Genomic DNA, 71,922 nt, shown 5'->3' on the forward strand with positions numbered 1-71,922 from the left:
TTGCATGCCTAGTTTGTTTGAGATTTTGTTTTTTTGATAGCCCCTGACTATGTAAAGGGTCGACGCCCTAGTTAACGTTGTTTTTTTAATAAAAAACAAAAAGGTTGTAGTAAATTTAGTCCCTCTTTCCATCATCTAAAGGGCGGGCTATGATGAATCTCACATTACTCACATTATTGACATTGTTAGAGGTTGTGAAAATCTTAAGACTTGACATTGGAAAGGTTAACCTCCTTGTAACCATTGATCCTAGAAATTTGTTTATAGAATTATTTATTGTAGATGAAGAAACTAACTAAAGAATTCTTCTTTTCCTTAGACATTTTTTTCACTTTTGACTTTAAATAGTTACCTTCAAATGATGACATTGTTAGGAAAGACAACCCACTCTTTACCTATAGGGGCAAGTTTATAACTATTATATTGTGTCATGATCAATTATGGGCTTGTATTCAATGTATTCCCTCTTTCCATCCTCCGAAGGACGAGATATGATTAATAAACATTTTGTACTATTGATACCTTTAGAAGTTGTGATAATCTAAGATTTCACTTGGAAAAGTTAACCTTATCTATATAATTATTTATCATAGTTGAAGAAACTAGATATAATTTTATTGTTAAAAAGACTTGGATCATTGAATGCGATCCACTCCCTCTACCCTATTTCAGGAGGTCCATTTTCTCCACCTTTGTCAAGTCCACATTGTTAGGGGAGATCTCAATCCTTGGTGTTTATAGAGTTAAACAAGCTAGGAAGAAAACTAAGTCAAATCAAATCTACAAGTCCTCTAGTGGACAAATAGAGCTTGTATAAAAATGCTTATGGCCAATAATTGCAAACCTCTTCTTAATTCTAAGCACAAACCTAAACCCAAAAAATGAGACCCCTTAAAGGGGACCTAACACAATTGCTACAATTTCCTTTGAGTTCACCCCTTTAAAAACTATTAAAGTAGCAAAGGAGGAGGATTATTCTATAATTTTTTATTTTGGTCCTAATTTGATACACACATTGCCTACAAACCATATTTCTATTCCTATCAATATACCCCTATATATTTGCATGATTGATACTCTAGAACTCAGAGTTTTTCCCCTTGATAGAGATGGTCATATTATTTCGATGACCTCAAACTTAGGTTAGCAAGAAAAATATCCTAATGGCATCACATCCACTATGTAGGAAGTTATTCCTCAATATTTTGAGCCACAATGGATTAACCCTTGTCCTAGTTGGTTAATCCCTCATAATCCAATATTAAAACAAGAAAGTATCCTTGAAAGGTTAGTTAGTCATTCTATGGTGAGTCAACCCACAAAAACGATATCATATAAATGAAAGTCACAAGTGGCATCTACAAAAATAAAACATGTGAATCCATTGTCATATCCATCAAACCTAACATAGTATACAAGTGGGGTCTAATCAAAGAGCCAAATTTTATATTCCTTTAAAAAAATCTCGAAAATGGTCATTGTAAAATTCATTTTAAAAAAAAATAAAAATTATATGTTTACTCAATATAGTTTAATTGATCATTAAATAAAATTAAAAAAATTGAGGAAAAATTTATAGCATATAGTTTAAATAATTATAAAAATATATATATATTTTTAATTATTAAATCAAATATCAAACTATATTAAATTTTTCAATGACATGTCTACTATTGCATGTCATAAATTTTGACTTTCGTCAATACTCTATTGAAAAGTGTATCTAGTCTAAGATCCCCAATAAGATATATTTATATTTATATATTTTACCTTAATGTCCTCTTATATTTCTTATTTGTTTATGTATCTTTATATGAATGGATATAAAATATTTCAATATGTATTTATTCATATTTTTAATATTTCTTATTTATATTTAAAATCTTTCTTTTATTTTCATATTTAATAAAATCCTGCAGTTATCTCTAATTAAAAAAAAAACTCACTACATACATGATGTGACATGGAAGAAAATCGCAGAATAACCTCGTATAAAGTGTATTTTGAGAATTCCAATTTGCTATTTAAAGATGTTAAAATTTTAATATTATTACTAAAATTTACAAAAGTTCCAACTTTAATACAAAAGCATTAGTCACAAACGCATCTCTCATTAATAAATGCTGTCTCTCAGATCATCAAAAGCAACCAATTTCCTTAAATTTGCCATATGAAAAAATTATGATCTTAAGAAAAAAATATGAAGTTTAAGGCATCGCTGTAATTTATTATCTGTATCTGGAGCATAAGTCCATCTGTGACACCTTTTTATACAAGAAGATTTTTGTCTCGATTTTTTCCAACAGTGAAAATCCATCTTTGATTTAATGATTATTTGAAGAGCGAGCATACACAAGCATGCATGCGAAAAGAAAAAAATTAACAGGATATATAAAACCAATTGTACAAATCATATTCCAAGCTGCATTTAACTATCAAAACACTGCCGATTTTTATGTACATTACTGCAAGTTTCTATAATAACAGGTAAACTGACAGTTGTAAATACATGGACAGATAAGTACATGAGTCTAACCAAGACGTTCTATAGCAAAAGAAAACTACCAACCATTGTAAATCTATGGACAACAGCCGTATTTACATCTGTGCCATAACTTCAAATGTCATAACCTATCGAAGTCTACCAGACAATTCGATAAGTAACATAGTGTCCTGTTAAATTACCATTGTATATGAGCTTGAGTATTTTGCCACGCTTGAGTCCATAGTACCGGGCAAGAGGATCGGTCTCTAGCATCCGAGGGAGCTGAGAATTTGCAAGTCAGGTATACATGCAATAAAGAAGTGCTGAAATCAGAATAAAATATAAAAGGTACTTTGAGAAAATGTCCTAGAACAATTGCTGCTCTAGTTTGTACTCATTCTATCCTAAATGCATAATCTAAGATTCACGTCAGTTATTGGCAATGCAAATCATACTAGCTTCTCATTTCCCACATTGTGTAATCACATTCATTAGGGTAAATACCCAGTCGATACTACAAAAGGATTACCCTCCATCTGAATTTTCTTTCTGTGGTAGTAAATTAAACACAGGAAATCACAGTTTCCTTGATTTTACTTAAAGGAAATAAGAAAATGAAGTGAATGAGATGAAGGGGTTACACGCAGTCTCCCAGGAAATTAATAAAAAGATGCTTGAACTAGCATAGTTGAGATGACAACAAAGCTATAACTCAAACATACAAAGTTATTGACATAAATCAGAAAATTGATATTCTCAGACTATATAAAAGCAGATCATCTGTAGGCAAGAATTCACCAGAAAGGTAATCATGTTAATTCAGCTAAACACGTACCTGATTTTCTTGAACAGAATACTGTTTAAGCAAGGCATTCTTTTCTTCGACAGTGAGTATTTGATGTTCCGGTACAAGAACATGCTCCTTTATGTTAGTCAATAACTCGGTCTCCTTCACTCATATTAGATAAGTTGTTAGAGAGATGTAAAAATATTGTCATTTAGTATTCAACATAAGACTTAATAAATGATCTTATCGAGCACCCATTTCCATTTAAAAAAAGGTAAATACAATAAGCCCTTCGCACATGTTTAGACTTTAGAGTGCACTCTTAACTACTTATATCTATCATGTGTGCTTGAAACAAAAATGCAAGCAGATGAACGCCTCAAGTGTGGATTCATTTAGAACAAATCATGGATGTAAGCATCAAGAATCAATATCCATGTATAATCTTTATTAACTAAATCCTGCCATAACTTGTGTGTGACCTTTTAGAGGCAAACTCCCTCTTAAATCCCCCATTTTTAAAATCCATTGGGTAATGATATTACTTCATAAACGAAGTTTGTCCAGAAAAGAATGTAAGATAAAGAAAAAACAATTTAGGCTTAAAAACATATGTTGGCTACAAAAGGTTTGTTGGATAATCTATAAAGATATTCAGATCCCTGAAATACACCCTCTAAATTACAAAAGAAAACCCTAAAAATATCATAGGAGGAGGATGCCAGATGGGGACCCTGAGTTCAAAATACACAATAAAACCTAACTGAAGAACCCCACTGATACCTTCATACGTTTGTGCCAAGATCCTCTATTTGACATTCTTTTGCATTTTTTTTATTTTGTTTTTATCAAAATTCCAAACACTCCGAGGTATTTTTTGTTTGTTTTTGTTTTATAATTGCACTTGTGGCTATCATTTGAATTATCAACCGAAAAAAAAAGCGGCAGTATTGAGTGTAATTGAAGAGATCGAACTCAACAAAGAGCCCTTGGTGGTTGAAGAAATCAAACTCAACAAAGATCCCTTGGTGGTAGAAGTAATGTTGGAGGTTCTTCTAGGAGCGGGAGTGTTATAGGGGCAATTAATTCAAACAACTCAAAAAGACTGTCCTGAAATTATCAAAACTTATGCAAAGGGTACATTTAATCCCAAAAAAACATGTTTTATACTTTATAACAGCCATAGACAAAAGATAAGAAAAAAAAAATTCAAGTGGAAGTAGTATAGGTTTGAGTCATTTGTGCAAAAAGGACTATTGAGGCAGTAGCAGAAGGGTTTACTTTCATCTTTTGGACATAACTTAACATAGTGTAAAAGGGTGTGAAAAAATAATTTTAAGTGAGAAGACCAAGATGACTAGGTTGCATATGGAGGACGATGCAAGAAAAAAGGGAATGCCAATAGAATCCACTCTACCAAGTGCGACTTTCATTACCCAATCCATGGATGTTGAGAGCCAAAAGAGCAAAGACGAGGGCCACTACTATTGGAGGCATTTTTAATATGCAATCACAAAAAGTGGCTGAGTCTTCTATTGTCAATTTTCTTTTGTGCCAATGCCAAACCATTTCATGTGGTGCACTCCATATTCTAATCAAATGTTCAAAGACGCAATTGTTGTTGGTCCTTCATTTGTCCCCCCTAAAGAACATATGCTACACATCTCCCTCCTCGATAAAGAGTATTCCAAGGTAAGAATAGCAATGGAGAAGATGAGAGACAAGTTTGGATAAGGGAAGGCCTGCTCTATCATTATGAATAGTTATGCAAATACAAGACATCGTCTTTACATCAATGTTATTGTCACGTGTCCAATTCGCTCTTATTTTCTTGGAGCTACTGATTGTTCAAGAAAGAGGAAGCATGCAAACTTCCAATTTCAAATTTTAAAAGATGCCATAAAAGAGGTTAGGTCATCTAATGTTGTACAAGTAACGACTAATTCAACCCATGTATCAAGTTGGTTTGATGGTGAAGGTTGCTTCTAGACCCCATGTTGTGTTCATTCATTGAAAGACATTGGAAGGATACACTTGTGAAGGTAATGGTGGCAGAAGCTAGAGACACAAAATGTTCATATACAACCATTACACCTTCGTTTTGTTTAGAGCATTTTCAAAAAAAATAATTCCTCAAATCCATGGATAGTATATATGCAAACTATTTTTTTTTACCAGAGAGTATGCTTGTAAGTTTGTAACGTCCCCTTTTTGAAATGGGATTTAATAATATATATAAATGACAAATTAAAATATAAAAAATAAAATAAAATAATTTATTATAAAAATTTAATTGAGTTTAATGAATGGTCAAAAAGGCATGTGATGAAGAGTTGTGACTCACTCAAAACATGAAATATATAAGGGGATCATTCCATTCAAGAAGGGATCCATCCATCAATTAAGGAAGCAATCGATCAATTGGGAAATAAATGATTATTCTCAAAAGAAAGCAATTAAGGATGAATAGTTGTGACTCAAATGAAAAAATTATGAAGGTTTATCTCTTTCAAAGGGTGGTAATTGTGAAAGATTGTGACTCTTGCAAAAGGTAGACATGATTATGTAAGGCTTGTACTCTTTCAAAGGGTGGGAATCGTGAAAGGTTGCCTCTTTCAAAGGGCAGAAGTTATGAATGATTGTACTCTTTCAAAGGGCAGAAGTTATGAATGATTGTACTCTTTCAAAGGGTGGTCATTGCGAAAAGTTGTGACTCTTTCAAAGGGCAAAAATTATTAAGGCTGTACTGTTTCGAAGGGTGGTAATTGTGAAAGGTTGTGACTCTTACAAAGGGCATACATCATGAAGAGTTGGTACTCTTTCAAAGGGTGGTCATTGTGAAAAGTTGTGACTCTTTCAAAGGGCAAAAATTATGAAGGCTGTACTGTTTCGAAGGGTGGTAATTGTGAAAGGTTGTGACTCTTACAAAGGGCATACATGATGAAGAGGTATGACTTCTCCCTTACATTGGAAGATATAATTAAAGGGAAAGTGTTTCATTTGAGGACATTCAAGAGAGATCAATTTAAAAAATACTTTATTATTCTCAAAAGGCAGCAATGAAGGGTGGTGACTCAATTCTTATGAAAAGTGGTGAATCTTTCAGCGATAAAGTACAAAGAAGGAATCATTCCAAGCATTCAAGGATCACTTATCAATCATCACTCACCAATGCATCAAATCAACACTCATTCAATCATCACTCATGAATTCATCAAAGCAATCATCAAGTATCAAATCAAGCAAAAAAACAATCAGAAAATCATCATTCTAAATCATCAATTCATTCAATCAATTAAACATACAAACAGCCATCATTCAAGCATCAACCATTATAGCCTCAAATCATTCAAATATCAATAACTGAGACATCAATCATCAAGATATCAATCATATAAGACATCAATTCAGAAAATAGATCTAGAGCAGCAATAAATAATATTCAGAAAATAATTTGTTGCAGCTATTTGAGAATAGCTTGTTAATTCATCAATAGTTATTGAATTACTAATAATATAGCAGATTCCTTGAGAAATCGTGTCTTGGATTTGTGAGGTGTCTTAAAAATAGGAAGGATGGCCATCCTTCCAACTTCACAAGAGGTGAAGGAAGAACAGCCTTCAAGCTCTTATCAAGTGTGCCACCTCAGGCTGGAATGGACAGCCAACCTTCCATGCTCGTGTGCCAGAAGGTGGAATGTAAGACCAACCTTCCATGCCCTTGGGCTCGATCAAGTAGACAGCCAACCTCCAAGGTAAACTGAGGGATGGAAGGGCAACCAACTTTCCATGCTCTCAGCAAGTCAAGGACAGCCAGCCTTGGGAATTGTCAATTTGCAAACACTTCCAAGAAATTCATGATGTGATTTGCTATGAGGAATATACTATGATGAATTGATTCCAATATTATTGATGTTGTGATTTATTGATCTAGATATTATGTTTTATGTATACGTTTGAATATTATCATGATTTCATGTTATCTAATAGTCAATGATGATTTAATTCAAAGTGGGTTAGATGGCCAAAGGCAAACACAACTAAAGGAAAATGTATGAAACGAATAATCCTCGACGATGGTTAGTGGTCCATAATGAGGTCAAAATGCTGATGTTCAATAAATTGCAGATTTTGTTGTTTTCGAGTTTATAACTTGTAAAATATTCTCATTTTTTGCACATATGTTTGGTCCTTCATCTCACCTATTGTGTAGATCATAAAATATGTTGATATAAGCTCTCTTAGCCTTGGAGAGATTTAGGAGACATTTCACAACATATTTAGGCAAAGGAACCCTAAATTGGAATTTTATGAGTATATTAGGCTCCTAGTGACGCAACAATAGAACATTGTGAACAAACCCACTTCATGTGGCAGCCTCTACTTCAAATTCCAAATGGTCTACATATGATTTCATCTAATCAATCAAGAGCAATACGCTTACCTCTCAACAATCAAAGATGCTAGCGGTCATGCATAGTGCATTGCAACTTTAAGATTAACAAACTCCCAAGTATTGTTAGATTCTAGCCACATGTTGAGATGTTGATCCCAAAAATGCCACACAAGTTGAGAAGGCACAACAAGGATTGGTTGAGTTTCTCGATTGGATGAGGCAACCCCCCATAGTGGCACTAACTTGGACTCAAACTCTTATTTCGATGCAATGTTACCAAATGCTAAGTAGGGACAGATCCATATTTATTATTTCTTATGTTTTCGTCATTTTGTAGTTGAAACTTGCAGCCTTTGGGGCAATTTCGTTGTATTTTTTATATAATATAAATGCATAGTGACAATGAAAGCAACTAAATTTTGTTAATGTGTTTGCTGACTTTGCTCATTCACATGAAATCTCAACTCAACTTAATATTATGTATTAAGGTTCTATAATGTATATGATGTATGCATTATTGATGTTATCATATGAATATATTTTTATATGGAATAAATATAACAATGCAAGGGCAGCAAATAATAAATATATGATCCTAGATAGCACTTGATGGGATTGTCTTGAATATCTCCTCAATTTCATTGAGTCCATATTGAAAATAGTTATATTAACATGGATAGGCCTTGTTTGGGGGAGATATATGATGGAATTGACTCAAGAATTGAGAAGATGAAGGCCATCATAAATGCACCTACTACATTTTCTTGCCTTTGCATTGCATCCCAAATCTTAGAGTGCTAAGATCCTTTATGTCAACAAGGATTTCCCCATTCAAAGATCTTAAAGTCAACCATGGGTACACGCCTCAATGCTTCATAGACTCTTCATTGATCTTCACATGCAAGATGTAGTTAGACTCAAGTTAATGGATTTTGTACACTCCAATGACTTCAGTTATGATGCTCTCTGTGAATAGTTTAAGGTTGATGCTCACAGTTGGTGGTGCTTCCATGGCCAAACATTCACACATCTACAACCTCTTACAATCAAAAAAATTATCTCAAATTTTATAAAAAGAAATCTTTTATATTTAAATTTTATTATAATTATTTTTTCCAATTTTATCTCCAACTCTCTAATTTTGTTTTAATGGGTTGTTAATTCATATACATCTGAGAGGAATTGAAAGAACATACTCCATCAACTTAGTAAAGAACAATCTATTGTATTAAAAAAGGATAGAAAACAATGTATAGAATTCCAACTTTCACCTCCTTGAACACACAAACAAAGTGGCTACAAGTAGAATATCGAGCAAAAGCATCTAATTTGGATGCTACCACTTTCGACCTTGCTAAACTTGATATTGAGAATGAACCAACTGGTCAGCATAAGAGTGTAAATACTAGTGCTAATGCCAATGTCAATTTGTGGTTTTATGCCAGCACCTACATACCTAATATGAATGGTGACAATGATATTTTTGAAGACCCGCATTACACAGATGCTTAATTAGTGATGGTTGATTGTTGACACTTGGCACTATTATTTTTAATTTTAACATATATCATAGAATTCAAGTTTGACTAATTGACATTGTGGTATTTTTTATATTTTTTAGTGGTTTTGTTTACCATATGATGCTATGCGATATTCTAAACTTTATTGCTGCTGCAAGTATGTGTATATTTCTGATTTTTACATGTTTTTATATTAACAAATCCAAACCAAAAAATATTGACCGTACCAATGAACATGAACCTAAACCAGTACCAAGAATGGTAACTTAGAAATTACGTACCACAACAAGTAACTATGAGGTACATCTGATGTGGGATAAATCCACACACTGTAGTATTAACTAAATAACTAACTGTAATTATTACAATTCTCATAGATTAATAGTAAGGTTAGGGCATAAAAGTCCTAACATGGCTTCCCTTCAAAATCCTTGTCCTCAAAGTTTCGGTTGTGCAAATTGTTGTAGAAGCCAATGGAGAGGCTCCCAAATTTATTTGTTGGTTTCAATCTTTGACACGGGACAAAACATAAATGAAGATACGATGTGGGAGATGGCAATGGTTGGCCATAAATAGATTTGTAAGGTGTTTAATTTGCAGAAAAGGACGAGAAGTGTACTACCACCATACAGCAATGAACCATGTAGCCTAATGAGTCTATAGTCCCAATGCAAGGCATCTTAAATATGTCTTCTAGTATTGAGTGCCTGTCTATATCCGACCCTTAATTGACAAGCGATGTGTTGAGCTAATTTTCAGTTGTGCCCCATGAAACTTAAATAAAAACTGTCAAAGTTGCTAGAAGAAGTGGGATCAAAGTCATTTAAAATGGATATCATCCTAGCATGGAAGCAGAAATTTTGGTCAAATAAAGCTTGGGCAAGGTTAGAAGTGTAATATGGAGAGTAAGCCAATGAAGAAAAGTGGCCATACTTGTAGAGACAATCCGCCACCACAAAGATACTGAATTTGCCATCAAACTCGTGGAACCCTTAAATAAGATCTATGCTGATCTGTGCCCTTAATGTAGTCAATACTGGAAACGATTGTACAGTGGCTAAATAAATTTGCTTCCATGATCCTTGGATCTTGAGGCTATAAACCTTTAGTTGCTCCAAGGGCATGTGAAATAGAATGCTTATCAAGACTAATTGCATGTCCTTAAATTCAACTAAGTTCATATTTGGGGTCATTTGCATGGTAGAGAGTTGGGCCACTACATGGCAAGGTCCCAATTTTATTAACGTCTTCATACATTGTGAACGAACAATATGGGAGAAGCTTAAAGACTTTCCCTTTAAGGTTTACTAGTACCAATTTGCAAAGCCACTGAATGACCAAAATTATGTCAGAACCACATGAGGAATGATTAAACATGTTAAATTGTACAATATCACATCCATGGAAACCTTGACGTTCCAAAATCACCATTAGCAATAATCACTTCAGATTGCATGGATATTGATACCAATATGCTTGCTTTACTACTCAAGGGTCAATGAAGATATGAGTGCTACTACAATGAATTGCAATTATTAAGCAATGCACTTTGAAATCATCCAACACCTTCACAATTTGGGGTGAGGTAGTCCCAACTAAATACATAGATATTTCAAATAATGGGTCATCACCCAAACTAGTTTCCATAGGTTGCTCTTTGGCCATATTATCATATGATACTCCCACCATGTCACATGTAAAATGTGCCTGCACATCAAATAGATATAGTCATGAGCATTTGTGACCAAAGGTATAGTTTTCATCACATAGCAACATAGTTGCTTCACTCAACAAGCAAACAGCTCATCAAGTAAGCCTTTGAAAGGTGGTGGTTAAGTGTCGTAATATGAGGTTGAGCAGTGCTTTGTAAGGACACCATTAGGCTCTGAATTTGTCTTCAATTAATTTAGCCAATCCAACAACATGCTTCAAAGTGGTAGGTTGAAAATTTTTGATTTCATGAATATTTTCCTTTAGACCACTAATATAACAATTTTTCAAGAAATTTTCTTCAATCACACTTTTACAATTTGGCAATTTTTCAAACTATGTTTACTAGTAATGGACAAAGTGAATTTACCATACATTAGTTAAAGCCCCTTTGAAATCTTTGTACTCACTTGAGCCAGATCAAGTGAGAAGATACTAACAAAATTGGGTCCATGTGAGGACACCGTATAGATATTAATACCATTGGATAGCTTCGTGTTCTAGATTGAACAAAGCCATGGCAAGATTTGTTGTTTTGGGAATCTGACTGACAGCAAAATTCTATGTTTCTCCCTATAACCTACAACCACCTTGTAGAGTTGCCACCATCAAATATAGTTGGCACCATCAAACATAAAAGTCTACTTTAAGTGTACATGGAGTCTAACCAAGATTTTGTCAATTATTATGTCTAAAGTTATAACTTTGTCCCTGTATGATCCAAAACCAGCTCACATGGAATTGTTTTCATTCATTGAATGACTAGGCAATTCACAATTGCTTATGTATCAAGAACTGATTCCGTGACAGTGAACGAAATGGCCTACCCTCTTCACATGGAAGGAGTATGTGGATGATGGGACCGATGTCTTGTTGGTTTGTGTTTTATTCATGGATGATGTTCCTTCTTATTGGGTTTGCAGGAGCCTTTAAACATGTAGTTGCAGGATCTAAAACCTCTGTAAGGTTGATCATTTGTTTTACTTCCAAGTACACTTTATCTTGCTAGATATCTTCAATGCTCACTTGTTCCTAAACAATAGCAATGACAGAAAGGAAGATTTCCCTCTGCTCCTCTAAGATTTCCTTTCGCAAATCTGGTCTCAACCCAAAATGCATATATTCTAGATATTTTTGTATATTTTTTGTGATGACATATCCACTATTTGCTGGATTGAACCAAAAAATTTAGCATGAGTGCACATCTTAAAGTAGAAAATAAAGATTTTATATTCAAAAGAAACTGTACAGGTGTTTTGGGGTTGACTTTGGTTGTCAATTGACATGTGGAATTTTTCACATGGGTGACAAGGCATTTTCACCATGGAAGTAGAAGTTTACGTTTCTGTCTTATTAAGTTCATGCCACATACGATCATCAGTTGTATTGATTTCTAAGTTACAAATCATTTTTAGGCACTTTCAATCCCACGATTTTGTAGAAATTGTTGGCTCATAACATCATATTTGACATTAAGGTCAATAAATCTACTATCAATCTAATTTGTCCATCTTGGACAATTGTCGAAGAATAACAGAGTATGTTGAGCGTATGGATTTGCTTTCCTCATTTGACTATTCCAAGGAAAAGTATCTACAATTTTTGGAGGGGTTACTAGAAAAATTTTCCAAAATGATCAACATGAAAAGAGGATTGATTTGGGTTAATGCAAATGTGAAGAAAAAATGCCCCCGTTTTTAAAACTAATATGAACCTATGGGTAGATCTTTTTAGATAGAACAATTAAGTTCCCTTGCTTACCCCCTCCCCCCCTCCCGAATTTTAAAAACAAAAAACAAAAAACTTGTGAGAATATTGTCCTGAAAATTTCAAATAGGTGAACTATATGGGAGTGAAACACCCAAATCTCAGCCTAAATAATATATTTGTTCTGGAAGTTGCGACTTACTATCCCACTAGATCAAGCTTTGGATTTCTATTGATCGATTTAATATGAGGGATTTGCTCAAACCTATCCAAGGCTACCCTAAACTATTCAACTTAAATGTCAAATTGCAAATGCATGTGATGTTTAAGCTAAGATCTACCTTGGATTGTTCAGCTAAAATATCACATGCATTTGCAATCAAACAATGTAAACACAAGTGATTGTTATGGCCAACCTAACCTAAACTGTGTGGAGCTACTCAAATCTACCAATCTCTCATCAAATTTGCCCAAATGTGTCCATGGCTAAGGTTTAAATGGGTAATATCTAGCATAGGGTGTCTGCCCTATAGGCTCCCTAACATACTTTCTCATTCATAAATAGCTAAGGTACAAGAAACATCACTAAATGGTGCAAAATTTGAATCAAATGAGAGTGGGAGCGGAAGCAAGAACACACATGGGATGGCTAACCCAAAGTACCAAATACCCACAAGGTACTTGGGGCAAGCATGGCATGCCCAAGCCATCACACAACATACCCATACGCTTGTACACAATTCAAACATTTCTCTCAAGAGCCCTTCTCTCTTCATACATGGGCATCACTTGGAATGGATTGGAATGGAATAATCAATCGAAAGGGCAAAGTAAACTTATTCTTTTAGAATAGATTTAATTATTTATCTATATACTTATCCCCCCTCGTTCATTGTGTTGGTCAGGGTAATCCACCTTCAAATCCAAAAGGCATAAGATGGATGGCTCCTCCCACTGGATGGTATGAGCTCAATTTTGATAATGCATCTAAAAGCAATATTGGAATCTCTTGGGCAAGATGCATTTTAAAAGATCACAATGGTTATCTAATTGGAGTGGCCTTGAAAGTGTTGGGGCATGGAACAACCATCGAATCCAAGGCCCAAGCGCTTCTTTTAGGTCTGCAAATATGTGTAAGTCTCAGGATGATAAGAGTACGAGTTGAGAGCAAATCTATGGTTATTATCAATGCCATAAGAAATAGGTGATAAAATTCTCAAATTCTGGTGATTATGTCCTAATACTAAATAACATTTCATCAATCACACAATAATGAATACTTAAAAATGTGGAAACATACACAAATAAATACATGTTTAAATCAGTTTTCCATTCCCTCCAAAAACTTAAAAGGAAACCTCCACAACTACACATCTTGCAGTTGTATGGAAATCAACATGTACTATGTTGTTCTGGTATGTTACATTTAGTTTTTCAATTCTTGGAAAAACTTAATCTTTCAAATTCATTATGAACATCAACCTTCTATCTTGCTCCTATCTTTATACTAGCTAAAAGCCTAATATTCCGAAAAGCTCCTCATCTCTTACAAGGGATTAATTGGAAGATAAGTCTAAGTCATTAGCATTTATCTACACTTTTATTAGGCTAAATTAGCTAGATGAAAGACTTTCACTTTAATCCTTGATAGTGAAATACAAAATAAAATAACTCAAAACACTTGAACCACTTTCCAACACGTTCACAATTAACCTGTGTGGTAGTTCCTAACCGAGATAAAAACTCAATAATAGGGGGGAACAAAATTGAAAGATTAATGGAATCTTAAATCAGATTTTTCCAATGTTAGAAAAATTCAACGAATTCACTTTCAAGCATGTTTATATAGAGATTAACTCCCATGCAAACTCCTAGGCCAACTTTGCTATAGACTATGAAACAGGTGTGTTGCTAGTAAGAAAATAAAGATTTGGCAGAGTTGAATGCCCAATATATTCAATGATGATCCCATATCATTAAGAGAATGGATTTCACAAGTAATGATGTGATAAGCTGTCCAAGTTGCATGATTCAGAAAGAACATCCCTTTGCCACTAAAATACTAGCAACTCAAAATCATGGGAAGATATGGAACCTTCGCAATGAAATTCAGCTCTTCTTATCCATTTTTGTCAACTTTCCTCCTAAGAAATCATGCATACCAATATTAGGTTAATTTCCAAGAAGAGGTGAATTTCTTTTTAAGGGGAAAATTCTTATTTATAATTGAAAAAGATCTTCAAAAGTGAGCACGATGATAATGGTCCATGCAATTAGGGTAATGTTGGTAGACATGTTTTTCTCAACTATTCATGGGTACCATGTCAATACAAACATTTTTTCAATGTGAGAAAAAAAGATGTGATCTAGTATGCGTCTAATGTTTTGATGTCATTGGGAACTCATACAATCTTGGACGATGTCATCTCTACCGTGGGCTTTCATCCTAGTGTAGATCAATGGTTGGGGCTCAACACTACTTTGACAATACAATAGATCTTGTTTGTTATCACAGCTACAAGTCACCATGTTAACCTCTACAAATACCAAGTGAAGCAGACAATTGAATGCCTCAAATTTGTTAAAAATGCTACTCCATTGTCAAGGTTTAATTGGGGCTTTATGGGGAATGAGGACTCAATTGACAATATAAAGGAGAATGCCCCTGGGAAATGGAGATAATCATTTGTCTATTGCAATTATTTTGTAGGCTTCTATGATAGCAATGTTGTATAAGAATGTAAATATTATAAAATATATGTTTGACATTTCAAAATGCTAGAACTTGCAATACTTTCTAATGGACTTTGAATTCATCATCCCACTAGGTTTTCAGTATACTAGCCCTCCATAAAGGAGCTGCCTTAACTCTATATAGTATTTGGTTTTTAATATATAGGTATGGCCACCAAGGCCATTTTTATCTAGCAAACAAAATATACTTATATTTATTAATTTTTAATATTTTTATATAGTTATGAATATATATATTAAATTAATTTATTAGATATATATTTACGATTTAAAAAACTATAAATTACTTAATTATTTCTAATATTTTATACACAGTCATACCTCCACCCAAGAAAAAAAATACTATATCGACATACCTAAATTATAAACCAAGCTTGTTCCCATTTAGACAACTTCGGTAAATAGTGAAGTAGCCCACTTATTCAAAGCTCTAGCTAGCAAGAATTATATCATCTTATAGCCACACTATCTTGTCTCTGAAGTATAGATAGAGTAACTTCTTGATGCTAATTGCTAACAACTACATTATGAAAATGGCTGACGACTTCTTATGAAAAGGTTGTTGAACATCCAAAACAGTGAGAGGGGAGGGGTGATTCAATATTCCCTTGAATTTATTAGAACTCTTAAACAACCATCCACATAACATAACTTAGTTGCAGAATTAAAATGAACAGTAAACAAAAATACAATACAGCACATAACACAAGGACTTATACGTGGAAAACCCAAGACGAGAAAAACCATAGAAAAGATTAGCTCTCAATATCATGTAGCCAGTTATAGTAATACAAGGTCGCTCACTGCCACATGGACTCACTGTCAAAAATACAACGGCTCACTACCGGAAGATGGCTTACAGCCAATATTACAAAATTTGAACTGTTAATATTACATCTATCGCATGCATGAGTTACAGTTCTATTGAGGTGCATATCACTTTCACATTCACTATCGATCACATAGAATGATCAAAATATCATGTATCTATCTTTGGCCAAGCAATTAAATATATATCAAACTAAGTCTTCATAAAGTCGGCTTGACCAGAGTAAATGTTAGCCCAAATACCTTTACACACTACTGCTCAACAGATCTAATCCTATCGGAGAAGTCGACAAAAGCATAAAAGAGCTTCTCCATACATCAAGGAATAGACATGATTACTAAAGCTAATAAACTGTCGATGATTCCGGAGGGGACCGAATCAAAACATTCACACAGAGCAATGTCGGTAAGCAAGGTATCATATTACCAAACCCATAACTGTTCACAACAAAACATTAACACCTAAAATCTCAAATATAGCTGTTAGCAAATACAAAACAAGTTCCCAAAATATTACGAAGATATCTAATATTGCGGAGCAATGCGGACCCAAAAAGGAATACGTTGGACCCAAGTGTATACTGAAGCTTGTGGGACTCGAACTGTAATATGTTGGACTCATGTTGTTGGATCACAAAAGACATCAATGACAATATTTTAACAATCTCCCCCTTTGTCATTGATGGCAACATGACAACTAATATACTATGTTACCCGAAGACGTCCTGGCTATTTTTTTCAAGCGTCCCTGTCCTTGGGACTCCTAGGGGACATCCCCATAAATTCTGCATATTGACAGTGAATTTTGACAATGAATTCTATAAGCAATTTAACTTTAACTCTCAATTTAACACAAATTTGGCATAAGAACTCTGCTAATTCTTATATGTTAAGGTTCTATAATGTATATGTGCATGCTTTATCCGTGTTTTCATATGAATATTTTAAATTTCCCTATATATTTTAGTTTTTCCTATTTTTATATAGCCGTCCCCTTTGCCATCCCCAAAATTGGCAAAAAAAACATCGTCCCGGAAACACGTACCCCTATCCCCTATCGTCCCCGTCCCAAAAACTCAGGGTAACATAGCTAATATAGCATATACAAAATTGTTCATATGTACAAAACTAACCTTCTATACAAATTGTCTATATGACATTACATAGCTATTCACTCCTCCTTTGACATCAATGGCAAAGGGTACAAAAAGAAAGTATTGTGCACAAAAACTCCCCCTAAAAACAAGAAAATGAACTAACTGGAAGACTATTTGATCTTTTGAACATGGGCAGTCCAACTACCTATGTTGTTCTCCCAATGCTGAATAGCATCTGTTAGAAGTTTTGTTTGTACCTAGAGAGAAACAAGAGAGTTTTTTGTTTCTTCAATTGAGCAGGGCTCAATGAAAGTGAATTGTTGTGCCTTAGACAGGGCACGACTCATCAAAGAGATACAATCCTTGCACGTCTCTTAACTGACCAAGAGGGAGGATAATGTTGTCCCTCTGCTACTGAAATTCAAAATATTTTTTGTGTAGTTCCTCAATGGCTGATCTATCGGAGCCAATAAGATCTTGAGATAACTAAAACGTATGAAAAGCTTGTTTTATTTTTGACTCAATTTAGTCAATCTCTTCACAAATGCTTTTTGTGGCCTCTAGCCATTGCAAACTATACAAATATACTATGTTTCCACCACAGAGACATGCCTGACCACGAGCAATAAGGTGAGAAAGATTTTGTGCTATTGCACATTTGCCTTTTAGGTCCAATAGGAGCTTTTCTTTCTCAACTTCCTTCTTACGAGCAAATTTGGTTACCAGAGCAATGGTGTAGTTCTTCAAGGAATTTAACAATGTTTTTCATTTATCCAGACTAGAGGCAAATGGATCAACAAAACTATTCAGTATGTCACTTTGTAGTGCTATTATTGCCTCTTCAATAACCTTGTTCTTTTCCTTCAACTCTTCAAAAACATCTTTCTTTGTTGAAGCCTAAATGGCTTCTCCAATTTGAAACTTTTGGAATGGACCAATCTTGGTGAAATCTACAATTAACCTGGAAGAGGTAATAAGCTGGAAAGATAATGGTGCAGCAAGTAAGCTTTTCAATGAATCATTGGAAAGGGTGTTTCCATCAATTTCCAAGGCATACTTCTTTACTTCTTGATCTTCTTTAATTGCTTTTTCCCTAATCTTATTCAAAGCTTCCCAAAGATCTTGTGAAATGTCCTTTTTAAAATCTTCTAGAACAACATTTAATCTAATGCAATATTGAATGAAAGCTTTTATAAATGTTTCCCTATCCTCATTATCAGCCTCAATATACATATTGCCTACTTCTTTTAATTCTCCTTCTAGAGCTATCATATTAAACAGAGTTTCTTTATCTAGGGGTTCCTTGACAATTTGCTTACCTTTGCCTTTCCGGACCTAAATTCAGAATCCTTCAACTTCATATTCTTTAGATTCTTCTTCTTCAACGTCATTGATCTTTTGTTTGACTTCTCTAACCTTTCCTTTCTTGGATGGAGTGAATGTGGGAGTCTCCTTCCTCTTAGTTAGTTTCTCCTTCACTTCTACTAGAGATGCCTTCTCTTTGACAAGGGTACCAGATGAAGCAACTATCTTGTTGGATCTCTTAAACTTCTCAACTTCTTCAGCAATAACACCAGCTTGCTTCATAGATTCATCAATTACCTTTTGAACATTTTTCTTCCTATTCTTCTTGGTTTGTTCCATGTGGATCTTCTTGGACTTTTCATCAGCAGTACCAAACCTTTTTTGAGTTTCATCAACAGGACTTTCTAATAAAACTTTTGCAAGTCCTTCCAACATCTCCTCTGAGACTTCATAGCCTAATGTCGGAATCCAGTTGGTTCTTGGAACAATGGCTTCCATATTGCACTTATCTGTTGAAATTACAAATGTGATATCACGTTTGTACTTCTGCGCGATAGACTTAAGAATCCTTTCCCTATTATGCATTTTATATTGGAAGACGGAGAAGAATGAGGTAAATGCTTCTTCTTGCATAGTGTAATCTTGAAACACCTTTCCAATTCCGATAATCTCTTGCACGAAGTAAAACAAGATGCACAATGCTAGGGTTCCATATTTGAATGGATACTTCTATTTGCATTGGTTCAAGTTCTCAAGAAATTATTGTTTCAGTATTTCGCACTGACCATAATCAATGTTTTTCACTGCCATTTCATAAGCCATGTTGACTATTGTGGCTGGGATTGAGTTGTCCCTATTGGTGAAGTAGCTCTTATTGCTAATCATCAACGATGCATATTGAACGACACGGTTCGTAACACTGCTAACGAATAGAGTACGTTCGTCAAAGGTTGCCTTGGTCAACTCCTCAACAACTTTGTTCTTTGCAGCCTTAGGTGCCGGAATAGCACCTGAGTCACTTAATCCAATGACCACCTTCATCGCATTCTTGGTAATCTGGAATGATTCTTCAAGCCATATGAATTCATCATGGAATCTGGTCATTGCCATTCCATTTGTCATCAAGGCAGAAATTAGGAAAATGATTCCATAAGCCCAACTTCTTGTCGACTAGGGTTTGATATTCTGGCTTAATTTCGAAATTATCTCCAGTCAGCTTGTCAGTCCATAATTTTTGCAATTTTCCAATGTCATATTCTTCCAACTTTACATGAATGTATGCCCTAATTTCCTCAGTCAGTAGAAATCCAAAGGGAATGCTTGAAAGCACACCCGTCGGATCATTTTCAACAGATTTGTTCAGGTATTTCTTGAAGCTAGGTCGACACTAAGTGCTAATATCAACAACCATGGGAGTAGCCATGGATGCAGATGCTGAAAGTAATGAATTTGCAAGAAAAATACCTTTTGCAGCTCGCCAAGAAACCCTAACCCTTGAATCACCTTTTCACTCTTAGAAATTTCTTTCGCTTCGAATGAGAAATAACTTAGCGAATTCTCCTTTTAACCTTTTTTGATCCACTTGCACGTAATAAATGCAAAGATATAGTATAGTACCGCTTTTTCTGAATACTCATTTTGTCTGTGTCCACAGAGACCTTCTAGACCTCCGCATTTTACCACATTATAATGCTTTCCACCGAAATCTTCATTAATTCCCATATTTCAACATGCTGTAACTACAGCCTTGCTCTCTTTAGAAGGGGAAATATTTTTCTTGATTTGCTCCCCTTGGGCCAAAGCCTCTCACTCTTAATTACTATAACAAATGTTTGCACCAGAGCTAGGTGCAACTTCGACTTCCTTTTTCCTTCAAATCTTCTTCATCTCGGCCTTCACATCTTCCTCGTTGATTTTCTTTACTGGTTCATTTGTCTTGATTTCTCCTCTTCTACAATATCTTGCAATATATCCTTTCTTTACTGGTTCATTTGTCTTGATTTCTCCTCTTCTACAATATCTTGCAATATATCCAAGCTTGTTGCAATTGTAGCATTTATTGTTTCCTTGTGTTTGTCTTGACCTGCACTGGTTAGCCTTATGTCCAAACATTCTACATGTATAGAAATGACCTACGAAATGACTATTTCTATTTTGATCTATTATAGCATGATTTTTACATTGACTAGCTTTGTGACCATAGTTGTTACAAGTATACCATCTACCGGAGAAAGATTTAATATTTTGACTCATTCTATTTCTACATTCAAACGCTTTGTGACCTAGTTTATTGCAATTAAAACAGTAGCCATTAAAAGAAATGTTCCTTTTACTTACCTGTTGCTCGACCAGTGACTTACCCTTATCATCCTTAGCAAACTTATCGGATTCTAATTCTTTTGTCGGAGATGGTCCTTCTTTGCTTTCTGTCTTGCATTGTGAGCTTTCACCTGTTTCAAATCCTGAGCCATTTTTTTTTTTCTAGAGACCTTTGCAGAGTTACCATTTTATCAAGCTTATCTAAACTCATTTTAAATTTGTCCTCTTGTTTCATTGATTTTTCCAGATCTGATTTTAGAGTTGTGATTTCTTGTTCAAGCTTCTTGCATTCCTCTGATTTGCATTTAACCATATTGTTTAAGTACTCCTTGGTTCTTTCACCTTCTTCACTCTTGGTTTTCGGATCTGCAATAGTGTTGTTTGCTTGCTTGAGCTCTTCACTAACTTCCTTATCTCTTTCTCTAAATTTTCTGATTTGCTCTCTCCACTTTCTAATGCATTCATTTGCCGATTGAACATTTTCTCTTAGATTTCTATTCTCATTTTCAACATTCTCTAGGTCTTCAAGAGCAGTTATAAGTTCTCCATTTGCATCTAGGTACTGTTGTGACCATTTCACACATCGCCCCATTAGAATGGGGACCCCCTTTTTTTGCTTTAGGTTTTGCTTTCCTTTTGCTTGTTTTTCTCTCTGCTTTCTAGGTTTTTTGAGTGAGTGAGTGGTTTGCTTGGGGAAGGCTAGATTAGGGCTAATCTCTGGAGCTCGTTTTAGGGTTTCTTTCAAGCTGAGTCTACCCTTGTTTTTGGGAGTTGTTAGTCATCTGCCTGGAGCCTTAAGTTTGCCATAATGAAGCATGCTTTTCAGGAGAGTCAAGTGGGTTAGATCAAAGAACAGGGTGAATAGGTCTCAATTCAGGTCAGGTCTAGGTTGAAGGTTTTCTTGTCAGAGTCTTGTTTGTTTCCGAGTCTCAGTCAGTTGAGGAGAGTCAATGAAGAAAGGGAGTTGATATGATCAAGTTTGATGGAGAATGAAGCAAACCAAGGTAAGACCTGGCCTGGAATCTCAATTTCGCTTCTGACCCTTCCAAAGGGTCCAGGGCGAAAATCCTTATAGACCTCCTTTTTCTTCTCATTTTTGACTAAGTAGGGCATGTTTGAAGGTGAATTGATATGTTCTTGCCTGGGGAAGGAGTTGGTGGATTTTGAGGAGCAAGATTGATGCCTGAAGGGGAATTTTGCTCTTGACCCTTCCAAAGGGTCCAGAGCGAAATTCATCATAAACCCTATTTCTTGCCTTAGATAGACTTGCAACCTTGTTCCTAGCTTGGAAAATGACCTAACTTTGCCTTATGAGGTGGTTTGAAACATGAAAACTGAGCAATCTGGCCTAGAATGGAGATTTCGCTCCTGACCCTTCCATAGGGTCTAGAGCAAAAATCATCTTGAAGCTTATTTCTTCCTAACTTTGGCTAAATTTTGATGTGCAGGGTATCTAGAAGGGAGGATTAAACATTCTTGTCACCTTTGAAGATTTGGAAGCGTGCAAAAATGAAGAATTTTGGACAAAAAGGGAAATTTCGCTCCTGACCCTTCCAAAGGGTCCAGAGCAAAATTCCTTATAAACCTATTTTTAGCCTTTCTTGGACATGAAACTTTATTCCTAGCACGATGAAAGATGCAATCCTACCTTGCAAAGAGTTTTCAAGTTGAAAAAATGAAGATTTTTGGTCAAGATTGAGAAATTCGCTCCTGACCCTTTCAAAGGGTCCAGAGCGAATTTTCTCAAAAACACTCTTTGCTATCAAGTTTTGCTAGGTCAAGTGTGGGATAAGGTAAAACCAAGAAGGAATTGCCCCTGGGAGTGACTTGAAGTGCTAAGAAATCATTGAAAAGTGAAGGAATTGAGCCAAATAGTGAATTTCGCTCCTGACCCTTCCAAAGGGTCCAGAGCGAAATTCCTAAAGACACCTATTTTCCTTGCAAGGTCAAGACAACTTTTTGGTTTTTATGGCTTGAATGGGTGGTGAGGAGGTGTGTTTTTGCCTTTTGAAGATGATTGAGGTTGAAAAGATGAAGGAATTGAACCTAAGAGAGATTTTCGCTCCTGACCCTTCCAAAGGGTCCAAAGCGAAAATCCTAAAAACTATCCTTTCTTCCAAATTTTGGACAAAACTAAGCTTAGACATGGGTATGAGAAGGCATTTGGATTGCCTTATAGTGGAATTGGGTTGCCAAGAATGCAAGTTTTGAAGCCAAGAGAGAATTTCGCTCCTGGCCCTTCCATAGGGTCCAAAGCGAAATTTCCAAATTCTCCTTTTTCCTTGCAATTTAAGACAAGATTTTGATTGAAAGGAGTGAGGCAAGATGTTCTATGCCTTGGAGGTGATTTGAAGATGAAAGGATTGGAAAATTGCCCTAAAACCTGATTTTCGCTCCTGACCCTTCCAAAGGGTCCAGAGCGAAAATCCTAAAACCAATATGTTCCTTTCAAGTTTGTGCTAAGACAAGACTAGACCAAGATAGAAATTGCCCTTGAGACCACCTTTGAGTGAATGTTTGTTTCAAAAAATGATGATTCTAGGTCAGAGAAAGATTTTCGCTCCTGAACCTTCCAAAGGGTCCAAGGCGAAAATCGTAAAATCCCCTATTTTGCCTTGCAAGAACAAATCAAACTTGGATTGGGTGAATGAAGGAGACAATTTCCTAACCTTGTGAGGTGGATTGAAGTTAGAATGATGGAGGAGTAAGCCCAAGCAAAGAAAATCGCTCCTGACCCTTCCAAAGGGTCCAGGGCGAAAAACATCAAAGCCACCTTTTCTTCCAAAGTTTAAGTAAAACTAGGCCTGGACTACAGTGATAAAAAGCCATTTAGAATGCCTTGGAAAGATTTGGATTTTCAAAAAATGAGAATTTTGAGCTCAAGAGAGAATTTCGCTCCTGACCCTTCCAAAGGGTCCAGGGCGAAATTCACATTATCACCTAATTTGCTCATGTGAAATGCTAAAATTTGAAATGCAAGACTTTGATTAGGTCAAAACAAACATGAGCTTGCCTTCCAGAAGATTTTGGAGTCAAGAAAACAAGGTATTCAAGTCCTAATTTGAAAAATCGCTCCTGACCCTTCCAAAGGGTCTAGGGCGAAATCATCAAAAAGCCTATCATTCAACCTTGTTAGAGTAAGTCAAGGGTAAATTGCAAGATTGTGAAGACAAGGGCATGGGAATTTGCAAATCTAGGTTGTGAAAATTTTGACTCATGAAGTAAACAAACCTGGATGTGAGGTTCAAACAAGCTTTGAAAGTAATTTAGACCTTCATCACTTTGGATATTTCAATGCTCAAGGAGGAAAGAAGCTTCATTAAGCCTTGATCAAACCTTAATATTCCTCAGTTTTCACTAAATTTGCCAAATTCAAGACATTTGGTGAGGCTAAAGCAAGTTCGCATGAATTAAGGCATTTTGCAATTGAATTAATTAATTTCAAGCCTTAAAATAAATATAAAATTCACCTTGGAAGCCTTGTATTTAATTTTAAAATTAAAAAAAAATTAAGATGAGCGCTCAAGCCTTTTATTTTGTCTTTTTAGGCAAGTCGGCCTCCTTTAAAGTGGGATTTTATTGTATTTTATTGCTAATTGACCTAAGTTGGCCTCATGAGGAATTAGGGTGAGCGCCCTATATAAGGGAGGTGTATTGTGGACAAAATGCAAATCATTCATTCATTATTCACATGCGAATTTGAGGAGCAGATTAGAGGAGCGAATTTTTATTAAGTTGGAGGCTAATTTCCAGAATTTGCTAAGTGTTTAGAGGCTGGTGGAAAGCGAAGTTCTTTTGAAGGCTGATTGAGGCATAATTCATCCAAAGGAAGACCAGAAATTCAGTCCTTATCCAGCGAATTTTGATCTCCTTTTCTTCATTTTCCAAGGTTGATAGTTAAGCTTTCAAAGAAAAGGTATGAAGAATCAATTTTTTTGAAGTTCTTATTCAAGACTTATTTTGATTTCATAGCAATCTTTTAAAATTCAAGTCTTGTAAAATCTGATTTCCATTCATAATTAATTTGAAAATTTATAATTCTTGGATTTATCTTGTCATTTTCAAATTAATATCTAAATTGTTCCCTTGAAAGGTCTTAGATCCTATACTATAAGATATTATGCTCAAAGACTAATTTTAAGTTTTTGTGTAGGCATCAAATGACGACCCCCAAAGCCGGAGGATCTACTACTCGCTAGGCTCTCATCAAGGAAGATCAAAGGAATGACGAATTGGAGACCAGGATCGTGTGAAAGTGGAGTAATATCGGAGACACCAACCTAGGAAACTTCAATGTGAGGAAGTTTCGAGAGGCCCCTTACATCGGAAAGCCATCACCTGTTGCAAAGAAGATAATTGAGAGTGGCATCATCAAAGCTGCAGGTTTCCCTCCCGCAGTCAAGTGTCATGAGTTGATGATTGAATGCGTCCGGCACTATGATTCACACTCAAGGACGATCGTGGCCGATGATGGAACTATCTTAGCCTATCTTTCGGAGGAAGCTATAAGTGAGATTTTCCATCTCCCGGAACATAGATACATGGTCTACAAAAGTCTAGAAGGAGCTAGGTCTATCTATGAGGATGATCCTGATTCCTCCCTGAACTTCATCAACGAGAATTGGCTACTCAAGAGCAGACCTCGCCTGAACAAGATTCCAAATACACCGCACAAAATCGACTTCCAAGAAGAGTTCAAGGATTTGATAACCTTGCTTAATCGGGTCACAGGTGCTTCTCAAGCTTTCTTCTTTGATAAATGGATGTTCTTCTTCATACAGCTGATCGTCCAAGGAAAGGGAATGCTCAATTGGGCTAGAATCATTAGCAATAGCCTGGACGTACAATTGAGAAGACTAAGACCTACTAAGTCATTCCACATGAGTTCATATGTTGTATACGCCTTGATCAAAGGTTTTGAGTATGCAGGACTACCTCACAGGGGAGTTGTTGGAAGAGGACCCGGAGAAATAAGAGTTTGTGATTCTTATGTTCAACTGCATCATCCACCTAGAAGTGACTACAAGTTAGTCAATGATACCTTCATGATGAATATTACCAGGATATTGCAAGGTGGGATTCACAATCGACTGTCTATGGACGCACAAGAGCTTGTGAAGAAGCATGATGCATGGTTCATTCAGTTTCCAAAATTCACGCATGATGCATGGTTCATTCAGTTTCCAAAATTCACATACATCAGAGTTCATGGGTGTCCTTCACCTCCCTACATGTTGCCAAGATATCCAACAGACAGGATAGTACTACTTGAGGTGACTAGACAGTTGGCAGCTTATGCGAAGGCATCCAGACACAAGCATGGAAATGGAATTCCCGTGCCCATCATACTAGGGAACTCAGTTGAAGTGTGTCCTAATACTCAAGCCGCAGAAGATGCAAAGAAGGAATTATCTCTATACTCATTCACATCCTTTGCCTCGAGAGAGAATTTTGACCCTCATGGTCATATAGAAGAAACAGTTGGGAAGAAGTACAGGCATGAATCTCAGGTGGAGGACTTTTGGATGAATGTCCAAGATGATGTCGAGGTCAAAAGAAAGATGCATTCCAGGTTGCCTTTGGATCTCATCAGGAAATGCAAAATTTATAGAGTAGCCGATCAAGCCTAGGATAATGGTAGATACCTCCAGTCATCCTATGAGAAGGAAGACAAAGAAGTGAAGATAGATTGGAATGAGGCCGAGGTTTTAGACTTGAGAGCTTTGATGGCTCCCGTTTTATCCTACACTCGTAGATGGGTGGATGTACAGCATCAAAAGTTGAAGGAGTAGAATGTATCTATGACATTCACCTTGGAAGCAAGACCAGAAGAAGGAGAAGCAAGTGTGAGTGAGAATACTTCTCATTCCAAAGGCTCAAAGAGGAAAGAAGGACCTGAGAAGGGAGAACCTTCCAAGAAGAAGCAGAAAACGAATCCTGATCGCCCACCAAGCACATCTTCTAGGCATGAAAAGGAAGCAAGTCAAGGGGAAGATCAGAGGCAGATAGTATATGAAATTGATGAGTCTATGGAATCCATGTTACAGAATGATAAACAAGGGAAGGACAGACACCTCAGCATTCATCAAGTCAATCTCCCCAAGTTGGTGCTAATGAGCAGCATGAAAAAAAGAATGGTGATGAAGCAACATCTCCTTTCCGGGAAGATAGACCTCTACCTAAAGAAATACGAGTGAGGGAAACAAGATCTGCCATTCTTGATTGGCTGAAAGAGACGCTGACAAGGGTAGTTGTGGTTGAAGAGGAAGAAGATGTATTTGACTTGGAAAGCCTTATAGGAAATTCTCATGAAGTAATAGAGAAGAAGAAGGCCACGAAGATGTCAAAGGTAATTAGAGATGAGACAGGATCCAGAAAAGTGCAGAAGAATATGATCTAGAAACATTTGATCTTGGTCCACTTACCACCGAGCAGGCTATGGAAGAAGCAACCGATTCGCTGAAAACACTCAAAGACAAACTCAAAGAGGAAGTGGAAAAGAATAAGAACCTTGAAAAGGAGGTCAGTGCTTGGAGGAATTATTTTAGACATCTTAACCAGCCTTTGAGACGACAGGATCCAGCAATATCTCCTTTACATGCACTTCCTCTTGAATCAATAAGTGAGGCAGAAAGGGCGAAGAACCTAGTTCAACTCATGAGTTCTTGGATTGATGAATCTCACAAGGTAGCCGTTGAATTTGCAACAAGAATGATGAAGACAGTTCATCGAGCTATCCAGGTCCTTGAGATTATCCATAACCTAATGATAACTGTGGCTGCATTCACTCGCACTAGAAATGTTATCATCCCAGTCTTACAAGTGATAAGAGAAACACCAAGACGGATTCTGACGCAAGAAAAGATAATGGATGGAGGATCCCATAGCCTCCTACAGTGGTCAGCTCTGCTCCAGATGAAGGAAGTCCTTTTTGAAGACGTCAACATCAGATGCAGCCGAGTTGAAGGCATCATCCATACAATTCAAGACAAGGTGTTCGAGGTGTTGTGTACCATCCTTGAAAGGCAGATCGAGATCGAGACAGATGTGGACATACAAGAGTTGGAGGATAGAATCAAGGTCATCTTTTGCAAGGAAGAGAACGTCATCACAGAAAAGCAACGAGATCAAATGTATACTACTATGTTCCTGATTGAGAAGACCAAAGAGCTTGAGCCTGGATGGGAGACAACTCTTCTCACTGCTTTTGATCAAGTCCTTCACTTGGAAGAACGAATGAAGAATCTTCCTGAGATTCCCATTGCTGAGATTGAGGGAATTGTGTCCAGATTCATTGAATATGCTAAGAAAGAGCATAGGAAAGGGAACAAAGTTCTAGATGAAAAGTTGTTATAGGATGATGTGGCAACTTAATTCCTATTGGTCTATGTCTCCTCCATATTTGTGCCAATTTTTTATTGGCTATGGATTAGTAATGTTTATCTAAATGGGGACTTTTTTGTAACAAACCCTAATTAGGGTTTAGGTGTCAGAATCTCAGCCATTGATCTTCTTTCGATTTGGGCCGTTCATTGTATTTGAGGATGCTATATAAGCCCTCACTCATTTCATTTTCAAAGGTTAGAGAGTTTAGAGTGAAGAAAGTTAGAAAGTTGGAGAGAAATAAGTTATTGTTGTAGCAAAATTGAGTAGTGAAGAGAGAAATTTGAACAATTGTTGTCCATTTGGTTATGAGATCAATAAAATATTGAAGTTATGGTATTTTATTGCAATAATTGTGGCTATCTTCATGATTGTTTATCTTCTTGAATCACTTTCAATTGAAATAGCATTTAAATTTTAAGTTTGAAGGACGAATGTTGTGCCTGATCTTTGATAAGATTCACATTCCAAACCACTAGCTTCTTACTAATTGTAAGAACGCCTTGTGTGGTCAACTGGAAACTTTAAGATTGATTAAGAATTCAATCATCATTAAAAGTATTGATATGTATCTCCTTGATAGTATCTATATCCTTGATGATTTGAAAGTTATTGAATCCCCTTAGAAGATCGCATCAATTCCAGTAGAGTTGTAATCTCTTGGTGATACTGAAATTGGTAGAATCTTATCAAGTCTAGCCTTCATTGAGTCATTCTTAGGAATAGTTTAAGTATCTCTTCCTTGAAACCCTTATCTTTTGATATTTTTGAAAATCTGTCAGCATTAGGAAAATTCTATTCCCTCATTTGAAAGGAAGTAGCACAGACAAGCTTTCTCTGAAAGTACGTAAGGCCCCTTGAAGAAACAGCAAACACAACGACCACTGGTGCTTATCCACAAGTAGAGATCCTACAAAGCGGAACCTTGAAGTCATCCCGATTGATCCTTTTGCGACATCTTCAGCATTCAGAGACTTTATTCAAGAGAGGATAAGATACCTCTGGGTATTTTATTCTGTGTTTGGTCATGTACAAAATACACATCAACAGGTACCTATCCTAATCTAAAGTGGATCTAGGCATCCATATGTTCAACTTTCCGGATCTCCTTCAAGTTATTAGACTCTTCTAAAGGACCAAAATCCGATACCAATTGTTGAACATCCGAAATACTGAGAGGGGAGGGGTGAATTAGTGTTCCCTTGAATTTATTAAAACTTTTAAACAACCGTTCACATAACATAACTTAGTTGCAGAATTAAAATAAACAATAAGCAAAAATACAGTACAACACATAACACAAGGATTTATATGTGGAAAACCCAGGACGGGAAAAACCACGAAGAGGATTAGCTCTCAATATTATGTAACCGGTTACAGTAATACAGGGTGGCTCACTGTCAGATGCACTCACTGTCCAAAATATAACGGCTCACTACCGAAAGATGGCTTACAACCAATATTACAAAATTTGAACTGTTAATATTGCATCTATCACATACATAAGTTACAGTTCTGCTGAGGTGCATAATCACTTTCACATTCACTATAGATAATCACTTTCACATTCACTGTACATAATCACTTTCACATTCATTGTCGATCGCATAGAATGATCGAAAGATCACGTATCTATCCTTCGCAAAGCAACTGAATATATATCAAACTAAATCTTCAAAAATTCGGCTTGACTGGAGTAACTGTTAGCCAAAAAACCTTTACACACTACTACTCAACAGATCTAATCATACCGGAGAAATTGGCCAAAGCATAAAAGAGCTTCTCCATACATCAAGGAATAGACGTGATTACTAAAGCTAATAAACCACCGATGATTCCGGAGGGGACCAAAACAAAACCTTCACACAGAGTAATTCTGATAAGCAGGGTATCCTATCATTGGACCCATAACTGTGTCGCAACAAAACATTAACACCTGAAATCTCAGATATAGACATTAGATCAAATACAAAACAAGTTCCCAAAATATTACAAAGATATTTGGTATTGTGGAGCAATGAGGACTCAAAAAGGAATATGTCAAACCCAAGTGTATACGAAGCTTGTGTGGATCGAACCGAAATATGTTGGACTAATGTTGCCGAATCACAAATGACATAAATGACATCAATAACAATATTCTAACAAAGGTTCTAACACTAAAGTGTCTTTTGCTATACTTGCAGGTACATAGAAACTCACAACAATATATAGATATAGTATGAGACCTAGATGTTAGTGAGTTGAACACCATATCACTTTATACATTAATTCAACATGCTTAGCACAAAACAACGATTATTTAAGGATATTTTAAACCTAATGCAAGAGCATCCCTGGTTCTTGGCAATCTTGCATCAACCAAAAAACATTTTCTTCTCAATTTGTTCCTGTTTTGCAGTTCAACATTTCATTTTGTGTTTCTTTGCATTTGCTCACCTAATCTTGTGGAGCTGGATTTTGATCGTGGACATGTTCATCTTCCTTATCCTTGGTTTGCGGGACGTTTGGATCTTTTCCCGACAAGTTATCGCTTCTGGAATCTGAGACAGTTTTCTGGCTTGGATCTATTTGCTATTGGCTAATCTTGCAGATCTCTTTTGTAGCTTGTGGAGCTTCAGTTCGTTGTTTCCAACATTCCTTGGCGTGTGGCCGACCTTCCCTTTGGTCCGCACTTCATTCTATGGATTTTTCAGTGGGATCTCTTTGGCAGAGGCCGACCTTGTTGTTTTACACGTTTCATCTTGTTCATCAGTTATTGTTTCATCTTGGGCCGACACGGATCACCCTTGATCATATAAATCAATGTAATTAAGCATTTAAAATCAAGTTTGAGAAGATAGAAGAAAGATCTAAGGATTAGGAGTTCCGAAGTTGGCTCGCATTCTTGTTGGAGCCGAATGTTGCATAACACACATGTTTTGTACTCGGGCCTATGAGTCAAATCTAGGAGCCCGCATATTGTCGACAGTTTGTAACTGATTTTTATGAGATAATTAAGTATGTTATGCATTGCCTCTATCACGATTGCGTTGTTTCTGTTGTGTAACTCTTGTTGCACGGTCCGGAGTATTCTCTTTGAGGACCCTCTTGTCGTGATTGCACCAAAACCCCAAGCACAAGGTTTCCAAACTAAACTATTGACGTGGCTAAAGTCGGATAACCAACTCCCTCCGGTTATCGCAGAATAGAATGTTCTTGTCGAGTGTTCTATCCTCTCTTGAATAAGGAATCCCTAATGTTGTTCTAATTGATCAATAGGGACAACCTCAAGGTTCCAATCGTCAGGTCATGACTGCGGGATAGCTCAGTGATTTAATGTGTTTTGCTGGAAACACAAGGGGACTTACGTGGTTAGATAAAATCAGCTTCTGGCTGCATAGGTTCCCTAAGACTCTACGGTCTTGACTTCATCAAATTGTTCTTAAACATGATGTTGTTTTGGACCTCAACTTTAGATCATAAAAAGGGGAAAAAAAGGAAGGCAGCGGAAGAAAGAAACTAACTAATTTATCTAAAACAACATATTCAGGTGAATAAAAAGAAACCTTTGAAAAACTAGATTTAACTTTGACAGCTAATACAGCACAACTATGTAAAATCTGATGCAATCTTCAAGGGAAACTAGATTTTCAAGCTATTAAACATGAATGCAGAACCTTTACATCCATCCATTCAACATCTAATAACCAAACTAATCATATATATGAGTTCAAACTAACCATACAGAGGGAATGGCAATCAGCCAATCCTTAATGGTATGAACTTAAAGACTTCTATCAAATATTAACCTAAATACACTATCTGAAAACAAAATACATAGCATAAAATCAAATGGTGAAGGAGACCATGCACTCACATAAAATTAGAACAGCTTTAACTTCCATTAATTCTGTATAAATTTTGGCACAGTTTCAACAACAATTCTAGAACTTCTTACAAAAACAAGGGAACTCCAATCCCTTTATATAGGTTTCCAAAATTGGATGAATGGTCCAGATTTAATCATACAAGTGGCCCAAATTCATCTCCCCAGGAATGGCTACCCATACCTATTTAATAAGGAAAATATCTCCTTACCAACCACCAACTAATAACTACCTATCATAAAGCTGCCCCCCCCCCCAAAAAGTGCACTTGCACAAAACTCAAAATTTGCAAAAGCACTTTAGTGGTGGGAAGAAATAACTATTTCTGGAAAAGTGCCTTTTATGATTCTAAGGTAGATTCTTTCTCCAAATAGTCAATTTCTCCATCCAAATGATCTTTCTAGACATCCCGATTTGTTGCGCGCTCCACCCGAACATATTCTTGAAACTTTATGCACACAGGAAACAGTTCCTTACTAGGAGGAATAGGAGGATTATGCATTTTGACCTGGATACCCTCTCGATGGCTGTCCACAACTCTCAACTGCCCACACCATTCTACCTAATAAGTTTCGAAACGCAACACCTCCGCTTGCAGCCTGCTGACGAATTCTATGTCAGCCATGGAGTATGTGGTCTTATCAATTTTTAACCTGCCATTCCAACACGATATCATATCACTCAGCTCCATGTTATCCTTCCAGTCGATGAGTAACACCTTGAGGCTCGTTCTAAAACTCCTGACATCAAACAAGGCTTCCTCGCTTTCCTCCTGCATTTTGCCGATGGTGCTTGCCATGTCATTCTTTGTGCTAATAATCCAATACCATTCTTTAAAAATGCTGATACTATGGGGATCCAAGATTGCTTGCAGCATGGGAATTCGGGCGTGAGTCCAGAATAAGGCTCTCATGATGGGTAGAGCAATACCAATCGTTTCCTAGAATTTGACATATTCTTTCTTGACCTCCAGCATCTTCATGCGGGTTGACTCTAGATCGATTGCCATGTTGACTGCATCCTTGATAAGTTGTCTTCCTTTTGCCTTGACGTTCTTGATCCATTCTCTACGTACCTTAGTTGTGTCCCACACTCCCTCAAACTCAGTTGTACGCCAATGCCAATGGAGGAACGTGAGATTCAACAATATGTTGCAGAGGCCTTAGCAAGTGGTCTACGTATCCCTCAACCCACTCGGCACAAGCACGATACATATCTCATTCAACAGTCATCTCATCCAAATGTTGAAGAATGTTTTGAACAGAGTCCTTGAACTCTTCTCTTTCCTGTTCCTTGGTCGCCTTCCCCAACGGGATAGATGCGATGCTATAATCAGCCAAGGCGACCAATTCTGTCGGTTTATCCTTGGGCGGGGCAGCAATATGGATCGTTCGATTTCTCTACTCATCTTTGGTGATCCTGGAATAGGTTCTTGGCTTCTTCTTCCCTTTGGCCTAAGATTCCCCTATTCGAGTAAATATATCTTCCAGGTTGATTGACAGCTTGACAGTTGCATTTTGCTGGGCTCGAGCTATTAACAATTTGTGAGGGATGGTTTGTCCTGAGGTGACTACCAACTCCCCACCTTGTCCTCTGGATGCCTCAGTGGACTCACTGCCTATCCATGGTTGACCGGATGTGGAAGGAGGTGGATTAGGCCCTATGTCCTGTCCTTTACTCACAGTTAAACTTTCTCCTACCTCATTGAACAACTATTGAGTAGCTTCTAGTGTCGGTTGCTCTTCAATCCCGTGGGGCTCTTCGGTTTTATCCTCTTCTCTATATCCTTCAACTATAGTGTTATCTCTTGTATCACATTCTTCTTGCAGCGCCTCGTGTCTACTTTCCTGCGTGTGCTCTTGCCTCATAGTCTCCTCATTTGGCATAATTTCTCCCTCCTCGACCTGATTTTCCGACCTATCCGAATTAATGATTTGTGTCTTTATTTCTTGCTCATTGGGCTGTTGTGGATCATCTGTCTCTTGTAGCTCATTTGCCTCTGCAGCAACTGGATCATTTTGCAGAGGTGGGGTAGGTAGATGATCAAGTACAACTACTTCATCGTCTGAGTTGGGGTACTTAGATGAAGTGGCGACCTCTGGCCTTCTTATTAGGATCTTTTACCACACATGGGCTTCGGGTGATTGATTGGGGTTCCTCTTTGTCCTCTTTGATGTTCAAGTTCCTCTACTGGCCTTTGCTTTCTTTTTTTTCTTCTCAGGTTTTTCAACTTCTTCCTCCCTTGGTGTACTTGACGCTTCATCCTCTTCTAAAGACTAGGACTCAAGGCCGCCCATCAGATTATATGTGAATTGGATCCCCTCATGGGTTAGCCTCTCCATCTGTCGGTATAGCCAGCTATCTATATATCTCTTGGGACCTTCTATTATGGCTTCCAAATCTGTGATCGAGTCCTGGGCCCAGTTAATGGATGGTGGTAGGTCTTTCACTGCCTCATAATAGGGTCTTCAAGCAATCCCCATAATCGACTATCTGATCTGGAACCCAGCGGTACTCGAAAATTCTCATTTGCTGAATACTTAACCTCAAGTACTGTCGCCGGCGGAACTCAAAGTCATCTAGGCAGTTAGTCCAGTAGTCCTCTATGGATGCTTTACCTCTATAATGTCCACCATAAGCCTTCTTTCCTAGCCCAGCAAGGTCGAATCATTTCCTAGGGAGGTGTTGTTGTAGGCAATATGATGCTAGCTTGTCGAAGGATTCCTCGGCATGCACAGAGTTTTTAAAGTACACCATTTTTCCCTATGACCATTAGGAATGTGAATCTTGATTGCCTCTTCTCTCTGAGTATGTGTCCAGCTGGGTGCACCTATCTTGCAACTTCTAAGAGGACCATTCTATCTCACGGATAACGAGGAAGTCAAAATGGAGATCCCTTGAAGCCTAAAATTCTGATATAGGAGAAACAAGGGAATTGAATGAACCATGCTCCATACTTCCATATCAGCGCATTAGCCTGCTTTGACAACCTTATATGCAATCCTCCATGAATGCATCATTCATGCACTCATACCGGCCGATTGCATAAGCGATGTTGTTTTTCTCCCTCTGAGCTGTGTTGTAATAATGCAGCTGAGGGTAACAGTTGTATACCTTCACCTGATTTGGTCCATTCCCAATTTATCCTGTTCAGATCAACTCTGGCAGCTGCTGATGTCTAACAAACATGTAAACCAAGTAGGAAGTCATGGTGAAGTATTTCTTCTCCATGAGCTCGACCAGCTATGTGTGGATGTTGTCGCTTATGATCTGAGCCCAATCGAACTTAGCCTTTCCATTGAAGACCTGCTCTGTGAAATAAAACATCCACTCCTCAAATAGGTTAGAGTGGGGGAGCCCCATGACTCAGCTAAACAGTGTGACCATGTCCCTGTATTCCTCAATGAACTCACTTCTATAGGTCTTCTTCACGATCCTAGTGCTCGGAGCTCTCCTTACTTTGAACCATTCTTCATTTACTATCGACTTGCACTTGAAGGGATCCATATCAAAAGCAAGTTGGGCCTCATCTATGATTACCGCGACGACGCCCTCAGGAAGCGAGATGTCAAATGCTTCTCTGATGGCTTCTGGACTGAAATCAGCTATCACCATCCCATTTGCAACTACCATTCTGCCTCCGGTCGATAGTGCTTTGCGGCCTCGACCACAAGCTCATAGTTTTGAATTGTCGGTGGCAAACCTGCAGCCTGTGCAATGTCGCTCTCTACCATCCGTTTGGGCTTTCCGTATGCGTTTGGAGCATATACCCTCTCTCTGAAGTTTTGAATGTCTACATGCCCGAGGTCTGTATCACCTACATTTCCCAATTACTCGAGACTCTGGGCTCCTTTATCACCCCTTGATATTGATACTTCATTTTGTCGAGCTTACGAGGAATATCTGTCTTGGATGCTGGGAATACCTCTGATGCGGCAGGTGCCCTGGAAGATTTTGCCCCTTGATTAGGCATCTACCCTGCACACCCAGACACGGATTACGAGACAATTTTGATGTGAAAAACGCGAGTTAGCAATGCCAGAAGACAACGTCAACATTAAAATCGTCAAAACAACGCAATAATCAGAATTTTGAAAGTACGCTAAAACATGCTATTTTGAATAATTTGGATTCTCCAGATGGAGATTAAATGCGCTTTGGATTTGAAAATTTGGTTAGTTGGTTTGTTGATTTTGAGCAAGTTTTCAAAAGTTTATTGCTCCCTACATTGTTGATGTTCTAAAAGTTGCAAACGCTTTCTGTTGTAAGTGTACGTCATTTCCAGCTTGTTTGCTTTGAACGTTTTGAGTGTGCATTTGGAAAAGATGATTTTTTGTTTCAATGTATACCAAAGTCCCTAAAATTTGTTTTAGTTTCAAATCTTGGCTAGAGGTCGAGTTTGACAGCCAATGGTTGTTGCTTGGGGTTTAAATTTAAGATTTTACACCATTTATTTTGCAAGTAACCCTAGGTAAAAGAAGTATGATCGTTTTGCAAAACTTTAACCATGTGAAAGGCAAATTCAAACTTACCCAGTAGTGACTGCAAGGAGAGCCTGTTGGCTGAAAACACCGCCGAGACTTGTCACTTTGGAAGCAAAATCGAAAGTTGTGAATAAGTCTCTGAACAGCGTGATTTTGATCCTAGACATTTTTGCCTTAGCAATGAAACTCAAGCTTTTAGTCAAAATGAAGCGATTTTAACCTCCCCACGCGACTTTAGCCTCCTTACACGACAAAATTGGGCGTTATTTCCCTCACGTACTCTCAAATGATTGAGCGATTTGAGTCTCTTTGCTTTAAACTCATCTTGGTCAAACCAAAAAAAATGTGTGACTTTATTCAATCTATTTCACTCTCTTTTCACGAAACTTGGCGACTTTCATGAACTGTGCGATTTCGTTTGGCTAAGGAAATTCGGCTATTGAAGGTTATTTGCGCAATTTGGCCTTGTTGCTGAGGCTTCTTAGATGCCCTATCTCCAGCATCGAACTTCGGGTAATTTGCCCTTTCCGTGCAAAGTTTCATTTCTTATTTGTTTTCTAACGCCACCTTCATTTTAGTTTCAAAACTCGAGCCTTTACTTAAAATGACTTTGCCTTTCAACAATTCAGGTGATTTAGTGCCTTTGTGCGATTTTCTTTTTCATGAAATAAAACGCTATGTTCGATTTCGCATATTTCAACTCCCTTGTGCGATTTCCTTTTTTATGAATGTTCCTTTTTACCATGAGTTTAGAGGTTCAAGCCATTTGGGCGAAATGCAATATTTGAGAGATTTTATTTCAAAGTCATAACGTCCTTTTTAAATTTTGGGTGATTTAGGCGTTATGAGAGATTTCCTTTGTTCCTCCTCTCAAATTCGCACACTTTAGTCACTTGGTGCGATTTTGTTTGGGGTCAGAATGTTTTGATTTTAAAATTCGCTCATTTCGGCCATTTTGCGAGATTTTAACTTATTTGAATGCTTTTAAGTAGCTTCGCTTCACTTTAGCAATTTCGAGCGAATTGGGTTGAATAGGTGATTTTGTATCCACCTAGCAAACTTTAAACTTCGGCCAATTCACCCAAAAAGAGCAACTTTTGGCTTAACTTAGGCATTTTGGCTTCAAGTTTTGAAACTTGCAGAACCCTGTTCTTGAGCGATTTTGACTTGACAATATTCGCAATTTTGCCTTAGGCATTTTGGCTTAGATTCCCCTTGCAAAAGGAATTGCAATCATTCAAGGTGCGAATTCTCTAGGACTTAGGACTTCGACTAGCTCAATTTTTTAGGTCTAATCATCTTCCCTAGCTCAACTTCCTCACTGCAGCAACTCTTCTCTGTGAACTCATAAAACTCCTACTCGAGACCTCAACAAGGCAAGACAATGAAAAGGGGGGACCTTGTCAACGACGGGGAGTGTGTGCAAGGCACAACAAAAACCACTACTATGAGGAAAGAAAATTTAGCCAAGATGTTTAGAAATCCAAAGATGTTTAGAAATCCACTATTTTAACCACTTTTTGGTAAGTGGTCACCAAGATCCTATAAGGGTGAAGTGAGAATATGATGGGTAGTTGTAGAAATCCACTAAACATTGTTGTTGCCACAAAATGCAACCTTGGAAAAGGCTTGACACCACTTGTTAAGATCTCACCTACAAAATTAGTAACATGCAAAAAAAAATGCAATGCTCAAAAATAACTCCAAATATACTTATATTGATGAATATCGAACAAGTATCACAAGCACCTTTGAGAGGGCAACCTTGTTAAAAGAAATCTCTACTACAAAATATCATTCCAAGATGATGTTATCTTAATTAATATACCAATTTATAGGCATCAAAACAAGTGAGTTATGAGGTATAATCCATGCAAAATAAAATCCACACACTATGTATTTAAATAAATGAATATCTAGGATTAATAGAATGTTCATAATATAAATAAAAGGTTAGGGCATTAGGATCCTAACATACTCTACTTTGAGTCACTAGAAGCAATGGAAGGCTTAATGACTCATAAATGATAAATCCTTGTTCGGAGATTTGGGTCCATGCTTAGGGTGGTCCAACCTTTGAAAGCAATTCAAAGTTTGTTCTTCTTGACTCTCCTTAGCCACCTTGAGTCACTAGACATAATGGAAGGCCTCCTTTTCATCACCTCTTCATTTAATAACCTGCACAACAAGGGAGACTACTTTCTCTCTAGTCTCATTATTGCAATTCATTAGCATCACACCAAAGTCATAGATGTTACTAACATACATTCCACCCAATTTAGCTCACTAAGAATTACCTCTTGAAATTGTTGCAGTCTTACTCTCGAATCTGCCCACTGGATAAATGATAGTCTGCTTCTCTTTGGCTGGTGGGAGCTCTAAAAACACTCAGAAGAAAGTCTTTTGAGGCCTCATACTCAAATTTTATTGGGAAAAGATTTTTCTAGGAGTTTGACATTGAACTCCAAATTAGAGAGACTAGAAAAATTTCCAGAATCAGCCACAAACAAGTCCTTTGCAAGGATAACTGTTGACAGAAAAACCTTACACTGGAGTCTAAGGTTTAATATTCTGTTATATGTAGTCAACCTTGATGTGATGCAATAAAGGAACTTATATATGCAATAAATATAAATCAAATCATAATAAGTTACATTCATTAATATATGTACATCCATAACAACATACATTTATATTTATATACATCCATACTACTAATTTTGAAAAGGAAAAACACAATTTAGAAAAAAAAAAAAAAAACTTTCTTAACTGTTCTTCAGAAATGAACTGAAATCTCCAATACTTCACCCCAAATATTAAGCACCCTTTTGTCCAAAGATTTCCTCAACAATGGTTCCTCGGAACTCAAAACAGAAAAAAAAAAAACAATCCATTCTTCTTTAAGCTAATCTACTCAAGGTCTATTAATTTCACCATTTCCTCTAGTTCCCTTCACAATTTGATGCCCATCTACTTGGCCCTCAACTTCATGCCCCTCAACCCTTGCAACGAACTCAGCACTGTCTCCAGCAAACATTGTCTCCTCCCATTCTTAGCTGATTGTGTCCAAGAATCCTGACTTTTAACACACATAATGATCTCCCAATTTCATTGATACTTTTTGAAACAAACAGCTACTTTCCCCATTCACATCCCCAACTTAGACATAAAAACAAGTTTATGGCCTCAAGCGCTCAGCCTCAAAAAACACCGCTTCCCAACTCCAAACTACCACACATGTAGGAAAAAAGCAATAACAAACTTCAATGTAAATATAAAGACGCCCCAATAACAGTAAAAACATCCAATATTGACCAGCTACCTATCACAAATAATAAAAAATAAAAACAAAAATAAATAAATCCAAACTGACTAGGACAAGCTCACATAAAGAAAAATTCTTTGTATACCCTCATTTCCAAAGTTCCTCCCTTCTCGACATACACTAAATCATTTGTATGGATATTTGATCAACATCACAAAATAAACGACAATCACCTAGAGTGGAAAGACAGGAGACGAGACAAGAACACCATTATTTCAAGAACATTGTATGGAGATACTCTGAGATTGTGTAATGTCCCCTACCGGAAGGCTACCTGTTTTCCAATAATTATTAAACATTATCATGTCTTAAATTAAGTTATTGAATTTAGAAAACATCTAATTCCACATAATACAATTAATATTAATTATTTTAAGGGTTTGCCCTCAATTCTTCTCTAACCCTGATAGAGAATGGTGGAATTACTGTGCTAAGGCGCTTGGAAACTGTCTACAAGTAGGCTCCCTCAAGGTTTCAGGAACACCTGTTCATGCCCATCTCAAGACTCTCCCTCAAGGCTTCAGAAATATATGTCCTTACCCCATCTTGGGACTTACCCGTCTTGTGACAGAATTACTCTGCCTCTCCCTACACAAACCCCCTATCCCTACGTAGGCATTAGCGGAAGATTAAGGAATGGGCTATATATATAATAGTCTTTCATGTACTATGAATGTATATGAAATTAAGTATGACTGTCGTACATATTGCAGTCTATATTAATATTACTACTAAATTCTGCATAAGAACATTATCAAGCTTCATATATTAAGCATACATAATCAGCACATTCCCATGCATACCACCAAGAACAAAGATGTTACTGCCTGTAACTTAATAACAGATCTGATCTGATCTAATTGATGCTGATATCACTGGAGGCTTTTGGTTCCTTTCCTTTATATCTCTCAATGTGAGGCAGAGGTCACACCTCTTCATCATGTATGCCCTTTGGCAAGAGACACACCCTTTCACCATTAGCACCCTTTGAAAGAGTGCAACTCTTCGTTATTTCTGCCCTTTGAAAGGGACACAACCTTTCACAATCAGATCTGCACTTCTTATTTAAATCAGATCTTAACTTCTGATTCCCAAATTCTTCCCCCTTCAAATGAGTTCTCTGCTCCCTTTTATACCTCATATTTGGGGTTGTTGCATCTTATCATTTCATGCCTTTAGACCATTCATTAACTTTAATCAAATTTCAATTATATTTAATTATTTTTTTATATTTTTATTTGATTTTTATTTTTATTCTTTTGTATTTTAATTTTTTTATTATTATTTATTATTAAATCATATTTCAAAGTGGGGACATTACAGACTGCAATAAAAAGAACCAGTGTTATTTATTTATATGATATATCTAAGAAACTTCATAAAAGTTTTAAAACTTTCCAAACAATACTTGCAGGAGATGTAGAAAGAAAACTTCATCTATAACATCCTTATGTCTAGAGACATCCCCTATTTGTGTCTGAGACAGTAAACGGTGAAGGCACAAATCTCCAGGCAACTACATTTATAAATTCACACGAGTTCTCAGTTTGTGTTCTATTTGATGTATTATGGTAATCTTGCAAGTATTCAATTTACTATTTAATATAGAGGCTTTAAAATGTTTAATGATGTTGTTTCCTGCCATCCTCTAAACTTTTCCCCTTTTTCCCTGCTCTGCCATTCCAGAATCTTAGTATAATAGACAAAAAAACAGATTAGGTTTCTAATGAAGACAAATCTTTACTAATTAAAAGAAAATGCATCACAATCCATCCTACCATTGAAATTGGAACTAACTCCTATAGTCATGCAGCATTTCAAAAAGGAATGTTGTCTGCTGGTTGTGGTTAGTTAGATGCCTACCACTGAATGGTCACTTATCAGTTTTGGGGGAAGTTTAACGCTGTATGCTTTTGGTTTCAGAAAATATAATACATGAAGCATGTTAAGCTTTGATAATTCCTTAGACCTTCAATCAACATTTGTGAAATCAGTAAGATGCCAATAGACTTGAGAATATTAGATTGTGTGCCAGTCTGACGTAAACATGTAATCATAGATTTCTAGTATCCTAGAAAAAATGAAAAAAATTGGATGGTTACCACTAAATGGTCAATTGTTAATTTTGGGTTAAGTTTAATGCTGTATGCTATGGTTTCAGAAAATTTAATGCATAAAGCACGTTATGCTATGATGAATACTTAAGACCTTTTAATCAGCATTTGTGAAATCAGTAAGATGCCAATAGGCTTTAGATTATGTGCCAATCAGGAGTCTGGCTTGTACGTGTCTGATATAAACATGTCATCATAGATTTCTAGCATCCAAGAGATAATGTAACATGATTTCTAAAAAAACAAATTAAAAGATAACCTTTTAAATTGTTAAGAACATTTTGAAAAAGATGTATTTTCTTTTGTAGAACACAATCCAAGTTATGAGATCTATGTGCTGACACCCTGATAAATCTGTACATTTCCAAATCCTCCAGATGTACAAAATAAGAAAGTATATATTACAGGATACGACACAACCAGCAAGGCAATCTCAAAATTAGGAAAATAAATACGTGAGAATTATCCCATGTTTTGCAATATCTTTAAACTTAAAAAAGTGTTAAGGAATCTACAAACACAAGAATTAAGAGTTTATCTAAAGTCATATTAGTCATCAAAAACTGAAACAGAGCAAAGGGAAGAGCAATTAGTTCATAATCCCATGACAAATGAAAGCAATATATAATTTAAGAATGCTCACTTCAAATATTTCCAGCAAGTAACGAGTTGATATCTCTTTAATGCCAGTTTTTGCTGCTGATGTTATTTTTCCTTGGACAATAATCATTGCCTGATGCACGTTGTCATCTTTCATGCGCCTTGCATACACTTGAAGTTCTTTTATTGCCAGTTTCTCATTAACATTAAAGAATACACATATCTGGAACAATCACAATTTTAATTATAGTGCCATTTTTGACGTATAGAAAGCATTGATGAAGTTAAGAAAGAAAATACTATAACATAGAAATTAAAAATTAATAACAACAAAATAAAGAATATAATCAATCAGTTTGGTGTTAGAATTAGCCTGTTTCATGTGTTTCCAAATTTTTAAACAAGTTGGGCAGATTTACCCAACATGCATTGATCATGTATGACCAAACTAGCAGCCATAAATTTAACATATCTAAACTTCTCTTGTTATTTTCACCAAACCTGGAAAGGCAATTAGACAAGTGAAGAGAAACAGACTAGGCACTGCAAAGGCTTCGTGTATAAATTTAACATATCTAAATTTCTATTGTTATTTTTACCAAACCTGGAAAAGCAATTAGACAAGTGAAGAGAAACAGAATAGGCACTGCAAAGACTTCATGTATTAAAACAAATAAGTTCATAGAGCAGAAAGCAAACATGTGCTAGAAACAGCAAAAGATGAACATAAAAAGTTATGATAAGCTCAGTGTTTGTCCACTCTAATAAAAAGGAATGTTACCCAAGTCTCAACTGAATTTACAGTTGAGCCAAGATTTTCATTTTGGTCATCCACTGCAAGACATCATACAACTTTGATAGGTAAATGTTTTTTCCGCATGCTACAAGACATCACACAACTTTGAAAAGTAACTTCTTTTCCCACATGCTACTACTTTTCATGATATTCATTTATAAAGAAATATAAACTTAAGAAATGAACAGCCTAAGACACCAAGACAGAGAAATGTTTGAGGCTACCAAAAAAAGGAAGTTTTGGGAATGCCCACTTATACATCTTAGGAATAAAGGACTGCAAAAACACACAGGTACATGTGTGAGACATTTGCAGCAATAAATGCCATTTAAATTTTAATGTGATACACTGCATAGATACTAGCATACCTATCCTTAGAAAAATCTATGTAAAAGAAGTAGAGAGATATCATTTTCAAAGCACCTATTCCACTTAACCTGCAAATACAGTCAAAATAGGCACCTTGAAAATAATATCTCTTAACATATTTTAAATAGAATTTTTTAAAAGCTAAGTATGCTAGTTGTACTTACATTATTTAGTTTATTACTTTAGAACTATTTAAGATTTATTACATTTTAATTTTACAGTTTACTTTATTTTTATCCGAAATGCTATTTTTATTTAATTAAAAAAAAAAATTATTTTAATTTGTTTACTTAATGATGCAAATAAAAAACCCCATACCCACATTTTCAACATGATAGAAACCAAAAGATGTAACATAAACTCAACATTGCAGCAGTCACCAAATAAGCACAATATTCTAATGAATTTTATTGATTTCAAATTTAATTTTAATGCTACAAACTAATCTGCAACAAAACATTACATTCTTGGCCTTTCATGGCCCTCTCACTATTCATCTATCTCTCCTTTTCTTTTAGACATCTCACAGATCTCTTTCCATCTTCTACGCAACACTTCCAAGGCTTTTGTTTCTGTTTTGTAATGTCCCCATTTTAGAGTTCTCTAGTAGTGTAGTTGTTCTGACCTTCTCAGTGGGTGTCTATCTTGCCCAAGGATTATTTGATATTTCCAATGAGCTCAATTGATCTAGAAGACTCAATACATTTTTCATTTCCTGATGGATTATTTGATATTTCCAATGAGCTCAACTGGTCTAGAAGACTCATATACATTTTTCAAAAGTGATTTCTGATGTTCAATGTGTTCTCCAAGAATTTTGGAGAGGACGTCTATTTATAGTAAGTCACCTAGTTGTCTTTGTTTATCACTATTCTAAGTATTCTTCATCGGGATCACTCCAGTCCAGTCAAGTTCGATTCCGATACATTCCGACAATTTCCACAAAATGGGTAATATTAATGGTTTTGGTATGATCCATTTTGACACTTAACTTATTCCTGAGCTGGTTTTGTGATTCCTAGACATTCATGTACTTGATATTTTTCTTTCTTAAAAAAGAAAGCATTCTCATAAAAGAAAAAACAAAAGCATACTTAGGCCAAAAACTCCAAGAAAAAACTGCGCATGAGATATGTGTCAGCCAATTTTGCTTTTAATTCATTAGTCCTAAATGGTTAGTCATGTTACTGAAACCATTGTCCAACTGCTTTCAAAATTGGACAATATGTTACAAATAACTGAAAAAATAATGGAAGCTTTAGTAGTGGAGCTTTTTCATGTTTTATCTCCACATCATGCTTATGTTGAAATAGTCTGAGTTGTTATGCCTTAATTTTGTTTATGACCACATTGTTTTAGTTTTGGAGGCAGTCGTGTTTAGGAAAAGAAGTTGAACTTTCATTTAGAAGGTTGACCTTAATTTTAGGGCTTTCATGTTGCTCATTACTTCAGCAACGGATTTCCTTCTACAATAGCAGCAAGGAGTTAAGAAATAGAAAACAGTCAAACAGCTTCAACATACAAAGGGTGGCTGAAAGAGTCTCTAAAGAATACACTTTAGCTTCTTTGTCTTGCACGTGGTAAAGAGAAATATACCAGGTCTATCTTTGCCCCTTCAAAATCTCTTGCTGCTGTTAAAAGCATGCCCAATTTGCTGTTTACTATTAGATTTTATGCATTATTTGCACACATTTATGCTTATTGGGGATTTTCTACACTAGTGATTGCATTGATATAGTAAAATGGAAGCATATTTCACATAAGAGTTTTGTCTAGTTCAAACTATGGAAAAGGTCAGGTCTGTGTAGAACAGCAAGCAAATAGAACGAGGGTATTTTGGCTTTGCCCAAATGTATAGCAATAACTTTGTAAACAGTGCTAAAAGAAGGTCATGATAGAGAGTTTGAAACGGCAATATCCAAAATGGTCCGTGGTATGAGTTTATTGTTTTTCCTCTGCATTTTGAGCTTCTGTGATAAATCAAGATCACGTTTCCTATATCTATTAAGGCGTCCTTTGGTCTGGTGAAGAGTTCATGAGCAATGTCTATTGTTTGGGATGTGTAAATGTGTGATGAAAATTGTGATACTCCAACACATGTAGTAAATACAGTGAATGCATAAGAGTGAGTGAAATGTATTACATCACAAAGATGAAGATATTGACACAGTGCTATTAGCTAAAAAGAGACCAGAAGTCACAGCCAAGTGGAGAGAATGATGAAGAACAGTGACAGAGATTTTATGTATGAAAGGAAGACTTAGTTTCTATTAGTCTTTTCTAAGGGAATATGGGGAAAAGAGGCTTTCAGTGTGAAGGGACAGACCAAAGCCCCAGGACTGTGACAGTTTCAAACAAGGGCACAATGAAATGCTCAAAGAAAATGACACTAAGTGTGTATGACAGTGAGGTCAAAGATTATTACATGGTTTAATGAGCAAAGATAATGGTGAAGGAGAATGTAAGGATTTCATCCATCGAAGCAATGTCATTCAAAGGTACAGAGGTCAAGGTAAGGCTGCAAACAAAGTGCAAGTAAACAGCAAGAAGAAGAAGACAAAATGGAGAATGGGGTGGATGGTCAACATGGAGAGGGCAGACAATAGCTGAGATGATAAGTCTTCATGAAATGATGATGACAGTCCCATGATAGTCACTGTGAAAGTTAGTGTTGAACAGAATGAGGAGGACAGTGACAGTCTGTGTAGCAGACCATGAAGACAACTTGGGAATCTAATGTTCACAACAGCAGTGGTGAGGTAACACACGATAGGAGTGACAAAGTTGATTCTACACACAAAAGTTGATCAAATGAACATAAAAAGAAAAAGGAGTGACAATGAATTAGCAGCTATTAAGAGAGATTTTTCTCCATGAAGACCTACATATAGAAAGTCATGTTTATAAACCTGCCCTAGAAAGATATTACTGATACAGTGATAGAAGACAGTGGGCATGGATCCAAGATAAAAGGTCACTATCACAGTCAGCATAAAACAATGAAAGCAGCAAGGGTTCTTAAGTAGAGGGAAGTGCATGGTTAAAATAAACAATGAGGTTTTGTGAAGGTCAAAACAGTGAGTTCACTAACAGTCACAGTAAATATTTTATTGTCAAATGCTTCAACCAAGCAATGAAAGTAGACAATCACGTTCAAACATGACAGTCATCAAAAGACACACAAGGTCTTCTCTCAGTCATACTCCATAACCCAATCGATGTCACATACATCAAAAGTCAATACTAATGGAGAGTTTGCAAAGAGAATGAAGATATCATACCTATGACAATGCAGCAAAGAGGAAATTGCAGTCAGGAGTTAAAATAAGTGAAGGTTACACTAGGCAGTGGCAATGGTCATTAAGGTATAGAGTCAAGAATGGACTGTCTTAGTCCTAAAATGAATTAAGATCATAGAATAATAGAATATTAAAGAAAATATGAAGACACTAACCTACTGCCCTAGGTTAAAGAGGCCACTGTCAAGGTGTGCAAAATACAGAGATATGTAAAGCAATAATAATCAAAAGAGATGCAAATCTAAGGATATAGATGAAGTTTAAAGACCTTGACAGTGAGTATAGAAGACCATGCAATGAGAACTGCAGGGAGAAATGATACAGTGGCCTGTGAATAGCATACAGAGATCTTATCACCATTTAAAGACCAAGTAGTAGGGACAGTCACAGTTATGAGTTCACTGTCAGTCATTTTTGTGTTCACTGTCCAGTGAGGTTTTTGTGTTCACTGTCATAAAAGGTCAATGAAGTTTGTATTCTCTATTATGAAGATGCCAATGAAGAGTGACAGTCATCAAAAGGACAGTGAGCTTGTCTCTGAGTACATAGTGGCATGAGAATGGAAGGTGTTGAAAAGGCACCAAATGAATGTAAAAGAGTCATGTGATGATGATAGAGGTTAGAAAAGAAATTTTGTCTGAGTCAATGTCATATCTAGGAAAACACATACTCTCATGTTTCAAGAGGATCACAGTGAATGAAAGAAGTCACAGTCATACTTTTGGGAGATACAGTGACAAAGATGGCACAGGTAATCAAGAGAACAGTGATAAGTGACAAGGAGATAGGGCTTGTCAAAGAATGTTAAAGCGTGATGAACAAAAGGGAAGTCCAACGGTGGATGAAGAGAGTCAAAGTGACAATGGTCAAAGTGTTTGAAGACCTTGACAGTGAAAAGTTTGTGCCAAGTCCTATATACGTTAAAGAGGAAAATGACAAAGTGATGGTCAAGAACAAGAAGTCACTGTCAAAGAGTGTGTATACAGTCCTGAAATAAATCACAGTCCTAATCAAGATTTGTCTCAATCACAAAAGTCAAGGCACACAGTGAACACCAAGACAAGAAACAATAACAGTGGAAAGCATGTGTAAGGTGACAGTCATAGCCAAGAGCAAAGTCTGTGACAGTCAAGAGGCCATGATGGGTAGTCATAAATGGATGTCAAAGAGATACATCAAGGCTATGAAAGTAGGCTACAAGTCACAAAGGGATAGTCAAACCATAAAAGGCTCATGCACAAACAAAATCACAGTCACCTTAAATGAACAGTGAGCAGTGACAGTGCTCAACAAAAACATAGTAACAGTCATGAAAGTAATCAAGGAAGATGACAGTGGATAAGTGTAAGGCAGTGCTATGAAGATGACAAAGAGCAAGAACCTAAAATGCAGTAGTAAGATCAGTCTTATGACTCTTTTGGAGGCATTTGACATGTGTAAAAAGTGCCTAATGGGTAGATATGCATTCAAATAGCAGTTTCAATCCTTAATGACTCAGTCTCAAGCAGTTTAAGGGGTCTTTATTGCCCAAAATCAGTTTCATCCGACCCAAGAAACTTAGGAGGCTTATTGCAAACTTTTAAGAGATGGTTGATCAGTTTGATAAGGTGGAGACATCATGGAGAGCCTCTAGAGCAGATGGGTGAGCTGTTCAAGTGATGGAGCAGATTTCAAGGCAATTCCAAGCATCTAAGAGCTGTTTGAGTAACTTCTTCAACACATAGGTCAATGTAGAAGACTTTAATGCATCTTCCTACCATTTTGGAGCATTCTGAGGACCTTGAAAGAAGGACACATCAGCTGGACTCCCAGGACGGTTTTGACCAAGTAAATGGATGAACACATTTTTTCTGGTATTTTCAGTTAGCAAGCTGTTGTACTTTAAAAGTACACCACTAGGCCTCTTTAGAGTTTAGTTCTTGCTTTCTTTTTGCTCAGTATTGTAGCTATCTCAAGCTCTTTCAAGCAAAATAACAGTCTTGTAACTCAAAACCAGTCACTTTGTGACTGAAACAGCAGTCGTAACTTTCCTTTTTCAAGCAATATCAAGTATTTTCAAAAGCATATCATTGTAAGAACAGCTTTCATCAAAAAAAGTTCAGTTATATTGCCTTCAAAAACTAGTTTCTTTGTGTGTACTATTGTAACTGATGCACGGTTTATGCGATTTCCTTTGAAGTCCTTAAGTAAATGTTTCATTTACAGTACCTTAGAATAGCAAAATAGTAAATACATAGATTCATGCAGGTTGTTAGTTGTGAAGTGTAAAAAACCAATCTTCTAACAATTAAAACTCTTGTTTTCCTTTTAATGACTACACATAACAAATTCTTCTTGCAAAAAACTGATGTATGAATTGAATGCAATGCTGTAGTTAAGCAAAAAACCATCTGAATATTTAGAACTTGTGTGTCAAAACAGTGATATAAGTATTAGTAACAATCCGGTGCATCACTATTATAGCTGTAGGTTCATCTTTTAGGCAGTTCTTTATCCCTTTCATCAAAAATCAGTAATTTAGAGTACGTTTTACGTGAGGCATCATTAGTTACCAGCCTTCTCTGGAGGTCCATCTCCATTACAAGTCACCCACAACCTGGAGGTGTTCCCATGTGTCAATAGGTAGCTAAGTTAATAGCTTAGTTAGGGTGCAAACTTTTTTGATAACAATATGACAATGCACTGATCAGTAAGAATAGGGTTTATAGTTGTATCCTAACAGTCCTAAATTCTTGAATGGTTATGGTATAATGGTAAGTGAACCACCCATAAGGATGTGACCAGGGCTTCAAAACCCTTTATCATAATAACACAGTGATAACTGCATCAACTGTGGCAAGTTTGTGTAATTAAAATTTCATGGTACAATCAGTAATCATAAAACTTAACAATATAGTCCAAGCTTAAACATGTTTATAAATCTTTGTTTTTTTTTTGGTAACTCAGAGGTATCCCCGTGACGCAGCCCAACGCCCAACCTGTCATGCCTTCGTCTTACTACCAAGCTGGGGGCAGGGAGGGGCAAGCTGAGGCGAGACTAGTCCTCTTGGGATGCCCGCAATTGCCCACTAGCCACGGGCATCAGGTAAGCTCAAGCATTGAAGTCGAACTCCAAACCAATGGGGAGCAAACCCATGGCCCAAGTCAACTCTGATACTCACGTAGAGCAAACATGTTTATTAATCTTACCTCGCAACTTTAAAAACATCCCATAACAAAAATTTAAAAACCCACCAATTCAAAAAAGAAAGAAAAATATCTCATATATAAAATCTTGGAGGGATTAAATCAAATCGTAATCGAAATAAGGCATGCCAGATCTCTAATACAGTTGTGGCAAGGTGGTGTTGTAACAAAGGCACATGCAAGCATTGCCTACAAGCTTTTCTATGGTTAGAAATCTTGAGAATGTACTCCACGTATGCTCATATTTACAAATCTTCCTCCTCGCTGCATTAAGAGGCCACACATAACCAGAACAAACATTAACGCTTATAAAAAAATAACATCCGCAACCCAAACACATCACCTATAACAACATTTTAAACATTACTATATAGACCTCAACCTTGCTTTAGATTTTTATTTATCAAATAAATTTCAGCATACGTCTAGTGCAGTTAAAATCATCATGCCCAAACAAAATGACCTAAAAAAGCCCAAGTTCATTGCATTCAAAAGATTAAAAACAAAGTAAAATTAAACAGAATACGAAATAAAAAAATCACCTCTTAGGGCAGCTCCCCATGCAGCTGCTTAGCTTATTCTGGCTAGCAGCTACTGCTCAGCTTATTTAGGAATTATTTGTGAAGCTGGTGGTCTCATGAATATTTGATTTTTCAGATTTCTGTTTAGTTTTAGTTCACAACTTTTAAGCAGTCATATTAAATTTGTATTAATAAGATTACATTATAATAACAATTTGTGCAGTTTAAATTTGGGGAAAAAGGACAAGATATATTAAATAAGAAAAAAAGAAATTTGTGGAGCCATAGGACATTTTAGGCAATATGCAGTTGCTGCTTGTTTCCAACTTGTTTCTGACACGAGAGAGTAGCAAAACTCTTTATAACCAATGAAATGGCACAGAAAAATCTAAGTTCACTTCATCTCGATAATCAAATCAAGGTTAAACATGGAACAATATCCCAATCTCCTCAAGCTACAAGACATTTAATAAAAAAAATTCAGCATGCACCCATTCTGGAACTGCAGGAAGCATTAACGTCGGGACCACATAGAAAACATTACTTCTTAGACCTCATAGGCGAGATTTTCATTTTATCAAATGAACTTCAGCATATACCTAATCTGAAACAGAAGAGTGATTAAATCCTTTATCCACAGTTGAAAGGACCCACACAAAACTGAAGCTCAGTCCATCTCAATGCTCAAAACAGGGTAAGACATGAATGCAATGTAAGAATAAATAAATCTTTAAATATAAAGGAATAAAATGAGTAGTAGAAAGGCTTTTAAACCCACTGAGATACCCTACAGAACTCAAATTACATCACATCTAGAGAACAAAACAAGATAAAATATTGGGTTCAGGCATATGGACACAGACAACGGAGAAAACTATAAACTAAAGAAAAAAAAATTCAAAACAAGTAAATGGCTATTGGTAAATCTTTTATACCCGAATGAAATAACTCACAAAAACTAAAGTCATTCTCTCTCGGAGCTAAAAACGGGGTGATGGACTTCCAACTTTACCTACAGAATTGAAAGAAAGCATTACGCTGGGGATAGCTTTGAAAGAAGAAAATATTTAATGCTAAATATTTAAAACCAGATGAAATAACCTACGAATTGAAATAGGATATAAAACACTGAACTCAATCATACGCCCAGAATCAGAAGACAACAAGACATCTCCGTGTAACACAAAAGAAAGAAAATGGGTATTGATAATTTTTATGCCCAAATGAAACAACCTACAAAAATATGTGCACATTCTAGCTCAGAGCTAATAACAGGGTAAAACATTGAATTCAGGCAAATTTACATAGTCAAACGAAAATTATAAAGTTAAATAAACGAAAAACAAAATTAAAATTAAAAAAAAAAAAAAGACATGGGTACTCATAAATCTTGTATACCCAGATGAAAAAGCCTAATATCAGAGCTCAAACCAGGGTAAAACACTGAATTCGGACGTATGTACGATGAGAAAAGACTATATATAGTTGAAAGATAAAAGAAGAAAACGGGTAGTGTTGAATTCTATATCCAAATGAAATTACCTAAAAAATACTAAGCAGAAACAACCTCGACTTTAAAACAGTGTAATACATTAAATTTGGGCAAATGTATAGTATTCCTTTTTCATAAGTTCTGAAAAGATCAAAAATAGAAAAAGGGTACTGCATACTTGGAATGTATGTGTCATACCTTTTCTCTTGGGTTAGTGCGGCTTTTGGTAGAGATGAAGAGGTCACTCCTACTTGGTTCTTCACCATAATTAACGCGAAACTCGGACAGAGTCATATTGAGGTCCGCATCGCCCACAATGTAGCCCCTGTCATCCAGCATTTGGAACACAGTCCTGCGGACTCTGAAGAGCCTGTGGCTTACTGGGTTGCCTTTGTCTATGAATCTGTCAATTATGCATGGCTCCCCCATTATGATTCCTAAAATTATGCTATTTCTTTCTTTCTTTTGTTTCTTTCTCTTCTGGAGGGTTGAGCAGCTTAGCTTTGATTTGCATTCTCAGTGGCACCACCTTTTTAGCATGGGGAGAGAGATAATCGATGCGGCCATTCCTTTCTCTACCATAACTGCATGGGGACACTGCATATTCTTGGAAAGTGTCGTTTATAAAGATCTTGGGAATCATAGATAATCGTGACGAGTAATATTGGGGGAAAAGCCTAAATTTGATGCCCGGATGTTGTATCTATACAATTTTATTCGTGAAATACAATTAGATTTTTAAAGAATGTCAAAATTCATATAGATATAGAAATAGAAATACAATTAAATTTATATAGAAATATGTTTATAGTTAATATATGATATTATTTTATAAATTTAAGATTGAAACAAATGAAATAATTTTACTAACAAGAGACGCAAATAAAGATAGAAAAGATACAAAGATAAAGATAGAGATGGGGACTTCATTCTGAAAATAAAGATTTTGATATGATCGATATATCGGGGGGTTGCGTGAGCTCTGTTGGGGTTTGAGGTTGCGTATTGATTTTTTCAGACCGCATTTACTGCGGGACTTTTGCGTTCATTATGGCTCCGACCAACTTTAGCCAAGCAGTTGATGCTGGTGCTGGAGTTGTTGCGACGGACCTTCATGGCGCCTCAGAACAAGTGCCCTCGCAAATTTATTCCGAAAGTGTTTCACGAGGTATGTCCTCGCCTGATGGTGTTCTTCCTATTCAAGATTTTGAAAATGCTTGTGAGTGGCTTGAAAAATGCACTTTGATAGGCTATTTTGTGGGTAGGATCCCTCCTGAAAGCATACTTCGTGACTGGGTTGCCAATGCCTAGTCTCCTCATGGAGTCCGACTTGATGGCATCCAAAGCCTCACCAAGGGCTTCTTTTTGTTTCGCTTTTCAAACCCTTCCCATGTTGAGGTTATCCTCTCTCATGGGCCATGGATCGTTCGGTCTTCCCTTCTAGTTTTTCAGCGTTGGTCTCCAGAATTTTCTGTCTTAGATGACAAAAGGTTGTGAGTCCCAGTCTGGATTGAGTTCCCTGGTCTTCCTTTGCCTTGTTGGCCTTTCATGCAAACTATTGCTCAGTCTGTTGGCAAAGTTATTTGCCTTGAACCAAACCATTTTTTTAATGCTTGCCCTTAAAAGAGGGTCTGCATTGAGGTCAACCTTTCACACGACCTAAAAGAAACTGTTGATATTCAAGTGGGAGGCAATACCTTCACCTAGAAGGTGCTCTATTTGAACCTTCCCAACACTTGTTATCGATGTCAGCCGGCGAAACACAAAATCGGGGATTGTCCCTTGGCTATTCCAAAAATAAAACCCCTTGTTAAGGAGACCGGATCTCGACCTATGGAGGGAGCTAAGAAGGATGAATGGACCACTATAGTTCGCAAAGGCAAAAACTTTGTGGCTTCAGCCCAAAATCCACCCGTTAGTTCAAGTTCCCAGTCGACGACGGAGCCTCCTATGCAAACATCGTCTGCCCAGGCGGTCTCTACGTCATCTGCTTCGGTTTCAAACTCTAACCAGTAAGGAAAGGATTCTTCTAGTACCACTCGACCCCCTTGGGTTCGCATTCCTCAAGTTGCGTCTGTTATTTCTATTCCACACTCTCTGTGTCGTTCTCACAGCCCTTCTAGGCATGCTAAGATTGCAGATTGTGATTCAGAAAAATGACGAGTTATTTCCGTTAGGGACTCTCTTCCCGATCTCAGTTCAGTTTTTTTCCACATTGGCTTCTCCTCTCTTGGGGATGAGGATGATGTGCAAGAGTTTTCATGAATTACATCTCATGGAATGTTTGAGGTCTTACAGACCTCACCATAAAGTATTATGTTCGAGATGTCCGTCAACGTGTTGTAGGCCTGGATGTTCTTTGCCTTCAAGAAGTTAAAATTATTGGCTTCATGCTCACTATTGCATGTCGTGTTATTTGGCCGGATAGCCTTATTTTTCCTTCCCAACATGAAGTTGGTCGAGGTGGAGTTGCTACTCTCATTGCACCTTGTTGGCTCTCTGCAGTTATTTCTCACAGTTTTGATCCCATGCAGCATGTTGTATGGGTTTTGCTATCAATTGATAATCATTATGTTGGGATTGTTAATGTTTATGTTCCCAATGATGCGGTTGATAGATCACACCTATGGCGTTGGATTGTTGACAATCTGCCACTTGCAACTTGGGTCATGTGTGGGGACTTCAATATGGTTGAGGTGGCGACTGATAAGGATGGAATTTTGCCTTTTCGATGGACAACTAGCGAGAGGGAAGCCTGGTACTATATGTGTAATAAGTTGGGTCTTTTCGACCCCAACACAAACCGTCATCGCCTTGGTGGGGTCTAGCAGACTTGGTCTAATTTCAGAGCTGGCTATGACAGAATATTTAAAAGTCTTGATCGTGCTATGATTACTGCGCAATTTTTATTTTTTTCTGAAGATCAAGATCTGTCTGTCACTCCTCTTGTTGATGTGAGGTTGTCCAATCACTTCCCCATAAAGTTTAGCATTGAATGCCAGCCAACTAGGTAGCGTCCTTCCAAGATGCGATTCTACCTCAACACGTCTCTCCTACATCATCAAGCCATGATGGCCCACATTCAAAGGGTTTGGAATTTAGAACCAAGGCCTCATCATCACACTAGTTGGATTACATGGTGGAATGATGCCATTGCCCGCTCTGTGAGGTTTCTGCGCATTTATGGTAGACAACTTGCCATGTACTGCAGGCGGTTGTATGATGCGACCACCAAAGATCTTTGTGCTACCATAAAAGCTCTAGCCTTGAATCCTTTTGATTCTAACCTGTAACTTCGATTAGCCCAACTCCATCATCAGAAACAAGTTGTAGATAGCTATTCTGCCATAGGAGCTCAAATAAAAGCCAGGTTACATTGGCTCAAGGTGGGCGATAGGGCCTCCAAAGAATTTTTCCTGGCTTTGTGTGCACGTCATACCTCTACAGGGATTAAGAAAATCAAAGAAGGGCATGTTGTTCTCACCGAGCTGCCCGATATTCTGCAAGCTTTTGTCTGTCATTATGAGAAGGTGTTCACAGCGCAGGGAGACTCTCTGGCCAGAGCCCAAGCTTTGCAAGATTGCTTAGTTGTTGTTCCCAAATGGCTTTCCGAGTCTCAGTAGACCTTTTGTGACATCTTACTAACCATTGATGATCTCAAGGAAGCTATTATTTCTATGGCGAATGATAAAGCCCCTAGGTATGATGGTTTCCCCTGTGAGTTCTACAAAGCCCTTTGGCCTTGTGTTGGTCCTGACCTTCATAAGGTCTACCTCGAAGCTTTTTACTCCCAGTCCCTAGTAGCAATGCTTAACCGGGGTAACATCAAATTCATCCCTAAGGCTGGGGACCTGAAGGACATTTGTAATTGGAGGCTTATCACCTTGCTCAATGTCTCATATAAGATCATTGCCAAAGCCTTGGCTCTCAAGATTTGTCATCTCCCGCCTCTGATTGTTTGTTTGGAGCAGATTGGATTTATCAAGTCCAAGTTTATTATAGATAATATTATTGTTGTTTGGGAAGGGATGGACAAGGCTAGACGCTCCAAGCAGCGAGCAATCTTCCTTAAGATTGACTTCGCTAAGGCGTATGATCGCATTGAGTGGGCATTTATTTTGGCTATGCTCAAAGCTCTTAGCTTTGGCCCCAAATTCATTCAGTCTATCTAGATGTTATTCAGGGATGCCTCAGCCTGTATCACCATTAATGGTTGTCAGTCTAAGGCTTTTGGCCTTTTCAGATCCATTTGCTAGGGATGTCATCTAGCTTCTGCTTTATTTGTTCTTGTGGCGGAGGGGTTTGGATACTTACTTGCTAATGCTATCTATGTTGGGCATGTTCGTGGTATCTCCCTGCCTGAGTCACCTTCTCAACTTGTCAATGGCCATTTTGCAGATGACTCCTTCCTCACTCTCATTGAGGAAGAAGATAATATACAGTTCACTCTCCAATGTCTAGACACCTTTTGCTTGGCTTCTGGCTTGGCCACTCAATGGCACAAGACGCAATGTTATAGGTAGTCTTTTCTTCCCACCTTGCCTTGGATTCTTCAATATGACTGGAAATGGCTTCATCACAGCAAAAATTTTCTCTTTTTGGGCATTCTTTTTGCCTTTCAAGCTTCGCCTATGGATCTTTGGAATGCTATTTTAGGCAGGATTGAGAAAAAGTTGGCCTATTGGATTACCAAGCCTCTCTCTCTAGCTCATAAATTTCAAATTTGTTCGAAGGTTTTGGATGCCACCCATGTCTATTACTCTTCATTTTGGGCTTCTTCTAAGGCCTCTTGCATGAAATTGGAAAGACTTTTGCGGGCTTTTCTTTGGGCCTCTGGGTTCGACCATCAAGGTTTCCATAGAGTTGCTTGGGAGTATTGTTATCTTCCCAAGGAGTTTGGAGGGGCTTGGCCTTATTTCTACCCAGAAACAAGGGCTTGCCTTGTGTGCTAAATGGATAATCAAAGTCTTATATGGCGACGAGGCTTGGAAAATTCTTCTTCGGCATTGCATTTCTTCAGGATTTCCTACCAATAGGTCGGCTTGGAAGGGGATTGGTTTTCAAACCCTACTCATTATGAAAGACCCTGTTCAGATCCAAGGTACTTTTGTTGTTAAAAGAATCTGGTGTGTTTGGGAAGTTATCAAGCCTTGGCTTCGATGGGTGGGTGATGGTTTTCGTGATGGGATCTCCATGAATCAACACAACCTCTAGTGGTCACCTCTTTTTCAGGTGCAAGGGTTACCACTGGCCAAAATCTAGGGTGTTAGTACTCTACGTTTTCACAAAGGTGGCATTCGAACACCTAAGGATCCGTTTTCCAAAGCTTCTATGAGTCTCTGGTCATGGGATGACCTCAAGGTCCAGTTTCGTCTATCTCGACCAAATTGACAGACTTATGACCTTCTGGTTCCGGCCTTACCCTCACATTTGTTACATAAGCTTAGCATTCATTATGTTAGACCTTGGTGGAAAGATTGGAAGTGGTATCCTTGGACTCCTTTCACTAGCTACAAACTCAAAATGGGTTATCTCTGGTTGGTTCCCCATTTGCCTATGGTCCATATTCTCAACCAGCGGTGGCACTTGTAGTCTTCTCATAATTCTTGGAGACTTAGGTTTCTTGTTGTCTGGTCCGCCACTACTGAACCCAAGATTGCACACTTTGTTTGGTGTGTGCTTTTTCAAGGGCTGCCTTTGGGTTCCAGACTTAAGCATTTGGGGGTTTCTGATCCCCAATGCCCTTTTTATGGTCACCCATAAACTTTTATGCACATTTTTTGGTTATGTAGAAGAGCTCAGCAGTACTAGAGCGATATCCATGATTTCTTTCAGCCTGAGCCCTTTTCTTATCATATGGCTCTTCTGGGCGATTCACCTAGAATCCCCTTCAAGTTTTCCCAAATATGGCATGCTTTCAGAATGGAGATCCTATTTACTCTTTGGAAAGATAGAAATGCAGTTCTTTTTACTCATGGCTCTTTGGATATTAATGTCTCACTTTATGCTAAAGCTTGCATTTGTAATAATGTATTAATGTAGATTCAGGTACAAGCTGACAAAGTGTCTCTTGAGGTCGGCCACTTACAGAAGCTCCTCCAGCACTGGGGCAACGCCCCTTGTGCGGTTGTCAGAGTGCCACTAGATTCTATCTCTGTCGACCACACTCTGCCCCGTGGTCATCGTCGTGGCTACAATTCCTTCGCCCAACGCTCTCAAACCCCACAGTCCCAGGCTCCTCGTCGCTCCTTTGGTGGGAGAGATGATGCATGGAGGCGTCACTCAACTTCTCCTCTACATTGTGGCTCTACCTCGGGGTGGCCTTTTGTGGCTCCCGTGACTTTGGCTCTTGTTGCTGGTGATGGCTTTGGGTGGCCTATTGCCACCACCTCCAAGTTTCCCCACCTGGCTCTAGCAATTTCGCCTCCCAGGTGGGAGGAAGGAGAAGAAGACAAAGACCTTGAAGATGGGTGGTCCGTGTCGGATCCGACTCCTGACCTCACTAATGTATGGGGCAAGAAAGATGATCCAAATCCTCCTCCCTCAATTGCCTCTACTTGAGGAGGTTTTTTGATGAATAGCTTTATTTTTTTACTCCGGCATCTTGCCGTGTGACTTTCGCGGGGCGATCTTGTATCCCCTGACCTTTTTTGTCAATATGTACTTTAATATTTATAATTAATAAAGAAGGCCTATTCATCAAAAAGATAGAGATGAGATAGGTAGAGAGAGATAGATAAGAAATAATGAGATAGCATAGGGGAAGAGATTAAAGAAGAAATATGGAGGGATGGAGATAGAGGGGCGAAGATATATAGATATGAAGGTCTATGAAGAAGGAGAGGGAGAGAGACTAATGGATTGATAGATAGGAGTCATTTCAAGAGAAAGAGAGAGAGAGAGCATCAAGTTCCTATCAATGGAGTCTGGATTAGGTGGGATTAGTTGTCTAATGTCATATTCATTTATGATAGTGCATAATTTGGAAGTGAGTATGTGCTAGCTTTACTCACAATGTCTAGTACAAGGGAATATAACACATCAAAGATAAATGTAAATGACAAAGTTACAAGGTTCATATCCAAGACTATGATAGTGACCTTAGGTGAAGCCTACACATACATATTTAATATGAGGTGATGGAAAATGCATCACTATTCTAATAATCAATAATTGTTTGATTATTAGGGTATAGGATGTTATAAGCTAGATTAATATGAGAATATGTCACTTGAAAACTAATTATTACATTAAACATGTTCTTAACAAATTGTGAGATTAATTTAAAATTCATAGTAATTTAAATTGTCACTTTGTAAAGAGGGAGGAAGGAGGTAGGTACAGAAGGAGCCAATTATAATGATTATTAAAAGAGATAAATAAAAAAAATTTAAAAAAAATTTTAATTAAAAATGAAATGCAATAGAAATGTTAATACTAATTACATAATGGAATCTAAACTAACATTATGTATATTTTAAAAATTTGAAGAGAGGACGGAAATGGAGGGAACAATGCAAGCAGAAGGAAATTTGAATTCTGGAAATGAAGGGAACACCGATGTTGGTTCCTCTAGTTCTGCTGCCTCTGCAGCTCAAGGACAAGCGTTGGATGATGAGGATGGGAGACCGAATGGGGACCCACAGCATCGAGACCCTCCTCTTGACCGTAAAAGGATGAAAGATTCTCCAAAATCGGGTCCTGAGGGTGTGAAATCTGACTTGGAAAAGACTACAGAGGTGAAGGCTCTCAAACCCTGGAGTGGTCTTTTTGCAAACAAACCTACTGGAAAATCGTCTCTCCCCTCTGTGGAAGACATCTCTGATAGAAAAATGGGTAAATTAGCTATTGTTGTTCCAGATTTGGTTATTGATCATAGCATTTCTTTAATGGCTTTCTCTCTAGTGGGAAAGTTTGTTGGACCACGACCCAATATTGAGGATGTTAGATCCTTTGTTAAGAGAAAATGGAGGCTGAAAGGTCAGGTTGATGTTTCAGCCCTGTTAAGGGGTTTCTTTGTTTTTTCCTTTTCTTGTGGGGAAGATCTGGAAGCAACATTAAGCGGTGGACCAAGGATGTTTGGTAAATCTTCCCTTTCCCTGAGAAAGTGGTCTCCAAACATGGAACTCAATGATTCCTTCTTTGAATTTGCTCCAGTCTGGGTAAGGTTACCCAACTTGCCGCTTGAATTATGGGTTGAGGATGTTTTTTCAGGTATAGCAAATTCCTTTGGGGAGCTTTTTGCGATAGATCCAATGACTGCAGCTCGAAAGAGACTAGTTTATGTGAGAATTTGTGTCAATATTTCGCAGAAGATGGATCTTCCTAGTTCTATTGATATAAATTCCAAACTTGGGTTATGGGAACAAACAATAGAGTTCGAGTCCCTCCCCTTTGTGTGCTTCTCCTGTAAGAAAGCTGGACATTGGGCTAAGGCTTGCCCTAGTAACCCCAAAAAACCTATGAAGGTTAATAATCCTCATAAACAGGTATGGAAAGAAAAGAATAATATTAAGGAAGATAGTAGAGTGGAAGGAGGAAGCAGAATTTCTAGTAACCTAAAAGATTTACCAAAAGATGATAGAAATGCTATCCCTCTTAAGGGTTCCCTTTTAAAGGAAGATAAAAAGGATGAAATCAATGGATTTGAGATCAAAACGGTCAATATTTTTGAAGTCTTACAAACTTAGGAGGAAGAGAATGTAATCATTGAAGAGATTCTTGAAGAAGGTGAGATTGATGATATAATCGAATCCCAACATGGGGCCCTTCAAGTCAGTGTAATGAAAAGTGATAAAGACTTCCCAAATGATTATGTAGGACCTGAAGTTAATTCTAGAAGGAAGAACAAGTTTGGATCGCCTAAGGTTAACCTAAACTCTTTATTTCAGAATGTTGGAGTTGACACGTCCTCTTCTTCCCAGAAAATAGGAGAACTGTGGAATAATATGCAAGCTGATCTCAGAGATGAACATGAGGAAGAAATAATAGGGAATGGAAAAAAGAAAAATAAGAAGGCAGGATGCCCTAATGGGGTGAAAACTAGGACTAGATCTAAAGCAGATATTGGTCTTTCCAAATCTCTGCAGGGTCATAAAACCATTAAATGGCATAAGGACTAGGAGAGTAAGCAAAACATAGCTGATGGAAGGCAACAAACTATACAGGAATCTTGCTCCCAAGTTTCCAAATGAAGGTAATCTCCTGGAACATTCAAGGCCTAAATGGTCTCAATAAATAGGATATATTACGGAATCTCATTAGAGATCATAAGCTGGATATTATCCTTGTGCAGGAAACCAAAATGACTAAGGAGAAAGTTGATAATTTAGAGTTCTTTAAAAATGGAGGAGTTTGTGGTAGTGGCTCGAATGGGGCCTTAGGTGGGGTGGTTATTTTTTGGAACAAGAAAACTATTTTAGGAGATATGATTGATGAAGATGGTAATATTATATCTATGAAAGTTAAAAGCATCACTAAAGGAAAGGAGTGGGTGGTTACAAATATCTATGCCCCTAATTCCAAAGCTACTAGCAGTAAATTTTGGGATAAAATCCAGCAGAAAATATGCTCTTTCTCTTAGGACAGCTGGCTGTTGATGGGAGATTTTGATACTACTCTGCAAGGATCTGAAAAATTTGGAGGAACTCAAGCCCAACTGGATAGCAGAACTGATTTGATGGACTTCATCAATGTCAATGCTCTTATTGATACTGATCTCACTGGAGCTTCTTACACCTGGTCTAATCGAAGGGATGGAGAAGACCTCATTCAAGTAAGGCTTGACAGATCCCTTATTACTCATGACTGGATCCTTTCTCGTAGATGTTCCCTGTCAGTTGTCAATAGAATAGGCTCAGATCATTATCCCATTTCTTTCGTTGTTGAGTCTATTAAGAGTAAACAATGTTTCCCTTTCTGGTTTGAGAAAATGTAGATTTCTCACCCCTCTTTGGAAAAATCCATTGCCAATTGGTGGAATATTGATGTGGATGGAACAACCATGTACAAAGTTGCTAAAAAGCTTAGAAACATCAAAGATAACATTAAGATTTGGAATAAGAAGGTTTTTGGTGATATTTTTGAACTAAAAAAAATCTGAAGGAGGAATTAGAACAGATTCAAAACTCTATACAGAAAGATGGATATGAAAAGTATCCCAAGGCTAAGGAAGATGATATTTTAGTCAAACTTCACAACATTATATCTAGGGAGGAAATCTATTGGAGACAGAGATCCAGGACTATTTGGTTGGAAGCTGGGGATAGAAATACTAAAAAATTTCACATGACTTCTATGAAACATAAAGCTACGAATAGAATATCTAGATTAATTACCGAGGACAAAATTCTTCTTAAAGATGATGACATTGGGGATGAAGTTGTTAGTTTCTTCTCTTAGCTCCTCACAAGTAGTAAGGAGATTGATTTTGCTAAGCAACATGATCTGGTTGACAACATCCCCAAGATAATTGAACCTCACCACAATAAGGCCCTTTCTGCTATCCCTTTTGCTGAGGAAATTAAAAAAGAGGTCTTGTCCTTTCACGGGGATAAGGCTTCGGGACTTGATGGCTTCCCCATGTTCTTTTTTTAGGAATTTTGGCATATTGTGGGAAAAGACACAGTTAATGTTAAAGAATTTTTTGGTTCCAGAAGAATCCTTAAGGAAATCAACTCTACTTTTATTGCCTTAATTCCTAAGGTGGCTGGGGCGGATTCCATGGGAAAATTCAGGCCAATAAGTCTATGTAACTCCTTTTATAAGATCATTTCTAAAGTTATGACTTCTAGACTTTGGTTGTCCTCCCCCTCATCATCTCAGAAGAGCAAAAAGGATTTGTCCCTGGTAGACAGATTTTGGATTCTATCATCCTTGTGCATGAGAATATATATTCTCTTAATGCTGCCAATAAAGAAAGATTTCTGATAAAGTTGGATCTGGCTAAAGCACATGACAGAGTGGAATGGCAAGTTCTTTTCAGAATTATGGAGGCCTTTGGATTTGATGAGAAGATAATCAAAATTACCAGAGAGCTTATCTCCACCCCAATGTTTTCAATTCTCATCAATGGGTCTCCATCTAGATTCTTTAAATCTTCTAGGGGGCTTAGGCAAGGAGATCCCATATCTCCTATCCTATTTACCATCTTGGCAGAGAGCATGAGCAGACTGATCCAAAAAATGAAAGTGATTAAAAATATCAAAGGTCTTCAACCTTCCTCTGTTAAGGTGTCTTGTACTCACCAACAATTTGTTGATGATACAATTTTAATGGGATATTCCTCTATTGGGGAGGTTGCTGCCTTTAAAGGTGCTCTAAGCTCATATTCATTGGCAACATGCCAACAAGTCAATTGGGACAAGTCTGCTATCTATTTCATGAATACTCCTATCATAAGACAACAAAGAATTGCTAATATCACTGGGTGCAAGGTGGAAATGCTCCCCTCCACTTATTTGGGTCTCCCATTGGGATTAGTTCCCCCAAATTCATTCTAGAATTTATTAATTGATAAGCTCAACAAAAAACTGGCTGGCTAGAAAGGATCCGTGTTATCTCAAGCAGGAAAATTGCAGCTCCTTCAAGCTACTCTTCAGAATCTCCCCGTCTATGCTCTCAATCTATTTGGTATTCTGGCTAAATTTACTGAAGCTTTAGAGAGGATTCAGAAAAGATTTCTTTGGTCAAGGGTAGAAGAAAAAAAAAGGATTGCCTTGGTTGCCTGGGACAAAGTGTGTAAGCCAAAGAGCAAGGGAGGTCTAGGTATTAAAGCTCTCAAAACTTTTAATAAAGCTTTGCTTGCTAAACAGATATGGAGGGCTTATGGCATTAAGAAAGATTGGAACTGGGTTTGGTTTGATAAATATATCCATGATCAACCTCTCTAGTCTCTCCTCTACTTTGATGACATCCCTATTGGGTCTTTCATATGGAATAGTATTATCAAATCCACTAAAATTGCCAAAGTTGGAGCTGGATGGGTCCTAGGCAAAGGTGACAAAATTAGGTTCTGGGAGGATCCTTGGATTAAAGATGAACCTCTCTTTAATCAAGACTGTAGTCAATTCATTGATGAATGTAAAAGAAAGTTTGGTTCCATGGTTTGTAACTACTGGAAGGAGAATAGATGGGTAAGGCTTGATGCTATATATGTTAGGTTTTCGCTGCTTCAACAAGATTTGCTGTCCTTTTCTACTAATAAAGATTTTGATGATGTGTTCCTCTGGAAGAGTAATCCTAAGGGTAACTTCACTGTTGCCTCAACCTATAAAAACACATTTACCCATATCAACAACCCAATATGGGGTAAAGTGTGGAATAGAATTCTTATTCCTAAAGTTAACATGTTTTTTTGGCTTGCTATTCATAATAGAATTCTAACTATTGATAACATGGCCCGAAGAGGTTTTATGTTTCCTAACAGGTGTGAGCTTTGTCAGAAAGAGGAAGAATCAGTTGATCATCTATCCATCCATTGCTCCTTCACTTGGGAAATCTGGAATAAGTTTTTGGGGAAATGGAAAGTTGATTGGGTTATGCACAACAATCTCAAGGAAACTATTTGGCAATGGACCTTTCCCACCAAATTTCCTCTCATCAAGAATCTCTGGTCCTTGATCCTTCCCATGACTTGCTAGTATATCTGGAAAGAGAGAAATAACAGAATCTTTAGGGAAGCTAAGTGCACATCTTAGGTGGTCTTTGAAAAAATTTGCAGGGCTATAAAAGAAAACATAAATATTCCTCATAGAAACAACAAGCAATGGTTTTTTGCTGACATGAATGATAATGAGAAAGGTATCCTTACTGAATGGAATCTGATTCACAAAGTTTGCAAATCTGACAATAAGACTAGGAGAGGTAATGTTGTATGGAGATTTCCCGATTATGACTAGGTCAAGGTGAATTTTGATGGGGTTGCTAAAGGCAACCCTGGGAAGGCTGGAGGGGGACGTGTCATCAGAAATTCTCAAGGTGTCTACATTGCTACTATTTCTTCTCCCTTAGGAGTTCAAAATAATAATGTTGTTGAAGCTCAGGCTATGCTGAAATGCCTCCAGCTTGCTCAGGGTTTCAAATTTTAAAAAATATGGTTGGAAGGTGACTCCCTCAATATCATTCAGGCTCTTAAAGGAACTAGTTCTTCATCTTGGAATATAACTAATACTATTGAAAGTGCTAAAAAGTTATTAAATGACTACGATAGTATTCTCATAACCCATACTCTAAGAAAAGGCAATAAGGTTGCAGACCTTTTAGCTAATGAAGGGGTCTATTTAGAGGTGGAATCTAAATATATTGGAGAAGCCCTTGATGTAAAAGGGATGTTCGGGAGCAATTATCTTTTGATCATATTAATGGTTAAAGTTAAAATCATGATTACCCCTTGGGGTCCAGAAATCAAAGGTAGAGATTGGGGGTATGTGGAATGTCAGTTAATGATTATTTTTAGGCACCATTTTTTATGATCAATGGTGTGATGGGACTTATAAAATAATAAGTGTTGGATCTCTGCGACCATTATTATTTACTTTTTTAAAACCATGGAAGGTACTTTGTTTTGTGAATCCAGTATTTTTCTCAAGAGCCTATGTTTAAGTCTTGGTCTGCAATTTGTGAGATATACTATTGAAGACCTCGACCTGCTTTTCAACATGGGAGGTAACCTAAACCAGAATGAGTCGTCTGATTGTGAGAACTGGAAAAGTGAGCGGAAAGTGTGGAGGAGGCTCCATAGACATGATTCACAGACTATATGGAAAAGTTGCATGGAAGCAAAAAATCGGTGTCTCAAGGCTTTGCTAAGGGTTGGAACAACAACAAAGTTATGTTGTTTGGGGAGACCTGGAAGATTGATGAGGATTTGGTTGCGAAGGTCACATGATTGCAGAAGGAGGGCACAAAGTTCTACAAAGACCGAAAGTTTGTCGCTGAAGCAATTAAAAATTTCCCGAAAACTGATGATGAGAAGGCTCGGCTTGCCAAGAAAGACAACGTTTCTTACTACCTCCCTCATCAGGTTAAGTCTTTTTGGCAGAAGATGCTAAGGGTTTTGATGGAATTCATGACTGTTGATGGTAGATTTACTAAAGTTTACAACTATCATTTTGTTATACTTAAGATTTCTATGCCCTTTTATTTAGCATCCTCCTTGAATGAGAGCTTGGTTGACCATGCCGAAAAGCCCAAATCTTACCCCATAGCCCATCAGGGGCTTATTTTGCTCATTTACGAACACTTGAAGAAAAAAGCTAGGGTTAGCAAGGATGATAATCTGGTGACAAATGCTCATATTTCAGAGAGTCATAATGACTATGAGTCTGAAGATGATTTGTCTAATGTTCCTATCCATAAAAAAGGAAGGATCGACATTGACAAAGTGGACATGAATTTGGTTGATGGTATGAAGGAGGAACAAGGGAAGGAGGCAGATATTGATCTGGAAAGTGAGAAGAAAGAGGATGCTGGAGAAGAGGAGGAAGGGAAAAGAGATGCTTATACTGAAAACCCTGATTCTAACCCTATGGTTTCGGATAGCAGGAATGTTGCCTAGAATTCCATGGAGGAAGCTAACCCTAATTCTGTGAGTTCTGAGCAGGAAAGGGACATGACGAACACCATTTTGAATGCTGCTTGAAATTGCACGCTAGAGTCTTTTAATTTTCAAAGGTGGGTTATTGAAAATATTACCAGCATATAGAGTAAACAGAGAGACCTGGAGTATAAGATTCACAATCTGATCAAGGATACTAATTCGGGGAAAAAGAGTGCAGAGGGGGAAACTAGCGAAGCAGAGGATGAAATTGAAATGCAGGACTGGTCGAAGAAAGATCTTATAAAAGGTGACTTGAAACACCTAGAAGATGTGATTAGAATTGTCAAAGATAAGACCGAGGCTGATAACGAAATTATCATCAATCGAGTTGCTAAAACTGAGAAGGCATTGAAGAATTTTATGAACCACAGTCTTTAGGTCTTGAGGATCTCGTCTCAAAATATGAATGCCTTGGTGGATCACTTGGAGAGGAAAAATCAGAATAAGGATATGGTTATCATTAATGATTTGCCGACCTCCAACTCTACTCCACAAATCTCCAGGCGAAGGACCAGGCAGACGACCAGTGATTTGGAGACAAAGACGAAAGACATTCAGCTGAAGCAGGAGAACAAAGATCTGAGAGAAGCCGCTAAGGCCATGATGTTGTTGGTTAAGAATGCAAAGGAGTCCATTAAAGTTTTTATTTGATATGTAATGTTGATTTTTGGATGCCAGTTTCTCACTGGCTCTATGCTGTCCTTTTCTCCTAGTTGCTGGTTTTTTTGTAGCTTTTCTATCTAGGTCTTGGCTTCTCTAGTTTCTTTCATGCTTATCCTTCATTTTGTAAGCGGGTTTCGAGTCCCTTAAAATCTGATTTTCCTTAATCAAAAACCTTATGTATATTATAATCTAATAATTATTAAAATCTTAAAAATAAAAATAATATATAAAAATTATAAATGTATAATTAACTATTTATAATTAAAAGAAATTGAAAAATCTAAGTTTGAAAAGGTTTTTTTTTTTTTTTGATTTTTTAATTAAAAATGAAACGTATTAAAAAGGTCAATACATTATATGCTAAAGCTTTAACTTTAATCGTGTGTGTATATAATTTGCACTTTCTTGATAACCACAATAAAAGTTAGTTGACAATTCTTAAGTAAATATATCAATTTTTATCATTAAGGATAATTATTAACTATGAATGAGCTAAAAAATGATTTAATATTATTATTATGTTATTAATAAAAAGTAGTTTATGACAGAGTCATGTTATAGGCATCTAGATAGTGCTCAATTCCATTTTTTTAAAATAAAATATTTGTTTTATAAATGTCATGTAAAAATAATTAAATAATAATCATTACATAAAAATAACAATTTTATTATTAAAAGTAATTATATATCTTAATTCACCTAATTTTGTATAATTGTTACTTAATGTAATATTATAATTATCTTAATAAAAAATAATTAATTTTTTATTTTATTTTACTAATTATTATTTAAAAGAAATTAGTTAAAACTAAATCTATTTTTATGTCGAGAGGCATCTACAATGACATCAAAATGTCCATAAAAAAAATTCAATTTTGAAACAATTTGACATGCAAATGACAGGTAAATGCAGGAAATATGTCATCTTTTGGTTTTTGTGGAGGTGTTATTTTATTACTCCAAACAAAATAGAACCCTCGCCACTTGTCTCCAACTATATGAAACCGTTACATTCAAATGATACAGATTCCCTTCTATTATAAGATATTTCTTGGCATAATTTACTGATATTTTTTAAATATAGATATACTAGTTATATTAATTTATAAATAGTGCATAGTCTAATGCACACTATAAGGGATTCACATAGACATCAAAATCAGTAATAATTAATGTCCCTAATTAAGAGATCTTGGACAAATGAAGGACATGTGAGAATATAGTCCTTTAACTTAAAGTTAACCCAAAAAACAGTTTAAATTCTTAGACTTACTTTTAATATTTTGACAACTAGTTTATATTACTTTCAAAGCTGAATTTCAGGTAAATTTTATATTGTGCTCGCATATTAGAGTAACTAGTAGATCTATATTTTTAAAAATATAGGTAAATTATGCCAAGAGATATCTTATAATAGAAGGGAATCTGATTATTGATTGTTCCCTTTTAAATACTAGTATATCTATATTTAAAAAATATAGATAAATTATGCCGAGAGATATCTTATAATAGAAGAAAATCTTACGATTGCAACAATATTAGTAGTATACAAGATTTTCAAAAATATGGATAATAATAGAGTTGCTTAAGTATGGCACTCTTCCACTATCATATGTAACGATTTCATATAGTTGGAGACAAGTGGCAAGGGTTCTATTTTATTTGGAGTAATAAAATAACACCTCCACAAAAACCAAAAGATGACATATTTCATGCATTTACTCGTCATTTGCATGTCAAATTGTTTCAAAATTGAATTTTTGTTTATGGACATTTTGATGTCATTGTAGATGCCTCTTGGCATAATTATGGCACTCTTCCACTATCATTTGAATGTAACGGTTTCATATAGTTGGAGACAAGTGGTGAGGGTTCTATTTTATTTGAAGCAATAAAATAACACCTCCACAAAAACCAAAAGATGGCATATTTCATGCATTTACCCATCATTTGCATGTCAAATTGTTTCAAAATTGATTTTTTGTTTATGGATATTTTGATGTCATTGTAGATGTCTCTTGACATAAATATTGTACTTGCACATTAAATATGTCTAGCACTTGATAATTAAGAGGTACCTTTTGAATCCTCTCTCACCTTTTGTACTAGTATATCTATATTTTAAAAATATAGGTAAATTATGCCGAGAGATATCATATAATAGAAGGAAATCTGGCAACAATATTATTATACTCACAATGCCACTTGATTTTATTGATTGTTCCCTTTAAATATTATGGCACTCTTCCACTATCATTTTGATCTAACAATTTCATATAGTTGGAGACAAGTGGCGAGGGTTCTAATTTATTTGGAGTAATTAAATAACACCTCCACAAAAACCAAATGATGGCATATTTCATGCATTTGCCCATCATTTGCATGTCAAATTGTTTCAAAATTGAATTTTTATTTACGAACATTTTGATGTCATTGTAGATGCCTCTTGGCATAACTCTCAACATAATTATTATGTGGAACTAATATGTAGATAATATTTATATAGTAATTGTACGTTAGGAAATTAGGAATCATCACAAACAATATAAAAATACTAATCATTAGCTCAATCACAAAAGCTCATTGCAATGATCTATCCTAAACAACACTCAATAGAGACATGAAATAAAAACATTCAAAACTAGAAATTAAGCAAACCAAAGGTGTGATTTGAATGCTCCTTCATGCGGCTCCATTGTTCTTCTTTCCTCTTCAAATAGTTTGGTTGTGGATTTCACCTACAAGTGCAAATACATGATTGAAAGCAAGTAGGTAAGAAAATTGCTCAAAAGTACTCGAAGCGTGATTGATTAGAAATTTGATAGTCTGATTATTCTCATTATTAGGGATTAGATTGAAGAAATTCATCCAATTTATAGACAAATTGGAGAAATGACAAGATTAGCATGATTCAATTCAAATGGAAATTGCAAATCAATTATGTCAATTATGACAAATTTATGACAAATTATGCACTTTCTATGCAAAATTTGTTGATTGATGATTTATGACAATTTATGACAAATTTCTATGTCAAGAATTGATTGATTGTCAATTATGACAAATTATGACAAATTTCTATGTCATTCCCATGAATTTAGGAGAGAAATAGGAGGAAATTGAAATTAGGAATTAAGAAATTAGGAAAATTAGAAAAAAAAAAGGAATTAAGAAATTAAGAATTAGGAAAACGATGAAAATTAGAAATTAGGTAAATTAATTAATAATCTTTCATTTATTAATTAATTCACAAAGAGAAATAATTAGCCAATTAAATGAACATTTAATTGTGACACAAAGACTTAGGATAAATAAATAATTTATTAATCCTAGAGAGAGAAATGACAAACAAGGTTAAATGATTAAATCACGAAACCCTAGAAGATGAATTAGGTCTTGATGAAAGATAATTGACTCGATCATGATTTTGAATTGATAAATGACCAATGTGATAAATGATTTGATTGATAAATGTGCCAATTGACGAGGAACAATGACAAATTGATCCAAATTGACATAATTGAGACAGACAACAATCGATAGCGAAATGATCGCAAAATGACAAGATCGACAAGAGGACAAGGATCGACGACAAAATAGATTGCAAGACGACAAGATTGAAAATGACCACGATTGATGACAAATCGATCGCAAAATGACAAGATCGAACATGACAACGATCAATGACAAATCGATCGCAAAATGACAAGATTGAAAATGACAACGATCGATGACAAATCGATCGCAAAATGACAAGACTGATAAGAGGACAAAACCCTAATTGACGATGTCCAAAATGATGACAAATTAGCACGCACATTGATGCGACAGGATAAAATCGATCAAAATCATGATTGGATAGTGTTGTCAACGAGACCAATTGCGAAAGCGAGACAACTGAAGAATGTAGAAGAATGACTCGATGCTCGCAAATGATAAAGACCAAGTGCGAATCATAGGATAAATGTTAATGCGACACAAAAACCTAAAATGAGGCAATGCGTAAATGTTAAAGTATGACTTCGCAAGCGTTGACCATTTTTAGGTGTCTACAGTAATAAATAGTGTACTTATGTATAAAATTTTGTATTTTGTTTTGGAGAAAATTGATTTTTTCTCCCACACAAACCAATAACAATTCAGAAAATTGATATTTTTATAATCATAAAAAATAGAAATTTAATTTAAACTATAGAATTTTTAACAAAAAAATTTAATTCTTTGCATTCATTGGTTAAACTAATTGAAAAAAAAATTAATGAATACAATAGTATCCTGCCTTTGGCACGAATTAATAAGGGATTGCAATATTAAG

General features: G+C 36.6%; 1 protein-coding gene across 1 annotated transcript; it reads right to left on the minus strand.

Annotated features, from left to right (window-relative positions):
* Positions 1–2,392: 2,392 nt before the first annotated feature.
* LOC131028211 (DNA-directed RNA polymerases II and IV subunit 5A) lies at positions 2,393–52,982 on the minus strand. The gene is made up of 4 exons (XM_057958459.2): positions 52,544–52,982; positions 42,726–42,905; positions 3,321–3,434; positions 2,393–2,767 (listed from the first exon to the last, which is right to left on the minus strand). Exons 1-4 carry the CDS (start codon positions 52,772–52,774, stop codon positions 2,642–2,644), a joined length of 651 nt encoding a protein of 216 aa, XP_057814442.1. The 5' UTR covers positions 52,775–52,982; the 3' UTR covers positions 2,393–2,641.
* Between the last annotated feature and the right edge of the window lie 18,940 nt (positions 52,983–71,922).

This window comes from Cryptomeria japonica, chromosome 2 (genome assembly GCF_030272615.1).
Source record: "Cryptomeria japonica chromosome 2, Sugi_1.0, whole genome shotgun sequence".
NCBI classification, from domain to species: Eukaryota; Viridiplantae; Streptophyta; class Pinopsida; order Cupressales; family Cupressaceae; genus Cryptomeria; species Cryptomeria japonica.

Bases quoted from the DNA above. Each gene is read 5' to 3' on its own strand.
- LOC131028211 (XM_057958459.2), bottom strand. From the start codon at position 52,774: ATGGGGGAGCCATGCATAATTGACAGATTCATAGACAAAGGCAACCCA. The intron at 42,906-52,543 runs GTATGACACATA...TGATTGTTCCAG, and splicing joins GCACTAACCCAAGAGAAAAG to ATATGTGTATTCTTTAATGT. The intron at 2,768-3,320 runs GTACGTGTTTAG...GCAAATTCTCAG, and splicing joins ATTCTGTTCAAGAAAATCAG to CTCCCTCGGATGCTAGAGAC.